Here is a 55,817-nt window from a genome sequence, read left to right on the forward strand (position 1 = left end):
CCCCATCCAACCTGACAGCGCTTGATAGGATCTGCAGAGAAGAATGGGAAAAACTCCCCAAGTACAGGTGTGCCAAACTTGTAGCGTCATATACCCAAGATGACTCAAGGCTGTAATCGCTGCTAAAGGTGCTTCAACAAAGTACTGTGTAAAGGGTCCGAATGCTTATCTAAATGTATTATTTCATTTTTTTATACATTTAAAAAAAAAATCTAAACCTTTGTTTGCTTTGTCATTATGGGGTATTGTGTGTAGATTGAGGGGGAAAGAAACTCTTTAATGAATCTATTTTTGAATAAGGCTGTAATGTAACAAAATGTGTAAAAATTCAAGGGGTCTGAATACTTTCCGAATGCACTGTATGTACATGAAGGCAGGGTTAAGGTACTAGGCATCAGGATAGATAATGATTTAGTGGTTGTATGCGTGAGAGTGTTTGTGTGTGTGTTTTCTTGTGAATGTGCATAGAGTCAGTGCAAGTTAGGATCAGTGCAGATAATTGATGGTTACCCAAACTAACTATTTAGGAGTCATGGCTTGGGGGGGAAGCTGTCTCAAAGACTGTTGGTCTGAGAGCCGAAACTCCGGTACCGTTTCCTGGAAAGTAGCAGAGTGAACGCTTTATGGCTGGAGGCTGTGGCAATTTTTTTTGTCCCTTCCTCTGACACCGCCTGATTTAGAGGTCCTGGATGGCAGGGAGCTCAACCCCAATGATGCACTAGGCTGTCCAGACCACCCTCTGTAGCGCTTTACGGTCGAGGGTGGTGTATTTGCCATACCAAGAGGTGGTGCAGTCAGTCAAGATGCTCGCAATGGTGCAGCTGTAGAACTTTTGAGGATATGAGGTCCCATGCCAAATCTTTCAAGCCTCCTGAGGGGCAAGAGGTGCCGTCGTGCCTTCACGACTGTGCAGGTGTGTATGTGGACCATGTTAACTCCTTAATGATGTGGACGCCAAGGAACTTAAAGCTCTCAACCTGCTCCACTACAGTTCCATCTATGTGGATGGGGGTGTGCTCTTCCCTCTTTTCCCTGTAGTCCAGCTCCTTGGTCTTACTGACGTTGAGGGAGAGGTCATTGTCATGGCACCACACTGCCAAGTTTCTGACCTCCCTGTAGGTTGTCTCACCACCGTAGTTTCGCCAGCAAACTTGATGGTGTTGGAGTCGTGTGTGTGGCCACGCAGTCGTGGGTGAACAGGGAGTACAGGATGGTACTAAGCACACACCCTTGAGGGGCCCCCGTGTTGAGGGTTAGCTTTAGATTTCCCGTCAGGAAATCCAGGATCCAGTACCGGAGGGAGGTGTTCAGTCCCATGTTGGTGATGAGTTTGCAGGGGACTATGGTGTTGAACGCTGAGCTGTAGTCTATGAACAGCATTCTCACAGTTATTTCCCCTCTTGTCCAGGTGGGAGAGGGCAGTGTGATGCAATATCAATTGCTTTTCATCTGTGGATCTGTTCGCACAGTATGCGAATTGGAGTGGGTCCAGGGTGTCTGGGATGATGGTGTTGATGTGTGTTATGACCAGCCTTTTTTAAAGCACATCATTACAGATGTGAGTGGTCGCAGGGAAAATCATTTAGTCAGGTTACCTTGGAGTTCAGGAACAGGAACATGAACAATTGTGGGCAGCTTAAAACATGTTGGGATTACAGACTGTGTCAAGGAGAGATTGAAAATGTCTGTGGAGACACTTGCCAGCTAGTCTGCGCATGCGTTGAGAATGCGCCCTGGTATTCCGTCTGGCCCAGCAACCTTGCGAGTCTTAACCTGTTTAAAAGTTTTACTCACATCGGCCACAGAGAGAGATCACAGCCATCCGGAACAACAGGGGCTTTCACCCAAGACTCATTGTTGTATTCCTCGAAGCGAGCATAGAAGGCTTTTAGCTCGTTTGGGAGTTCTGCATCACACATATGATGAGCTTCGCAGCTGGTGTAATAGGATTCCACCTTCCTACTATATTTTCCTTTTGCATTTTCGATGTCTCGTCGGCGGTCGTAGCAGGCTTTCTTGTATGTATCTGTGTCCCGCCTTGTAAGTGGTAGCTCTAGCCTTTAGCCCAGCACGGATATTGAATTTGGATACGTTCTTATAGTCACTCTGGGGACGACATCTATGCACTTATTGATGAAGCCCGTGACTGATGTGGTAAACTTCTCAATGCTATTGGATGAATCCTGGAACATATCCCAGTCTGTACTAGCAAAACAGTCTGGTAGCCTCACTTCTACTTCATCGGACCACTTCCGTATTGAGCTGGTAATTCCTGTTTGAGTTGTTTGTTTGTAAACAGGAAGCAGGAGAATAGAGTTATTCTAGATTTACAGAAGGGAGGATGGCTGAGGGCCTTTTTTATATACGCTTCTGTGGGTAGAATAAAAGTGGTCTAGGGTTTTAGCACCCCTAGTGGCGCAGGAGACGTGTTTTTAAAAGTGAGGTAGAATGATTTTTAAGTCTTCCCCCACCAGAAACGCACCCTCTGGGGCAGAGAGACAAACCCAACTGAAACATGACTTTGGCTTCCCTGTTGTTGATTAACAGGGAATGATAGATGTTTAACCCCAACAGGGTATGCATAGCGGTGCACTGAGTTTTCTGTCTAGTGTATAAGGCTTGCCTCCAGTGTGTGGGAGTCCTTCTCTCTGTTGTGTTGTAGACTCCCCCTCCGCAACCCTCTTCACCACTCCAGTTAACCTCTCTCCACCTCCCACAGGCTGCCCTGCGCTCGGTGACAGGCAGACAGAGCTTGGATCAACTCAGACCAATAGTTTTTCCTCTTAGATATGCTTGAACTCTAGGGTCCTCTTATCAAGTTCTCCAAGAAACTGATCTGCAGTCAGTTTTAAATCAGTTTGGCTTTGTGCTCTGCTTCTGCTGCAACCCACTGGAAATCTGATCTGGAAACAGCTGTTTTCTCCCACATTATTCCTCCTGTAGGGGATTCAGAGGATATCTGAGATCACAGCGTATGGTCTTACACCACCAAGCCGGGCACCATGGTTGAAAGCATGGACTTTGAAAAGGAGGAGAAGCGCTACTCCATCCGCGGAAAGCATGTGGCCCTCATCTGTGCGGTAGTGGTGGTGTCAGCCATTGCTGTTGGGCTGGGGGTGGGCCTCACGCGGCCGGACAGTACCCTGGCTGACCCGGCCCCCACAGAGGAAACCCCCAAGCCCACCCCCCCACCAGCTGACAGGGGGCCCTGCAAACCCTCCAACAACACTGACGGGGACTGGAAGAATTTCCGGCTGCCAGACTACGTGAAGCCAGTGCATTATGATCTCCATCTGGAGCCTGACCTGACCACTGACCTCTACACGGGGAGCGTGTCCGTGCACCTGGAGGTGAGCCGACCCACGAGGCACCTGTGGCTCCACATCCGAGAGACGTTCATCAGTGCAGTCCCCAGGCTCGTCCTGAAAACCCCACAGGCTCAGAGGGAGGTCACCGTGGCCATCAAGGGTTGCTTTGAGTTCAAACCACAGGAGTATGTGGTAGTCGAAGCGGCAGAGGAGCTTGTGGCCACCAAGCTCAGTGAGGTGTACGTTCTCAGCCTGGACTTTCAAGGCTGGCTCAATGGATCTCTGGTGGGCTTCTACAGAGTCACCTACACAGAGAACGGAGCCATCAAGTAAGTCATTGGAGGCATGAATGTTTGGTAATAGAATGGGTGTATTTCAGTTTTTGTATGACTCTGATGTAATATACATTTTCAAAAATTGAACCATCCACCAGTTAGGGGAAGACAATATTTATGAAGACCGAAATTAATAAATGCATGAGAATGGTTACAATGTAACTAAATCCCTCATGCTCAGTGTTATGTGTGCTGTATATGCTACTTTGTACCCATTTTAATAGATCTATAACCATGACTCTGATGTAAAATGTGGAAGAGGGAAGAAAATCTGCACAACTTCAGACAGATCCTCAGCCAAATTTCTTTAAGGAAAATGTCCTTTTGGGAACAAGTTTACAAGTTGTAATCTGAGTGTTGACAACTGAGTGTGTGTGTGTGTGTGTGTGTGTGTGTGTGTGTGTGTGTGTGTGTGTGTGTGTGTGTGTGTGTGTGTGTGTGTGTGTGTGTGTGTGTGTGTGTGTGTGTGTGTGTGTGTGTGCGTGTGCGTACATGCATGTGTATGAGTGCACATGAGGCCCAGCAGCTCACTGGAAAATGCCATTAATGTTAGAGAGAAATATTGTTCACTCTAGTAACTGCTGCTGCTACTACTACTACCACCATGACTACTATTAATTGTAGTATAACGACGTGCAGATTCTGACGGGAATGTACAACAATCCCTCATTGGGGATTTCCATCTTGGCAGATATGCTGCCCAGTATTCCAAGTAAATTGTTGGAACAGGTGGCAAGAAAAAGCAACTATTTAGAATGGTTAATGCAAAATACCATCTGTAAGTGCTTTATATCACACTACAGACCTACTCCAAACATGGGTGTAATGGGATGAAACCACTGAGGGAAAAATTAACTTATTTTTCCCAGGGAGTGCAGTGATTCTTAGCATTAATGTGAACATGGTTAAACCTTGATAAGGTCAGAGTGTGTCTGAAAATCCATAATTACCTGTTACAGATTGTCTGTTAAATTGCTGTTATACAAAGTTCAAATGAAAGCGTCTATGATGTCAATAAGAACCTTATAGTCCAAAGGACTATATCTGACATTTTGGTCATAAATCAGTTATTCACAGAGTTGCTCTTTAGGTGGTCCTTTTACATGTGAAAAGAAAGTCCATTTATGATGTGAGAAATCCAATTCTATCTGCAATCCAATCACACAATGTTGAGTTGTCAATCAAAAATAATTGTATGTAAGGTGATACTTATTGAGTCATGAAAGAGGAAGACATCACAAAACAGTTCTGCGATCTGGAATTTATACTCCCCTCAAAACTATACATAATTGCTGATAGTCCCTAGTCCTTGATTATTCATATCCTCTTTCAATTACTTCAATTTTTTCCCCACCACTTTTTCAGAAGAATAGCCATAAAGTAAACTCTTCATGGAAAAAACAAATAAATACAGATGATTAGAGCATGTTTAAAACCTTTAGGAGAAGCATTCCTGTTTTTGTCTTGTTCTATACTTATACATAAACCTCCTTGGAAGGAGGTGCACTTACCAACTTACCACATTTTATTGATAACTAGCAAGGAGTTTACTGACTGGGTGTCAGAGACCAGAAAAAGTATCAGTTTACTCATCCAGAGCTAACCTTTAGCAATATTGCTAGTTATCTATCTGATCTAACGTTGAACAGGAATGAATATACACTAAACTAAAATATAAACGCAACATGTAAAATTTTGGTCCCATGTTTCATGAGCTGAAATAGAAGATCTCAAATTTTCCATAAGGCCAAAAAGCTTATTTCTCTCAAATTTTGTGCACACATTTCTTTTAAATCCATGTTGGTGAGCATGTATTCTTTGCCAAGATACTCCATCCACCAGAAATGTGTGGCATATCAAGAAGCTGATTAAACAGCATGATCATTACACAGGTGCACCTTGTGTTGGGGACATTGAAAGGCCACTAATATGTGCAGTTTTGTAACACAACACAATGCCACAGATGTTTTATTTTGAGGGAGCGTGCAATTGGCATGTTGACTGCAGGAATGTCACCAGAGTTGTTGCCAGATAATTCACTGTACATTTCTCTACCATAAGCCACCTCCAACGTCATTTTAGAGAATTTGGTAGTACTTACAACCAGCCTCACATCCACGAGTATGGCTGATGTTAATGTTGTGAACAGAGTGCCCCGTGGTGTCAGTGGAGTTATGGTATGGGCAGGAATAAGCTATGAACACAATTTCATTTTTATTGATGGCAATTTGAATGCACAGATATACCGTGACCAAATCCTGAGGTCCATTGTCGGGCCATTTATCCGCCGCCATCACCGCATGTGTACGACAGCATATTCCAGTTCCCACCAATATCCAGCAACTTCGCATAGCCATTGAAGAGGAGTGGTACAACAATCCACAGGCCACAATCAACAGCCTGATCAACTCTCTGTGAAGGAGATGTGTTGCACAGTTGAGGGAAATGGTGGTCATACCAAATACTGACTGGCTTTCTGATCCATGCCCCTACCTTTTTTTAAGGTATCTGTGACCAACAGATGCATATCTGTATTCCCAGTCATGTGAAATCTATAGATTATGGCCTAATTAATTAATTTAAATTGACTGATTTCCTTTTGAACTGTAACTCAGTAAAATCTTATATTTGTTCCATGTTTCCTTTATATTTTTGTTCATTATATTTGATAATGTGATTAGAAAGAAGTCATGATATTCACTTTTATTTAATCATTAAATGTCTACTTTTCTATTAAAATTGCAATAATTTTAACATTCTGTGGCAGATAGAACTTTATTGCGGAACCCAGATTGACATTTCAGAGCCATAAGGTTCTATTTGCGTGAACCTGTTGTCCGGACCACTGGCAGTCTCTATTGGGGTGCCACAAGGTTAAATTCTCGGGCCGACTCTTTTCTCTGTATATATCAATGATGTCGCTCTTGCTGCTGGTGATTCTCTGATGCACCCACGCAGACGACACCATTCTGTATACATTTGGCCCTTCTTTGGACACTGTTAACAAACCTCCAAACGAGCTTCAATACTATACAACACTCCTTCCGTGACCTCCAACTGCTTTTAAATGCTAGTAAAACTAAATGCATACTCTTCAACCAATTGCTGCCAGCACCTGTCCGCCTGACTAGCATCACTACTCTGGACGGTTCTGACACAGAATATGTGGACAACTACAAATACCTAGGTGTCTGGTTAGACTGTAAACTCTCCTTCCAGACTCACATTAAGCATCTCCAATCCAAATCTAGAATCAGCTTCCTATTTCGCAACAAAGCATCCTTCGCTCATGCTGCCAAACATCCTTGCAAAACTGACTATCCTACCGATCCTTGAGTTCGACAATGTCATTTACAAAATAGCCTCCGACACTCTACTCAGCAAATTGGATGCAGTCTATCACAATGCCATCCATTTAGTCACCAAAGCCCCATATACAGTGGGGCAAAAAAGTATTTAGTCAGCCACCAATTGTGCAAGTTCTCCCACTTAAAAAGATGAAGAGAGGCCTGTAATTTTCATCATAGGTACACTTCAACTATGACAGACAAAATTGGTAAAGAAATCCAGAAAATCACATTGTATGATTTTTAATGAATTTATTTGCAAATTATGGTGGAAAATAAGTATTTGGTCAATAACAAAAGTTTATCTCAATACTTTGTTATATACCCTTTGTTGGCAATAACAGAGGTCAAATGTTTTTCCTCCATGCAGATCTCCTTTAGAGCAGTGATGTTTTGGGGCTGTTGCTGGGCAACACGGACTTTCAACTCCCTCCAAAGATTTTCTATGGGGTTGAGATCTGGAGACTGGCTAGGCCACTCCAGGACCTTGAAATGCTTCTTACGAAGCCACTCCTTCTTTGCCCGGGCGGTGTGTTTGGGATCATTGTCATGCTGAAAGACCCAGCCACGTTTCATCTTCAATGCCCTTGAAGGAAGGAAGTTTTCACTCAAAATCTCACGATACATGGCCCCATTCATTCTTTCCTTTACACGGATCAGTCGTCCTGGTCCCTTTGCAGAAAAACAGCCCCAAAGCATTATGTTTCCACCCCCATGCTTCACAGGAGGTATGGTGTTCTTTGGATGCAACTCAGCATTCTTTGTCCTCCAAACACGACGAGTTGAGTTTTTACCAAAAAGTTATATTTTGGTTACATCTGACCATATGACATTCTCCCAATCTTCTTCTAGATCATCCAAATGCTCTCTAGCAAACTTCAGACGGGCCTGGACATGTACTGGCTTAAGCAGGGGGACACGTCTGGCACTGCAGGATTTGAGTCCCTGGCGGCGTAGTGTGTTACTGATGGTAGGCTTTGTTACTTTGGTCCCAGCTCTCTGCAGGTCATTCACTAGGTCCCCCCCCTGTGGTTCTGGGATTTTTGCTCACCGTTCTTGTGAACATTTTGACCCCACGGGGTGAGATCTTGCGTGGAGCCCCAGATCGAGGGAGATTATCAGTGGTCTTGTATGTCTTCCATTTCCTAAAAATTGCTCCCACAGTTGATTTCTTTAAACCAAGCTGCTTACCTATTGCAGATTCAGTCTTCCCAGCCTGGTGCAGGTCTACAATTTTGTTTCTGGTGTCCTTTGACAGCTCTTTGGTCTTGGCCATAGTGGAGTTTGGAGTGTGACTGTTTCCACCATAATTTGCAAATAAATCCATTAAAAATCCTACAATGTGATTTTCTGGATTGTCTGTCATAGTTGAAGTGTACCTATGATGAAAATTGCAGGCCTCTCATCTTGTTAAGTGGGAGAACTTGCACAATTGGTGGCTGACTAAATACTTTTTTGCCCCACTGTACTACCCACCACTGTGACCTGTATGCTCTTGTTGGCTCTCGTTACATTTTCGTTGCCAAACCCACTGGCTCCAGGTCATCGATAAGTCTTTGCTAGGTAAAGCTCCGCCTTATCTCAGCTCACTGGTCACCAAAGCAACTCCCACCCGTAGGACGCGCTCCAGCAGATATATTTCACTGGTCATCCCCAAAGCCAACACCTCCTTTGGCCGCCTTTCCTTCCATTTCTCTGCTGTCAATGACTGGAACGAATTGCAAAAATTACTGAAGCTGGAGACTTTTATTTCTCTCACCAACTTTAAGCATCAGCTGTCAGAGCAGCTTACTGATCACTGTACACAGCCCTGTAAATGGCACATCCAACTACCTCATCCCCATAGTTTTTTTGTTGCTCTTTTGCATCCCAGTATCTCTACTTACACATCTATCACTCCAGTGTTAATGCTAAATTGTAATTATTTCGCCTATATGGCCTATTTATTGTCTTACCTCCCTAATCTTATTACATTTGTACACATTGTATATAGACCTTTTCTATTGTGCTATTGACTGTACGTTTGTTTATCCCATGTGTAACTCTGTTGTTTTTGTCGCTCTCCTTTGCTTCATTTTGGCCAGGTCGCAGTTGTAAATAAACGTGTTCTCAACTGGCCTACCTGGTTAAATAAAGGTGAAATAAAAATAAAATAAACATTTCAAATCAAATGTAATGTCACATGTGCGGAATACAATTTCACACCTTACCGTGAAATGCTTATTACAAGCAAACCTTAACCAACAATGCAGTAAAGAAAATATTTACTGAAAAGTAAAAAAAAAAAATATATATATATATATATCATTTTTAAAAAGTAACATAAAATAACAATGAGGCTATATACTGGGGGTACTGGTACCGAGTCAATGTGCGGGGGTACAGGTTAGGTACATTTAGACAGCCACAATCCAGTAAACACTGCATAGTTCAACATTAATTGCAAACAACATAATAGCAAAATGGGGAGGCTTAGTTGTTCATGGAATCATGCCATGTTTCTTTTTCTCCCAAGAAAAATTGCTGCCACCGACCATGAGCCAACAGACGCCCGCAAATCTTTCCCCTGTTTTGATGAGCCGAACAAAAAGGCCACTTACAATATTTCCATCACCCATGACAAGGACTATGGAGCCCTCGCCAATATGCCAATGGAGGTACAGTCTAGGCATAAAAAATAGCAACACAAGTACTACAAATTTCTCCTTATATAACATTCTATATTTAAGCAATAAGGCATGAGGGGGTGTGGTGTATGGCCAATATACCATGGCTAAGGGCTGTTCTTAAGCACGATGCAAAGCGGAATGCCTGTATACAGCCCTTAGCCGTGGTATATTGGCCATATATCACAAACCCCCGAGGTACCTTACTGCTATTATAAACTGGTTACTGTGGTTACTGGAATTAGAGCACTAAAAAGAAAGGCTTTTTCATACCCGTGGTATATGGTCTGATATACCACGGCTGTCAGCCAATCAGCATTCAGGGCTCGAGCCACCCAATTTATAAAAATGCATAAATGTATCCACAACTTATTGAATGTATCACAAAACAGGTGGCATATAGTGTTACCGGTTAGTTTTCTTGAAACTGCAATGGAAGTCACACAGAGAGAGAGGAGAGTGAGTGTCATGAATGCAAGAGCAGGAGCCATCAATCTTCTGCTCCGGGTCTTTGGTACTGAGAACACAACTATAAGAGATGCTGTCTGACATCTTCATTAAACCACAGAACCTCTTCCTTTCCAGGGCACCCCAGAAATGCTTCCTGGCAATAAGATCAAAACGTTCTTTCAGAGGTCCGTTCCAATGAGTACCTATTTGGTATGTTTTGCTGTGCACCAGTTCACGTTTGTGGAAAGGAACTCGTCCCGAGGAATTCCTGTAAGTACTTGCTATTTTTCTCAGCAGTCATTGGTCCTTCCATACCTTAAACTAAGAAAATACTGACTGTATAACATGTTGAAAATCATATTGTATAGTCTACAGTTGAGAGTAAATGTTGTAACAATTTAAGCCTGTGAAGTTCAATGTTTTAAATGGTGGAAAAGCTACACTACATATTCACAAAAGTATGTGGACACCCCTTCAAAATAGTGGATTTGGCTATTTCAGCCACACCCGTTGCTGACAGGTGTATTAAAATCGAGCACACAGCCATGCAATCGCCATAGACAAACATTGGCAGTAGAATGGCCTTACTGAAGAGCTCAGTGACTTTCAACATGGCTAATTTTCAACCGCAGTCCCTGGGCAGGTTATTAAAAACAATTACAATATAGACAATAGCAACATAGGACAAGCAAGACATAGCATACAGACATAGAACAAAAAGCAGCAATACAAAATTCATAAAAACAACAGTGTTTCCACACCTCACAAGTTACAGACATGGAAAGCGGCAACACACAGCTAGGGACCATGTTCACAAATCTGATTGACCTTTAGCCATGTATTCAAGCATTTTGTGAAAGTGTGATATGTGGTGCAGTTATGTCTGTCTGATGGCAGTGTATTCCAGACATGGGAAGCTCTCACAGAGAAAACGGATTTACTAAAGGTGCTTTTCCTTAAGGGAACTATACAGTCACCTCTCATGGCAGACCTTGTGGATCTGCTGCCATATGTTTGGGTTTGGCCTGGGCTAGGCCCCTTGGGGGATGGGCTTTTCCTGTTTCAGCATGACAATGCCCCTGTGCACAAAACAAGGTCCATATAGAAAGGGTTTGTCGAGATCGGTGTGGAAGAACTTGACTGACCTGCACAGAGCCCTGACCTCAACACCATCGAACACCTTTGGGATGAATTGGAATGCTGACTGTGAGCCAGGCCTAATGGCCCAACATCAGTGCCTTACCTCACTTATGCTCTTGTGGCTGAATGGAAGTCCCCGCAGCAATGTTTTTTTTATTTAACCTTTGTTTAACTAGGCAAGTCCATTAAGAACAAATTCCCCGGCCAAACCCAGACGACGACGCTAATTGTGCACCGCCCTATGGGACTCCCAATCACGGCCGGATGTGATACAGCCTGGATTCCAACCAGGGACTGTAGTGACGCCTCTTGCACTGCGCGACTCGGGAGCCCAATGTTCCAACATCTATTAGAAAGCCTTCTCAGAAGAGTGGAGGCTGTTATAGCAGCAATGGGTGGGACCAACTCCATATTAATGCATATGATTTTGAATGAGATGATCGACAAGCAGGTGTCCACATACTTTTGTTCATGTAGTGTAAGTACAATGTTTTAAATGGTGTAGTTTATCTAACTTTGGTCTCTGATCTGCGTCACAGCTGTTAGTCTTTTGTGTTGAGTTTTCAGCCGTTAGTGTCATTTTACAATGCAAATGTTTGTTACTGGACAATATAAAGAATTACACTGTCTTGATTAAATGTAAACACACACACACTTACACATTCTGTAGTGTATACACACTTAACAACTCTGCTTTCAAATCCTTTTATTCCAGTTGCGAATCTATGCACAGCCTGCACAAATCAGGACTGCGGAGTATGCAGCGGACACGACAAAGGTTATTTTTGACTACTTTGAGGAATATTTCAACATGAATTACTCCATCCCAAAGCTAGGTAATTTGCGATCTCCTCTGTCTGTAAACTGTTGTGACCACTGGATAAAATGAATGAATAATGCGTTATACACACACATGGTTGCATAAAATGTTTTTCTCTTCTGCCAGATAAGATTGCCATCCCTGACTTTGGCACGGGGGCCATGGAGAACTGGGGTCTGATCACCTACAGGGAGGCCAACCTCCTCTATGATGAGAACCAGTCCTCGTCGTACAACAAACAACGTGTGGCCAGTGTCATCGCTCATGAGCTGGTCCACCAGGTGAGAGACTCATGTCCCCAACATTCCCACAACAGAAACACTACCACAACAGAAACACTACCACAACAGAAACACTATCACTAAAGAACACTCCAGAGTTCAGGGAGTTCTTCATTATTCATGTTACAGTGGAAAACTACTGGAACACATCTTATAGTGGAAAATCAAAAGTCAGATTTAATATTTATAATCATAGAGGGACCCAAAGCTCAATCACCCAAGATGTTTATTACGGTATTGTGTCACCATGATGAAGCCTAAATGAGGATGTAAAGTCATGAGGCAACTATTAGCGGCAGAACTCAATGTTTAGAAAAGAGAACCACCATATCTTTGTTCCAATCAATAGCTTGGAAAGGTTTTACACTGACCCTGAATTTGGTCATGAAAATACTAGTGTTCTATTGAAGTACGTCAGCCCTCCAGTTATCCATCAAACCTTTTTATGATAGGCAACACAATAAGACCTTTTTCCAAGATATCATCTCTTTATTGTTCGGCAATAAGACGGTGATGGTGCTGTCCATAAAGTTTTATGAATTGTCCAAAGTTAAAGGACTGAGGGGGAAGTGAGAGCTGGCTGCTGTTTCCTTGTTTCCATAGTCTGTTAACAGGAAGGTGAATATCAGCATAGTTGCAACCAAACCAGAGTTAGAACAACCCAACCTGGTCTCAGAGCATTTCATGTTATTCTGTAGGTAAATCGGAGACACTCCAGCTAGTATGTGGTATGGTTACATACCAAACTTCAAGGCCTAGCAACCCAAAGGTTGCGAGTTCAAATGTTATCACAGACAACTTCAGCATTATAGCTAATTAGCAACTTGTAAACTACTTACTACTTTTTAGCTACTTTGCAACTACTTAGCATGTTAGGTTCCCCTAACCTTAACCCTTCCCCTAACCTTAACCATTTAACCTAACTCCTAACCCTAATCCCTAGCCTAGCTAACATTAGCGAGCTAGCTAGAATTCATAACATATCATACATTTTGCAATTCATAACATGTTTAATGTTTTGCAAATTCGTATCAAATGTTATTGGTCACATACACATGGTTAGCAGATGTTAATGTGAGTGTAGTGAAATGCTTGTGCTTCTAGTTCTGACAGTGCAGTAATATCTAACAATTCCCCAACAACTACCTAATACACACAAATCTAAAGGGATGGAAAAATATATGGATGGGCGATGGCCAAGCGGCATAGGCAAGGTGCAATAGATGGTATAAGGTACAGTATATACATATGAGATGAGTAATGTAAGATATGTTAACATCATTAAAGTGACTAGTGATCCATTTATTAAAGTGGCCAGTGATCTGAGTCTCTATGTAGGCAGCAGCCTCTCTGAGTTAGTGATTACTGTTTACCTATCTGATGGCCTTGAGATAGAAGCTGTTTTTCAGTCTCTCGGTCCCAGCATTGATGCACCTGTACTGACCTTGCCTTCTGGATGGTAGCGGGGTAAACAGGCAGTGGCTTGGGTGGTTGTTGTCCTTGAATATAGTTTTGGCCTTCCTGTGACATCGAGGGCTGTAGGTGGCTTGGAGGGCAGGTAGTTTGCCCCCGGTGATACGTTGTGCAGACCACACCACCCTCTGGATAGCCTTGCGGTGGAGGGTGGTGCAGTTGCCGTACCAGGCGATGATGCAGTCCGACAGGATGCTCTTGATTGTGCATCTGTAAAAGTTTGTCAGGGTTTTAGGTGACAAGCCAAATTTCTTCAGCCTCCTGAGGTCGAAGAGGTGCCGTTGCACCTTCTTCACCACACTGTCTGTGTGGGTGGACCATTTCAGTTTGTCTGTGATGTGTACGCTGAAGCACTTGAAGCTTTCCACTGCTGTCCCTTCGATGTGGATGGGGGGTGCTCCCTCTGCTGTTTCCTGAAGTCCACGATCATCTCCTTTGTTTTGTTGATGATGAGTGAGAGGTTGTTTTTCTGACACCACACTCTGAGTGCCCTCACCTCCTCGCTGTAGGCTGTCTCGTCATTGTTGGTAATCAAGCCCACTACTGTTGTGTCATCTGCAAACTTGATGATTGAGTTGAAGGCTTGCTTGGCCCCGCAGTCATGGGTGAACAGGGAGTACAGGAGGGGGCTGAGCATGCATCGTTGTGGGGCCCCAGTGTTGAGGATCAGCGAAGTGGAGATGTTGTTTCCTACATTCACCACCTGGGGGCGGCCCATCAGAAAGTCCAGGACCCAATTGCACAGGGCGGGGTTGAGACCCAGGGCCTCCAGCTTAATGATGAGCTTGGAGGGTACTATGGTGTTAAATGTTGAGCTGTAGACAATGAACAACATTCTTACATTGGTATTCGTCTTGTCCTGATGGGATTGCATCGTCTGTGGACCTGTTGGGGCGGTATGCAAACTGAAGTGGGTCTAGGGTGGCAGGTACGGTGGAGGTGATATGATCCTTAACTAGTCTCTCAAAGCACTTCATGATGACAGAAGTGAGTGCTATGGGGCAGTAGTCATTTAGTTATCTTTGCCTTCTTGCGTACAGGAACAATGGTGGCCATCTTGAAACGTGGGGAATGTAGACTGGGATAGGGAGCGATTGAATATGTCTGTAAACACACCAGCCAGCTAGTCTGCGCATGCTCTGAGGACGTGGCTAGGGATGGGCCAGCAGCCTTGCAAGGGTTAACATTTTTAAATGTCTTACTCACGTCGGCCACGACGAAGGAGGGGGGGGAGCACAGTCCTTGTTAGCGGGTCTCGATGATGGCACTGTATTATCCTCAAGGTGGGCAAAGGTGTATAGTTTGTCTGGAAGCGAGACGTCGATGTCCCTGATGTGGCAGGTTTTCCTTTTGTAGTCTGATTTCCTGTAGACCCTGCCACATACGTCTAATTTCTTATTGCGACTCCACTTTGTCCCTATACCTACATTTTGCTTGTTTGATTGCCTTGCGGAGGGAATAACTACACTGTTTATATTTGTTTATATTCCCACTCCTCTTTCCATGGTTAAATGCGATGGTTCGCGCTTTCAGTTTTGCGTGAATGCCGCCATCTATCCACAGTTTCTGGTTAGGGTAGGTTTTAATAGTCAGTGGGTACAACATCTCCAATGCACTTCCTTATAAACTTACTCACCGAGTCAGCGTATAGATCGATGTTCTTCTCTGAGGATGCCCGGAACATTTCCCAGTTCGCATGATCAAAACTATCTTGAATCGTGGATTCCGATTGGTCAGACCAGCGTTGAATGGTTCTAGTCACGGGTCCATCCTGTTTGAGTTTCTGCCTATAAGACAGTAGGAGCAAGATGAAGTCGTGGTCGGATTACCCGAAGGGAGGGAGAGGGAGGGCCTTGTATGCATCATGGAAGTTAGAGTAGCAGTGATTGAGTGTATTGCTCGCGCGAGTGCTGCACTCAATATGCTGATAGAATTTAGGTAGCCTTGTTCTCAAATTTCCTTTGCTACAATAAATGCAGCCTCAGGATATATGGTTTCCAGTTTACAAAAAGAGTCCAGTAAAGTTCCTTGAGGGCCGTTGTGGTGTCTGCTTGATGGGGTATTTATACACAGTTGTGACGATAACTGACAAGAATTCTCTTGGGAGATAATATGGCCGTAAGGAATTCTAGGTTGGGTGAGCAGAAGGACTTGATTTCCTGTATGTTGTTATGATTACACCATGAGTCGTTAATCATGAAGCATACACCCCCGCCATTCTTCCCAGATAGGTGTTTATTGCTGTCAGCGTGACGCATGAAGAAGCCCAGTGGCTGAACCGACTCCGACAACGTATCCCGAGAGAGCCATGTTTCCGTATAACAGAGATTGTTACAATCTCTGATTTCTCTCTGGAAGGCAACCCTAGCTCTAATTTCGTCTACCTTGTTGTTAAGAGACTGGACATTGGTGAGTAGTATACTTTGAAGCATTGTGCGGTATACATGCCTCCGTCTGCCTCTTCTGCTGCGACGTTTTTTGGGGTCGGCTTCTGGGATTAGATCCATTGTCTTGGGTGGTGGTCCGAACAAAGGATCCGCTTCGGGAAAGTCGTATTCTTGGTTATAATGTTGGTAATTTGACGTCACCCTTGTAAACAATAGATCTTCATGGCTGTAAGTAATCATTCTTAAGATTTTCTGGGCTAACAATGCAAGAAATAATACATTAAAAATAAATAAATACTACATAGTTTCCTAAGGACTCGAAGCGAGGCGACTATCTCTGTCGGCGTCACATTTAGCATATTTATAACATATTGTATGTTTTTCAAATTCATAACATAATATGAATTGTAATTCGTAACATATCATACAAAATTGGGGATGGACATCCACAAATTAATACATACCATACCATACGAAACTTAACATATACTAAATGGAGTGTCTCGGAGTTACGTACAGAATAATACGAAATGCTTGGATACAAACAACCTGGATCACAATGATCTCAATGTGCAGTTCAGACAGTGATTAAATCATAAAGTAATAAATAGTGTTGGAGAAGCTTTTCTGAAATCATAGTTTACCAATTACTTCACACTGGAAGAAGTTAAGCTACACTTAAGAAAAATATAGTTTACTGAACTAAAGCTATTTTGAAAAAATGGTTCACTACATCCAAGCCACTTAGTGAAATATGATAATATCTAAATCTGAAATGTCATAGACTACAAATTTCAAGAAAATATCAATCTGGGGTCAAATGTTAACAGAATGTGTAATTTAGCCTAATAAACACAGAAAACATGTTTCAAGTGAGAATTAGGAAGGTCTGATACTTGCCTTGTACTTCACCCATATTGTATTTTAGCAAAACAAGTAGTGTGTAGTTCCAGTAGTTAGCTACACCACCAAAACAAGTCATTAACAAGTAATTAACTACTGACAAGACTAACAAGATTAGAATTTGGTTCAACTAGTACCGAGCTACAGTAAAATATTGTTTAATTACTAGATGAACTTCATGTAGTTCACTACTCTCCAACACTGGAGAGTAGTGAACTACATGTAAAACACTGTCATATTCTATCAGTAGCAATAAAACAAGCATGTAAATCCACACAAAAAGATATGTCATAAGATAATTGTTTAAGGTGAATGTGAAAAAGCTTGTTCGGTAGGACTTGAATTTACTAAATACCTGGTAAATACCAGTAGAAATTGTAGGTTTATTTGTTCCTGTTTGTGCCTGTTTTTGTGCCTGTAGCTTTGTTTTGTGTTTTATATTGTATGCAGAGCCAAAGAGTGTTACACTGAATGTTTTGATATTTTGTGTGCATGAAAATGTATTTACAGTGAACTCTAAAAGTACTTGGACAGTGACAAATTCTTTGTTTTGGCTCTGTACTCCATCACTTTGGATAATCCTGAATGAATTGTGAATAATGATGAGTGAGAAAGTTAGAGGGATAAATATCATACCCCACCAAAAGTGCTAACCTCCCCTGTTATTGTAATGGTGAGAGGTTAGCATGTCTTTGGGGTATGATATTTGTTCATCTAACATTCTCACTCATAATTATTCACAATTCATTCAAGACTATCCATAACCATGGCAGCATCCACATTAATGTAATAGTGTTTAGAAACATTATATTCTTATTTACAATATAAGTGACTCCAAAATTACACAATACATTATTTGCCATTAATTTATATTGGGCACAAAATAATCTGAAGCAAAATCAAAACAAACAGCGAATGCATCCAACAAGTTTGTAGAGTCACACACTTGATGTAATCATTGCGTACTAGGAATAAGGGACCAAATTAAAAAGTCTTGCCACCGTGGGTGGATGCCCTAATCAGGTTACGTACCCAATGCAGATTTCTCAAATGGCAAATGTTGGGCGCCACATTTTCCTAACCCTGTCACACTCTCACTCATACACACTTGTTTTGAAATAAATTCAGGTGTCAGATAACTTTGCATGTTGGATTTTCCTGCAGTGGTTTGGAAACATTGTGACCATGGATTGGTGGGATGACCTTTGGCTAAATGAGGGCTTTGCCAGTTTCTTTGAGTACATCGGTGTAGAGAAGGCTGAGCCTCTCTGGGGAATGGTGAGTCCATCTGACAGATGCTGAATTGAGTGATGTGAAATGGAATTGTTTTAATCCCAATTCTGGTTAATAGATTCTACATCTACTTCGTTCTGTCTTTACCAGCGTGACATCATGATCATCAGTGATGTACTACCTGTCATGGTGGACGACGCCCTCGTCACCTCCCATCCAATCATTGTGGATGTGTCAACTCCGGCTGAGATTACCTCTGTGTTTGATGGTATATCCTACAACAAGGTAATCTAAAACCCCCACGTTTCACTCTACTACATGGGATTAAATAAAATGTACTTCAATTAAATTTGTCTTGAAATTTGTTCCAAACATCTTCCTGTAGGGGGCATCAATTCTCAGGATGGTGGAGGACTGGTTGGGTCGAGACAACTTCCGAGATGGTTGTCGGGTAAGAATCCATTTAATTTGACGTAAAGTGGATAGAAGTATCCCTACACCAAGTCACTTGATCCCTATTCAGTCAATAGCAGAATAATTTGGTAATAGTGAGTGTTAGGGACATGCAATTACTTCCCTGTTGAATTAAAATTATGATTACTGTCAGATACGTAGCTTGCATTTTATTTATCATAAAATCTATGGATGGTAACCTGTTTTTCTCTCCCTTCAACAGAAATACTTGAAAGATTTCCATTTTCAGAATGCCAAAACAGCCAACTTCTGGGCATCCCTTGCTAACGTATGTTTGTCATATCTAATTTAGTCATAGTAGTTTCAAAATATCAAAGTTGATATTATTGTTGATATTATTGTTAATATTTCAATACATCTAGTGTACTTGTGTGTTACACACTAACATTTTTGGGTTGCAGGTGAGTGGGTTGCCTGTGGCAGATGTGATGGACACATGGACCAAACAGATGGGCTACCCGGTATTGGACCTGTCTACTGCCGGTACTCAGACCAAACTCACCCAGCGCAGATTCCTGTTGGACCCCAATGCTGATACCACCCAGCCACCCTCACCACTCAGGTCAGTGATTTCAACACGCTATTAAGTCCCTTTGTGATCGTTGGTTGATTTCCCGATGGAAGTCAGACATATTTCTTAGGATAAACCTGTAAATCCTAAAAGGGCTATGCTTTTCTTTCAGCTACAAGTGGACCATCCCTGTTAAGTGGCACTCAGTGGATAGTAATAAGAATATGTCCATCATGTTCAACAAGTCCAGTCCAGGTAAAGATACTTCTGTCTAAACACTTTGCTTGACCTTTTTAAAATTACAGTTCCAGCCTCTGGTGACAACATGTATTTCATTAAATTGAAATTTGTCTCTCACACTAATATCTAGAGCAAGTCTTAGCTGACTATTTCCCTGCAACGGATGGACTCCTGAAGATCAATAACGACCATATTGGATTCTACAGAGTCAATCACCATGACAGCATGTGGCGCACCATTAGTCAACAGCTTCAAACAAATCACAAGGTAAATATCAATCAAATCTGCTACTATAGTATCAGAGGTAATATTAAGTTTTAATCTTACCAGTTCATAGGTTGCACTTATCTTAATCGGCAGGACACTTTCTTTACTAGGAGTTTGACGCTGCTGACCGATGCAGTTACATAGATGATGTCTTTGCTCTGGGAAGGTAAACCAACATTACCGACATTCACTTGAAGTACATCTGTCAATTCAGTTGCTCTGAGCTTTAGAAAACTGTGATGAAATGTCTTGTTCTTATCGGCCTCATCAGGGCAGATGTTGTCGATTATGGAAATGCATTCAACCTGACAAAATACCTGACCAATGAGACTGAGTACATCGTCTGGGAACGTGTGTCTTCTTCCATTGCCTATGTGCGAGACATGTTGTCTGACGACACTGTTCTTTACCCTAAATTCCAGGTGGGTCTGTTTTCCACAAATTTTTGTATATAGTGTGTGTATGTATATGTATATATATTTTTTTTTTTACAGGTGAATTCTGCCCTCTGCTGGCCAACTAAAACACACACCAAATAATAATCTTGGGAGTTTGCTCATACAGGTAACTGTCAAAATAAAGGAAACACCAGCATAAAGTTTCTAAATAGGGCATTGGGCACCACGAGACAGAACAGTTTCAATGTGCCTTGGCATAGATTCTACAAGTGTCTGGCACTCTATTGAAGGGATGTAACTAGAGGTCGACCGATGAACATTTTTCAACGTCGATACTGATTATTGGAGGAACAAAAAAAGCCAATACCGATTAATCGGCCGATTTAAAATAAAAATGTTTTTAAAAAGTATAATAATAATTTAAAAAAAAAATGTATTTGTGATAATGACATTTACAACAATACTGAATTAACTCTTATTTTTAACTTAATATAATACATCAATAAAATCAATTTAGCCTCAAATAAATAATGAAACATGTTCAATTTGGTTTAAATAATGCAAAAACAAAGTGTTGGAGAATAAAGTAAAAGTGCAATATGTGCCATGTAAGAAAGCTAACGTTTCAGTTCCTTGCTCAGAACATGAGAACATATGAAAGCTGGTGGTTCCTTTTAACAGGAGTCTTCAATATTCCCAGGTAAGAAGTTTTAGGTTGTAGTTATTATAGGAATTATAGAACTATTTCTCTATACCATTTGTATTTCATTACCCTTTGACTATTGGATTTTCTTATAGGCACTTTAGTATTGCCAGTGTAACAGTATAGCTTCCGTCCCTCTCCTCGCTCCTACCTGGGCTCGAACCAGGAACACAACGACAACAGCCCCCCTCAAAGCAGCGTTACCCATGCAGAGCAAGGGGAATAACTACTCCAAGTCTCAGAGCAAGTGACGTTTTAAACGCTATTATCGCGCACCCCGCTAACTAGCTAGCCATTTCACATCGTTACACCAGCCTAATCTCGGGAGTTGATAGGATTGACGTCATAAACAGCAGCTGGCAAACGCACGAAAGTGCTGTTTGAATGAATGCTTACGAGCCTGCTGCTGCCTACCATCGCTCCGTCAGACTGCTCTATCAAATCATAGACTTAACCGTTCCATATTTTATCTAACGGGTGGCATCCATAAGTCTAAATATTCCTGTTACATTGCACAACCTTCAATGTCATAATTATGTAAAATTCTGTCAAATTAGGTGGCCCAAACACTGACTCTGCGTGCAATGAACGCAAGAGAAGTGACACAATTTCACCTGGTTAATATTGCCTGCTAACCTGGATTTCTTTTAGCTAAATATGCAGGTTTAAAAATATATACTTCTGTGTATTGATTTTAAGAAAGGCATTGATGTTTATGGTTATGTACACATTGGAGCAACGATACGCACCGCATCGATTATATGCAACGCAGGACACGCTAGATAAACTAGTAATATCATCAACCATGTGGTTATGATTGATTGATTGTTTTTTATAAGATAAGTTGCTAGCTAGCATTAAAGTTATCTTTGCTTACTGCATTCGCGTAACAGGCAGTCACCTCGTGGAGTGCAATGTAATCAGGTGGTTAGAGCGTTGTACTAGTTAACTGTAAGTTTGCAAGATTGAATCCACCAAGCTGACAAGGTAAAAATCTGTCGTTCTGCCCCTGAACGAGGCAGTTGAGGCACCGTTCCTAGGCCGTCATTGAAAATAAGAATGTGTTCTTAACTGCCTTGCCTAGTTAAATAAAGATTAAATAAAGGTGTAAAAAAAAAAAAATGTCCAAATCGGTGTCCAAAAGTACCGATTTTCCGATTGTTATGAAAACTTGAAATCGGCCCTAATTAATCGGCCATTCCGATTTAATTGGTCGACCTCTAGATGTAACAACATTCTTCCACGAGAAATTCCATAATTTGGTGTTTTGTTGATGGTGGTGAAAAACGCTGTCATCTCCCATAAGTGTTCAATTGGGTTGAGATCTGGTGACAGACGACCATGGCATATGGTTAAGATGGTTTATGCTCATCAAACCATTCAGTAATCTCTTGTCCCTGTGGATGGGGGCATTGTCATCATATGGTCATCATGGCCATGGTAGCCAAAATAATGGCCTGCCCATCATAGTTACAGAGCATTCTGAAAGTATTCAGACCCAGACCCAGACCCAGACTTTTTCCACTTTGTTACGTTACAGCCTTATTCTAAAATTGATTAAATTGAGTTTTTCCCTCAGTCTACACACAATACCCTGTGATGACAAACAAAAAACAGGTTTAAGATTGTTTATGCACATTTATAAAAGAAATTAAAAAACTGAAATATCACATTTACATAATTATTCAGACCCTCTACTCAGTACTTTGTTGAAGCACCTTTGGCAGTGATTACAGCCTCGAGTCTTCTTGGATATGACACTACAAGCTTGGCACACCTGTATTTGGGGAGTTTCTCCCATTCTTCTCTGCAAATCCTCTCAAGCTCTGTCAGGTTGGATGGGGAGCGTTGCTGCATAGCTATTTTTGGGACTCTCCAGAGATGTTCGATCGGGTTCAAGTCCGGGCTCTTGCTGGGCCACTCAAGGACATTCAGAGACTTGTCCCGAAGTCACTCCTTCGTTGACTTGGCTGTGTGCTTAGGGTCGTTGTCCTGTTGAAAGGTGAACATTTGACCCAGTCTCAGGTGCTGAGTGCTCTGGTGCTGGTTTTCTTCAAGGATCTCTCTGTACTTTGCTTCGTTCATCTTTCCCTCTATCCTGACTAGTCTCCCAGTGCCTGCCGCTGAAAAATATCCCCACAACATGATGCTGCCACCACCATGCTTCACCGTAGGGATGGTGCCAGGTTTCCTTCAGATGTGAGGCTTGGTATTCAGGCTAAAGAGTTCAATCTTGGTTTCAGACCAGATAATCTTGTTTCTCATGGTCTGAGAGTTTTTTAATCCAAGCGGGTTGTCATGTGCCTTTTACTGAGGAGTGGCTTACGTCTGGATACTTTACCATAAAGGCATGATTGGTGGAGTGCTGCAGAGATGGTTTTCCTTCTGGAAGGTTCTCCCATCTCCACAGAGGAACTCTGGAACTCTGTCAGAATGACCATTGGGTTCTTGGTCACTTCACTAACCAAAGCCCTTCTCCACTGATTGCCCAGTTTAGCCGGGCGGCCAGCTCTAGGAAGAGTCTTGGTAGTTCCAAACTTCTTCCATTTAAGAATGATGGAGGCCACTGTGTTCTTGGGGACCTTCAATACTGCAGATTTCTTTAGTACCCTTCCCCAGATCTGTGCCTCGACACAAATCCTGTCTTTTAGCTCTACGGACAATTCCTTTGACCTTATGGCTTGATTTTGTGGGACCTTATATAGACAGGTTTGTGTCTTTCCAAATCATGTCAAATCAATTGAATTCATCACAGGTGGATTCCATTCAAGTTTGTAGAAACATTTCCAGGATCATCAATGGAAACAGGATGCACCTGACCTCCAATTTTTTCTCATAGCAAAGGGTCTGAATACTTATGTAAATAAGGTAGAAATTTGATTTTATAAATTAGGAAACATTTCTAAAAATCTGTTTTCGCTTTGTCTATATGGGGTATTGGGTGTAGATTGAAGAGGAGAAAAATGTATTTAATCCATTTTGAATAAGTCTGTAACAACAAAATGTAGAAAAAGGAGTCAATACTTTTTGAACGCACTGTACATATACAGCTCTGGAAAAATGAGACTTCTGCAAAATGATCAGTTTCTCTGGTTTTACTATTTATAGGTACAGTTGAAGTCGGAAGCTTACATACATACACCTTAGCCAAATACATTTATACTCAGTTTTTCACAATTCCTGAGATTTAATCCTAGTAAAAATGCCCTGTGTCAGTTAGGATTTCTTTTGATTTTCCCATGATGTCAAGCAAAGAGGCACTGAGTTCGAAGGTAGGCCTTGAAATACATCCACAGGTACTCCTCCAATTGTCTCAAATGATGTCAATTAGCCTATCAGAAGCTTCTAAAGCCATGACACCATTTTTTGGAATTTTCCAAACTGTTTAAAGGCACAGCCAACTTAGTGTGTGTAAACTTCTTACCCACTGGAATTGTGATACAGTGAATTATAAGTTAAATAATCTGTCTGTAAACTTGTGTCATGCACAAAATAGTTGTCCTAATCGACATGCCAAAACTATAGTTCGTTAACAAGAAATTTGTGGAGTGGTTGAAAAACAAGTTTTAATGACACCAACCTAAGTGTAATCTAAACTTCCGACTTCAACTGTACACTCTAAAATATTATGGCACTGCCATAATATAATCTAATTAACACAGCACCAACAACCCAACCTTGCTGTTACAGAAAAGGAAGGTTAAGTATGTAACCACGGTTATGTGAGTTATTTGGATCACTCCAATATATTGGTATCACTCCGCGATACATCCGATGTGAGGATTTACAGATTTATTCCCGTGTACATCTGTGTCACGGCTGTGGTCCGCCCCTATATATAGAACCCATGGCCGCGACACACATTCTCTACATCATTTTTAAGGCGCCTCTAGTGCCGTAGTGGATTGGAGTGATCCATATAGCTCACATACGTAACCTTCGTTATGTTTCACTATATTGGATCACTCCAATATAATGGTGTACCGGTACCAGACTTAGTCGGTGCTAGAGGTACCTAGCCAGCCAGCGGCGAAGTCCCAGTGCAGGACCAAGATGCAGGAGCCGTCAATGTGGAAGGGGGGTCCCGGCACAGTCCCCCGAAAGGGAGGCGATGCCCAGGACCGCTGAACCAATCGCAAAAGGAGGTGGCACATTTACCTGATTGTACCTAGCAAAGGTGCAAAAGGAAGCCCAGCTAGCAGCAGCCCAGATATTAGCGAGGGGCACTCTTCTCATTAGAGCCCAGGATGCAGCCACCCCTCGTGTTGAATGTGCCACCACAGATCCAAGCACTGGCCTGCCAGCCAGGCGGTCTGCTGTCGAAAACGTGTCCACGATCCAGTGATAGAGCCTCTGCTTTGATAGCCCAGCCTCCAGGACTCTCTCACCATAGCAGACAAAGATCTGGTCTGTTGTTCTCACTGACTGTGTCCGCTCCACATAGGTAGCCAGTACCCTTACAGGGCACAGCATGCCGAAGGGAGGCCCAGACTCCCCCGACACTGCCGGGGGGTCGTTAGCAGACAGGATAAAAGGGATGTTCACATGCCTGTCTGACAGAACCTTCGGAAGGAATGAAGGGTTTGGGCGGAGAGATATACCCCTCCCCCCGGGGTCCATCCGGTAGCACTCAGAACTTAGCGAAAGAGCATGGAGTTCACCCTCTCTCTTCATGGAAGTAATCGCTACCAAGAAAGCAACCTTCATAGAGAGGTGTTTCAGGGAGGCAGACTCCAACGGTTCGAATTGCGGCTTTGCCAAAGCAGCCAAAACCACATCCAGCTCGCCATTGAGCGGGTCCTAGCTGGACGCAGGCAACGAACCCCTTTCATAAACCTGGAGAACAAGGGATGGTGCCCCACTGGCCTGTCCATAGCAGCCAAATACCCTCTGTGTAGAGGCTGCTAAGCCCTCATCCAAACGAGACTGCAGGTATTGGAGGACATACTGCACCTTGCATGACTCGGGCACCACCTCAATACCAGTACGCCAAGAGCAGAACAACCGCCAGCGCAACTGGTGTGCTGCGGTTGTAGCCGGTGCCTATGCACTCTGCATGGTGTTCATTAGACCCTCCTGTAGTCCTAACATGGACCATTGGTGTCGTTCAGTGGCCAAGCCCACAGAGTTCCCCCAGCCTGAGACAGCAGGTCCTGTCTCAGGGGAAGTTGCCAAGGTGTCCCAGAAAACAGGGACAGAAGAAGGCTGAACCAGGGTTGTCTGGGCCATTATTGGACATTCCTAACTAGGCATAATTTAGCTAATAAAATTTTAAAGTTCATTAAGAAGTCTAATTGGTAAGTTAGACACTCACATGACAACTGGTAGCTACCTAGCTAGATAGCTTGGTTTCCATTTTCCAACAGATGTTTCTAATCCCCCTGATTTTGGTCATCAACGGTTACTGGTCTTGGAACTTGTTGCCATAAATTGAAGTTGAATCTTGAAGAGAAAAATATTTTTTAAAAACCTCTGGCGAACTTGTTGCTAAAGGTTTGCAGCAGATTCACCACTAGTGACAAATATTGCAAACTTCTGGCAACATTTTGTGGCAGACTGTTTAGTTTGCATCAAATTTGCCACAAACCTGCGGGAAGTTTGCCTCAACAAACATATTCTTTTAAGGGTTACTTTGTCAGTTACCTGTACGTATGAGATAATAATGCAAACTAGAGAATAGGTCTAAAACATGTCCCTTGTGGGGTGTTTTGGGGGAAACTCCCTAAGGAGGTTTCAGGAATAGACTAGTCATGTCTCGTCGCTTATTTCCCCTACAGAAATTATTCCGTGAGCATGTGCAGACTATCTCCAGGCAGCTGGGATGGGACGACAAGGGAAGCCAGAGAGAGAGGTGAAACAAGGAGAGACAATCTACTGTATTTGATAGATCATGGGTGTATTTGCTGGATATTGATCGTAAAATGTATTGTCTATATGGGTTTTGTATAGGCTGTTGCGTGAGACAGTCCAGGGAATTGCTTGCCAAATGGGCGACCAGGAAGTGCTAAATGAGACATCTGTTTTATTTGACCAATGGATCTCAGGAAACATCAGGTAAATATTAGTCTTGAATTAAATCATTCAATGACACATGATCTACTTACTAATCCAGCTGCAGTACATGCTAATGTTAGGCCTAAACTGATGGACACAACTAACTACTTTATTAGCGTTCCTATTCCTAAAAGCATGTTTATTCCGCTAAGCCCTAATGATAACATGACCTTTGACCTCCAGCAGTGTTGGGGTGAACCTGCGCCTGTTGGTGTATCGCTATGGCATGAGGAACTCAGGCACTGAGGCGAAGTGGAACTTAATGTTTGAGAGGTACAAAACAGAGACCTTGGCCCAAGAGAAGGACAAGCTCCTGTATGGATTGGCATCCGTGGAGAACATCACTCTTCTGTTCAAGTAAATAAAAAACATTAATTATCTTTAGAAATTATTTTTACATGCGTTATTCAAAATTGCTTTTAAACATAATCCAGTGAAAAGTTATTACTAGAACCCCAGTACATTTGTTGGCAAGAGTGTGCAAAATTGTTTCTAGCAAACATTTGTTTATTTAGCTAGATATGACTTGAGATAATGCTGCTTGTTAGAATGCCGTTGTTTTTCAGCTTACTGGAGATGTCCAAAGATGAGAGTATTGTGAGGACTCAGGATTTGTTCACTGTGGTCCAATATGTCTCTCTGAATCGCTACGGCAAGACCATGGCCTGGGACTGGGTCACCCTCAACTGGGACTACCTAGCGAACAGGTGAGCCCATTCTCTGAGTCACTTCTCTGAGTCTGAATGGAGAGTTACTGAGTCCAGAGTAATTTGAAGTGATAGTGAATGAATGGAATGCTGTAAGTAAATTTACTGAATCAGTAGCAACTGAGCCTAGAGTGACTGAATCATGTAAATACTGTGACAGTTTTCAATTTATTTTTGTTTTGTTACAGATACACTGTCAATGACAGGAGCCTGGGGCGCCTGCTGACCAGAATCAGCACCACCTACAATACAGAGCTACAGCTGTGGCAGGTTAGAACAGGGACATTCTACTCATAGAATTAGAATAAGTAAATCAAACAATAAACCACTTCAGTTGAGACTAGCACTGGTGTGCTTGAATTTAAGATTGACCGTGATCTATGTTGTGGATTGTCTTTTTATGGTGACTTGATTTATGACTGACTATGTTGACTGTGTGGTTGTGTTTTAGATGGCACACTTTTTCAAGCTGAACCCTAATGCCGGGGCTGGGGAGATGCCTAGGCAGCAAGCTCTAGAGACAGTGAAGAACAACATCGAGTGGGTCAGGAGAAACAAGGCAGAGATCAGCTCTTGGCTGGAGAGCAACGTCGCCTACTGATGACCTCAGGTCAACAAGACTAAAGAACCCATGCCTAATCCAAATATAAAACCTTCATGCTGTTTCCATTCATAAATTAATTCAACGGCAGTGCAAGCACACCACAGGACTGCCTTTCTAAATCAAGTATCAAGTCCCTATGTCCTGCATATGCTGCTGTGCAAATCAAACACACTTTTGATGTGATTGTAACTCAGTGAGTCGCTTTCTCTTTACTCAAGTGGAATCCATTTACAGTACTTAGTACCTTTCCTGCATTACCTATGGTATATTTGTGTTAAATTAAGGACAAATAAAATTTAAGGACAAATAAAATAAACATTTTGACATACAAATATTGAATTTCTTATTAAGTGCTTGGACAGAATTTGAGATGTCATATTCAAATAACCATGATTACTTTTAATCTTGGGTCAGGTATATTGATCTATATGTACAGATGTATTTCTAAATAATGTTTCAAACAATGCAAAGTTTACAACTGTATATACTTTTTTAGAATGTACAACTGTATTAGAAAAAAAGAATAGCGTATAGCGTTACTGGGAATACTGCAGTCTGGATAAGTGTTGCCACAGGAAAGGAAATAAAGAAAGCGTAATGTTGTACACAAACATACTTTATTGTTTGTTTATGCTAATATTACACTAAGGTAAAACACATCGGGAAGACAATGGCTAGAATGTCATAAAAAGAGCAATTTACATGGTAAACCCCAACATATCAAAATAAAATCCAGGTAATATAGAAGCACCTACCCACGTGGTCCAGAAACACTGGTATTGGACAGACTCTTCATTGATGTACAGCAATGTAGGGCAAAACTGTAAGGTTGATGATGTCTAATGTGTCTCTAATTACATAAAACGACTTTCGTATATTTTGAGGTACCTATAAATAATGGGTGACTTGGGATGTACCTCAGGACTCTTGAATTTAGTATTTCCCAGTTCTCTCATGACCACTGGTATGGTCTAAAAAGCTTGGTAGGGTGGGATCTTTTAAACTTGCTTACACGTATCCCATCCTCTAACAGTATACTCAATGACAAGTGTAATCAGAGTTTGGGGGAATAAAATCATCATAGAATGTAACATCTAGCAATCCTCCCTCATTGGGTCAAAGGGAGCTGGGAAATCGTCATGGGAACCTGGTTGTTGATGGTGATCCGTTGTCGGGTTTGACATCGGAGCATTCCTGTGATCGCTCTTCTGAACCTGAATAGAAAGTCCACAAGGACAGGATGTTAATAGGTTGTGTGTACCTATACTGTAATTACAGTATTATGGTCACTTTATGGTCACTTACTATAAAGTGGGATCAACAAGAAGAAGGGGCGAAAGCTTACTTTTTGTTGGCAATAACGTAGATGCAGGGGTTGTAGAAGGTGGAGGACTTGGCAAAGAGAGGACCGATGATAGCCATGGGGGCAGGAATCTTTCTGGGGTCCCCAAAGGACGCCCAGAGGCACACTATGGAGTACGGCGACCACGCCACCAGGAACATGACAATCATCACTATCGACATCTAGCCAGCAACGACAGATCAGAGAGAAAGATTCATGTAGATGTAATATACTGTACATAACCTTCTGCAGATTGCTATAACCATGGAATCCTCGAATCCTGCGTGTCAGTCAAACTGTGAGGTTAAAATGGTCCATATTGAGAGGCAAAGCTGGGTTAGAAGAAGAAACATGTGAACACACAGGACTGTATGGAGAAACACTGGCTTACCTTAGTCACATCCATCTGGTCTGACCAGTCCATGTTAATGCTGTCCAAGCGGTTGCTGGCTTTGTATCTCTTCATGGTGACAGACACACTGTAGTAGCAGTAGAACATCATTGACAAAGGGATGAGGAAGTTCACAGCGATTACTGCCATGGTGTAGGAGACAAAGCCCCTGGAAAAGAGTCACTGTAAATGATTAATGACATAATATTAATTTTATCTTCATGCCATATAATCCTTGAAATTACCCAAAGTTATTTTAAGTGCGTCCCAACTCACGCATCATTATTTCTCCAGTTGATGGTGCAGGTGGCACCAGTTGGGTCAGGGGCATAGCCGGCCCAACCCACCACGGGCATGGACGACCAAAAAACTGCGTTGAGCCATGCAGCCAGAATGAGGAGTGTGTATGAACGGGTGGTCATCTTCTGCCCTGGAGAACAGTAGGAAAAGCAGGGAAAAGGCTTAGAGGTCATGCAGATGTATTAGCCTCTTGTCAGTTCACAGAGATTAGCCTATCTTTTACCAGGTCAATAGTAGCTACTACCAAGAGACTACAGGCAGATGAACTACAAACCTCCATGGAAAGTAATAGAAGACTGTAAATACCTATGTCAGGTCTACAGATGGTTAGGTAGCGGTCAATGGCCACCACTGTCAGCAGTCCAATACTGGCCATCCCAAAGAAGATGTTCAGAGCTGCATAGATCTGGAGGGGAAAACAGTCAGCAGCATCCCTCATTTCAGAATCTGTTTAGCAGGATAAAAACATTGGTTTCACGTGGTCTGAAAACAAAGAACAGGTGAAATTGAGTGGATACCCCCACAGATTTGACTTTCTCCTGTCCAGGTCTTTCAGATCTCCTAAAGGAGATTAAGAGGAAGTCTGTTTACACTATTGAGATACAACTTGGGAGCGCTCAACATAACCACAGACTGGACTTGGGCCTCAGTCAGCATATCTAATCAGAAGGCCATTGTCAATTTCACCAGCCCACCTCATGTCCAATATGTGGTTCTCAAACTCAAGGCTTCAGCCCCAGATTAGTGTCACATGGCACCGAATTCCTGATTTCACACAGCACCTCCTAAACACCATAACCTCAGATCATTAGAGAAGTCTAGAAAATGTTGTAAGAAATTCTATTTTTGGCTTGGCCACGTGAGGTGTTAAACACTGAGGGGCAGTTCAAACCAATCCAGCAAACGTTAAATCCATTTTCCTGCACTTGATATAGAGTTAATATGTGATATAGAGTTAATACAAAGCATATGAAGTTTGCTTGATTTTATTTCGTACATGTTCATAGAGTACAACTATTTTTTTCTTCAAGTTTTTCAAATGGCAGGTTCATTCAAACAGTACCATTAACTAGCACAGTGGGCTCATTACACCAACCTGACATCCAGTGTAGCCAAACTTCCAGCTCCCGTGGAGGTCAGAGGCAGCAGACATGGGATAGCCAATGCCAGCCACTCCAATGTCAGTGAAGGCCAGGTTGATGATGATGGCATTGGTGGCATTTCGCAGCTCCTTGAACTTGACAAACATCACCAGTACCACAATGTTGCTGGCCAAACTGATGACACCTGGTGAAGAGAAACCTAAGCTTGAAATGTTTATGTTTTCTGATCAGGGCCGAATCACTGGGTGAGCCACCAAGCTAAAGATTTAGACTATTTTGCAAATTAGGGCCTGTCATATGTGTTACCCTGTCAACATAGGACTACAGAATTTCCAGATTATTTTAGTTCAATGGAGATGAATTAGATACATCTTTATGTGTACTAATTTAAATCATACGCTAATTAATTTGGGGTTCAACAGCTGAGGAAGTAGAAACTCAAAACACATTAACTAGATTACTCTAAATATAATACCCACTGCTAGTAGCCATGTATTCATCCAACAGTAAGTGTTATGCCCTAAAAAAACATTGCAGTTGTAGGCTATTACCCGTGAGACTTAGCTGCCCTCCTAATAGCATTTTGCGCACGCTTGCAGCTCCACATCTCAAAGCCAAATCAAATATCTTGGTTGTAAAATAGTTGCTATTGAGCTGAATATTGAAAGTTGAGAAGCTTCCAAGGCTGTGTTTTTCCTGCAATTGCATTTAGAAATGTTATACCATCAGAATGCATTTTTCTCGAGCGAATGGGAGGAGGAGAGTGCCTCACTCATCACAGCAGCAGCCCTCAGCAAAACAGGCACAGTGGCAGGGCAGACACTTTCATTACAGGAATCATGAGGATAATGCACTTTAACCAAAAATAGGACATTTTGAGTGAGGTGACAATGTAGAATGTGCTCTTTCTAAGTTTATCGGCACCAACTTTCCGTTGCTTATTATCCATTATCTTGGCTGTCTAATTGATGACAGAGTCGGAGCATGTCTCTTTGATAATGCTGCGTCTAACTTCGAATGTGAGTTTGTGTGACCTCAGCTCAGAAAACTGATCATTCAAAAGCTCATTGTATATTGTTATAACAGAAATTTAGCAAAAAGCTCATTGTATATTGTTATAACAGAGAAATTTTGCAAAAAGCTCATTGTATATTGTTATAACAGAGAAATTTTGCAAAAATCGTAAAAAATGATCTTAACAGGCCCATGACCTGCTGGCCATGTCACTGCTTTGAGTTTCCATTTTTTACTACCAGCCCACCCAACAAAATAATGATCCAGTCCATCTCACAGAATGGACAGATGGCCAATCCACCTCTGTTTCTGATAAATGGGTGTTAGCCTACTCAGCCTACTCAATTGAATGGATCTGGTGTCATCTTTATTATTCTCGAAAATTGTCCCTTCTGGTCCCCTCTCCCCCCATAAAAAACACCTTCTGTTCTAGTGAATCAGACTAGAATCTCAGGCCTAGCTATACCAGACACAGCAGCCATTCAAGTGATGTTGCCCAACAATAGTTGAGCAAGACTGTTTCACAGGTAAATTAATGCCAACTCATGGAGAAAACTTATTTCAAAAGGCCACACTTGCTTGGTAGGACTACTTGTTACATAATGACACCAGCCGCCTGAGCAGTAAGAGTGTGCCAGAGCTAGATTGGCCTCTTATGAATGAGAAAGACTGTGTGGGGTAGGCCTCGTTGAGAAATGCTAACAGCACCCAGAGACAAGAGACATCTTTGGCCCACACACACTGATGAAGTGCAGAGGTCATGTCAGGTGATTTACCATACAGAGGGGAGAGAACACGCATCTATTTGACAGCTGCACCTTTCCAAAAACAAATACTCATTTTGGTTTCCCAGTGATACCACTGCTATAGCAATCATCAATCCATGTTGAAGTAACTCTAAATCACGTATGTAGATTATAACAGTAGTATTACATTTTTTGACTAATATTGTCATAACTTGTCACACCAAGGGAGAGATGCTACAAAGGTATATTATTCAGTCAGGCATGAAGAGTTTACAGTACTGTATAAATCAATCTAAGAAGACATCAACAATCCATCATCTAAACTCTATCACAGAGGGAGCTGTTTTATCATCACAACAATTATGAATTATGTTGGAAAATAATTAGAATAGCAGTTAGAGTAGCTTATAAATAATTCTGAGAAACACATAAACACACAAAAAAACATGACAAACAAACGACAAAACGACATTACCTATCCTAAAATAATTCAGTTGATTGACAGTGTTGTGGGTGCTATGCAGTGCATTTGTACCTGCAGTGATGAGGTATGCCGCCACTATGTTGTGCTCCAATTGTGAAAAGGCACTTTTTCCTCCGTAGGGAATGACCTCCCCTGTGGTGTTGGCTCCAGACTCCATTCCAGTGTTTCAGTTGTCTCAGTGAAAAACACCCTATAAACTAACAGTGAAATAATAGGAATATTCTACACCAGCAAGATACCTTCCAGATTATTTTTGAGTCCACAGTAAAAAAGTGGTCCATGCAAAAGGATGGGAGCCTGTGAATAAGAAAGCTGAAACTAACGCTACCTCTCCTCCAGAAACAGAGAATGATGGAGATTCTGGAAAGTTTTTGAGTCTCCGAATAGTGTGTGTGCATGTATGCATGTGTGTTGGGGAGTATTAAAGGATTAGAGCGAACTTTCTCCCCCTTCTTACCAAATACTGGGGAGGTTGTTGTTTGTGCGTAACATGGGTAAGGGGAACACAAGAGAGGCTTACAAGTCACATGGAAGCTTTTCATAATGGAGTTGAAACCCACGTGAGTCCTGACTGAACATTAGAGCTGCATAGGGGAACAGAAATAAGGCAACAATTGCAGTTGTGAATGCAGTGGAGTGATATTGTGTCTGAAGAGCCTTGTTATGCAAAGTTATTTAAATGGGTGGCTGTATGTGTGGGTTCAGTTTGGGCCCTGACCAGTTTCTGTGCTTAACAACCCCCAGTCCCTTTCTCTGTGACATATAGCAGGGTTGTATTTGCAGATCAAAAATGTGTGGGGACTAAATGTCGTAATACTATAATGCAGAATTCACTACCATGTATCTAACACTATTGCTATGGCTATTGTTACTACTGCCACAATGATTACTGTTTGTTGTTACGACTGACTTTTTAAAGCAGGGAACCAATATTGACGTTCTGATGACACAGGGTTGAACTCACAGTTACTGATGACTAAAGAACGACCATTACAATAGACTAGGTGCCCCATCAACAATATTGGCATTGCAGTGATGGCTAAGTAGGCTTGAGGCCGCTGGATAGCTGAGTGTCCAATGAGAACAATGACGGGTGAAGAGGACGGGGACACTTTCATGATGGATGAGCTTGGCAGTTTGGCAATTTGGCTCAAACCAGTTGTTACGAATTTTATGAATAATGACTAAACAATATCTACATTTTAAATAGAACTATAACTAATGAAACGTATACTCTTTTTTATTATATCTGATTAATAATATTAATTCATAAGGAAGGGATTGTGGAGCATAAAACAGGGGGTAATTCAATTAAATAAATACCATTCCAACCAGGTTGGAGAAGACTGGAATTGTGGGGTTTTAAGTAAGCAAAAAGGGTCTTTAACCTATGGTTGAACCGACTCAACTTAGCTCAGGGATGTTTAGATAAGGCAGAGAGTGTTTTCCTGGGTTTTCCATTATCTGAAACTGTCTTCTAAATAGTGATGGATGAAGGTGAAGATTCCATAAGTTAATAGATAAGTGTGTGTCTGGAGTGAGCGAGCTAGTGGGTTGGAATTAACTTTTCAGCTTGTTGGGTCCTGGTTGATAGGAGGAAAAACGTTTTATACCCTATGACGTCATATTTTGTATATAAACTGTTGTTCGTGGTTACATGGGAGCGCGCTCCGAGAAGAAATACTATTATCTAATTTTGATAAGACTGGTCTCTGTCTATTTTACGCAAATAGGAATCTTACAAATTCTTATAAAATAGACTGAGTGATTTCATTAATGTATAATTAATAGGAATTATGAAATTCCAGTGACACCAGTATACTGTCTGAATAGAATTTATCACCAATTACAACTGATACAGCAGCTTTAACACTTGACTTTATTGAACATGCATTAAGCAATAAATTCAACATCCGTGACATTGTTAATCTTTTTAACTACATCCTCCCCACAAAAAAAAACAGATCACAATTGATTTAACACACACACACACACACACATGCAACATATATCTTACTTTAATAAGAAAATAAGTGTTTTTTTGTCATTGAAATAAAAAACAAATATTGGACTAAAATGTATTTATCAGTAGAAATAATACAATAATTCAAGAAAATAAATGTTGACAACAAACTAAGAGACTAAGCCATGGAAGATGAAGGCTGGGCATCTACATGACACGTTTCATTGGTTTGGCATTTTATAAAGTTTTATTTTTGAATAAGGGTTTATTACCAATAATCATATAGTTGGAGTCTCCTGCCTTAATCATATTCTCATTGGCTATTATTAGTATAGGAAGATATACAGTAGCCTACTTGAATATTATCCAGATGTTATCCAAACAGCAACAACAACAAAAAATGTATAAAACATTCAGATTTTTGCAAAAGGCACAGCTAGTTTCCATAAAGCAGTTCCAGGCACTGATTTTACACAGAGAGCTCAATTCTGATATTTTTCAACAAATTGGTCTTTTGACCAATCAGATCAGCTCTTTCACCAATAAATGGGCAAAACATCAGAATTGGGCTTCATGTGTGAACACAGTCTTTAAGGCATGGGATGGGGGGGAGATTGATTAGACTCAACTACCTCCATAAATCTTCATTCAAACTGATCAATATCCTCTGGGTTGTCCTGGAATCCAGAGGTCACTATCTCTCGCAGTTTATTTGTTTCCTTTTCAGATGGTGGGGGTAATACTGCATTTAGCTCATATTCAATTTTCTCAAGTCTTGCTTTGGTCCTTGCCTTGTGAAGTTCCTTGTTCTTCAGGACAAGAGCTTTGATTTCATGTTCGGCGTCATCACAAGATGCAGCAAATATTTGCCGTTCAGCTTTGAAACGTGGGTCTTTGGGATCCAAAGCCATGAGTCTTCCTAGGCTGCCAACTCTGTCCATCAAGTACTTGCTGGAGACCTCAGTGTAGGTTCCAGAGATCATATTCACCAGGTGTGCAATGTTGGAAGCTTGAAATGCCTGTTGGTATATCATATCCTTCAAGAACATACTTGAGTCATATTTCAGGTGTGGATTCCTGGCTGTTTTGACAAAATCCTGCAGGGATGTCTTCAGACAGGTGTCAATGATGTTTGACACCATCTGGAAGAATTGCACCATCTTTTGCCATTTCTCCTGCAGCTCTCCCATTGCATTTAGACCTTCAGCCAGAATCCTGATGGTGGTGTCAAAGTCAATTTCCTCTACATGAAGTTGTCTCATTTTGTTGAGGGTTTCGGCTAGCCTTATTTTCTTTTCCTCCATTTTTTCCAGGGATTTTTCATACATCTCGCTGGCTAGTGCAAGCTGGGCTTTCATCTGCTCTATGCGGAAGTGGGCATTTTCTGTCGCAGTCTGACTTGCAGATCCTGAGCTTGCGCTTCGTGCTTTGCTCATTCCGGGCGGATTAACAGAAAAGGCAGATGTTTTTGTGTATTTTTTTCCTGAGGAATCAAACTTCTGTGCAGAGGTCATTAGCTTCCTGATTCTCTGGATCAGTTCTTTGTTCTTGGCCTCATCGTCATGCTTGCCCTCAGGAGCCAATGCACTTAGGTCAGAGCAGATGGTAATGCCCTGTTCACAAATTTTCTCTGCCTGAGGTTTTACGGGACATTGGTCTACGTCTTTTATGTTTGACTGCACATCTTCGATTTGTGTCTTCAACCAATCAACAATCAACTGTCCTGTCTTTTCATCTAAAAACTTTGACCATTCGATTTGATCCTTTTGAATAAGGCCAACTAAGGATTGGGCAATAGCAAGAAGCATAGAAGACTTGCTAACTATATTGTTTGTTGCAAACATGTCTTTTGGACTTCCTGATGTATCATATTTTGTATGTGTATCACTACTGTCCGCTGCAATTGTGGCATTTGTTGCTCCTACAATTAAAGAGTTAACACAATTGGTGAATCCCTCTACAAAGTTCATTCCGATGACGTCCCATCCTGACGGCATGGAGTCGATAGCCTTTTGGAAGTTTTTATTAGCCTCTTCAAGCTTCTTGCCATATTTATTAAATGCCTCTTCAGCTTGTCTATTTTCCTCCTGTAGCATGGTTTTCTTGCATTTTTCGTCCTCCAGCATCTCCCTAACCTCTTTCAGGTGACTGCCATATTTCTGTTTGGCGCATGTGCAGGTCTCTAGAAGCTCTGTAATCAATTCAGTGACATCAAGGAACTTACTTTCAACAGATTTGGCCAGTTCTACACAGCTGGTTGATATGTTGGCAATGCTATCTAATGTATCAGGGAGAAGGCTTTTAACAAGTACATCATCATTCTGGAGAAGTATCTGTACAGTTCTCTTGATGTATGTTGGCACATTTTGTGTGTGTAAGAAAATCTGGTCCATGCTCTTGTGGGCTTGGTTAAAGGCTCGCCAACCTGAATTGCACACCTGCATGAGACAGGCACGGAATGAATCAGGATATTTGATGAACTTGAATCCGCCTTCTGGATTTCCATCCCTGATAGAGAAGTCTTGTTTGGAGGAGATGAAGACTAGCTCACCCAGGAAGGCTATTGACATTGGGGCTGGAGTCAAGTAGTTCTCCCAGTTAGCATGAGCTTGAGTAAGGATTGCAGTGTCCTCTCTGCATTGAGATGCCTTGGTTAAGCTACTTGTAGCTTTGATGAGCTCCTTGGATGCCATGGATCCTAAGGATATATAACAACTTATTTACTATTGACATTTCTATTTACGCTGCGAAGAAGCAAAATCGGTATCACTTTATAATGTTTGGTAATAAACCATGTATAAGGCATTTACAAACTGTGCTCACAATGTACTAATCATTACTCCCACATCTGTTATTAAGCTAGTTATTCACACATTTATAAACTACTTTTAAATTATGCATTAACGACTCATAAGATCATTCATAAGATGTTTAATATAGGTCTTTATAATCCATTTACTAAACATTATCAGTCTGTTTGCAGTCCCTAGTCTATAGTAAGCTCTACAGTATGTATGCTTTATAAAGTCTTTCTTAACGTTTTGAATGACCAGTGTAATTTCTCACAAAAAGATGGATGATGTCACTGGTAGACATTCCAGCAGCACCTGATGCTCCTTAAGGTCTCAAAATGTCCCGTAAAACATGTACATGTTTAAAGAATAAAGCAAATATTAAGCAAATATATTTAACATTGTAAAACAGGTTATTTGGATCCTGGATGCTGATTGTTTGACAGCAGGGAGTTATTTATCACAATCCCGTAACGCCTGTTAACAGTTCCATTTGATTTATCAATACGCATCCACTGTCCCACAGACCAGCCAGGCAATTTAAAAACTTAATCTCCCCTGAAAAGAAGCGTCTAGACAATATTTATCCATGCTACTTTTTTGTCTAAACCTTACTGCATGCCTCTCTGACCTTTGCAACAATTAGGCAGGTTTTTTTTGCGATCTCCCCCATACCATGCATATGATAAGACTGACAGCTTTTCTCAACTAAGGCGATTAATTTATCAGGATCATTATAATTGATATATCCAAAGAAATGGCAATAGAAAATGCATAACATTTGCTGTAATTTTAGCTGCTTGATGTGATTGTGTGTTAGCTTTAGTTGGCCAGCTAGCAAAGGAGAAGTAGCTAACCTCCATAGCAACTTTTTTGCTTAGAATGTCCATGCCAATACAATGGACAACCAGCTCATTTGGCTAGCAACTTCAGAATCTCAGAACTAACGACTGGATTTTGCCTGGACTATATCGTATGGTGGAAGGATTAAGTAAAACAAATTTACTCATTAAAATAAAGTTTTTCATGAAAACATGTCATTAATCTTTTTATAATAAGTTGGCAATTGTTTTATAAAAGCAATAAGGCCCTCGAACCTGGGAATTATCGTGAATAACACCCTCCTAAGGGTTGTTTCCCTGGCCCTCCGGCTTCACTTAGAACAGCCTTAGAGCAGCCCTTAGTCGGGAGTTATTCACACAATAATTACCAGGTTCTCATGACTTATTGCTTAATTTTATTCCAAAACAGTCACAATGTTGTAGTAGTGTGATGTGTAATTTCATACACACTCTATGCTGAGTAAAGTTTTGTCTGAAAATGCTAACATTAGCATTTGTTGGCAGTGACTTGTGAAGTGAAGTGGAATGCAGTCACTCCTTAGAGCAGTCCACAGACTACAAGGTGAGGAAAAAATATCTAAATACATTATTTTGCTGAACTATCCCATTAGCTTAAAGGGTTACTACCTTTAAAGGCCCACTAAAAGTGCAGTCCAACAAAGCAAAGTGTGAAAATACTCTGAGGTCAAAAGACTGAAGAACTGGAAGTATTTTATGGTTAGGCCTACGCATGTACTGTAACATGTCTATCTGCAAATACATGTACCTTTAAATGGCAATCACATATTAGTACAACCTAAAATAGTTTTTCGGCTGTCCTCATAGAATAACCCTTCGAAGAACCCTTTTTGGTTCCAGGTCGAACACTTTTGGGTTCCATATACAACCCTTTCCACAGAGGGTTATACATCGAACCAAAAGGGTTCTACCTGGAACCAAAAAGGGTTCTAGCCGGAACCAAAAAGGGTTCTCCTATGGGGACAGCTGAAGAACCCTTTTGGAACACTTTTTTCCAAGAGTTTAGTAATGAAGGAATAACAATCCACTAGAGAAAAACTGTCCGGGCTGGCCGGTTGTTGTCTGTAGGGAGAAGCATCATGCGCACAAGGGACACGTGCCCCCTCAGATTTGTCCTGCTTCAAAAATGTTCAGGTGTTAAATGAATTACTACTGTACTTAACTTTTTAAGCCCACGTTTTATCATTATATTTTTTAAAAGATCTGTCAGTGGTATTTTGCAGAGGGGGCACACTGTATCTGATACCTGATGCTCCTTAAAGTCACTGGCGTAACATAGTTTCTCTGACCCCCCCCTGCAAGGGTGGAGTTCGCTCTAACCCAGTTATAACTAACCTGATTCAGCTTATCAACCAGCTAAATATTAGAATCAGGTGTGCTAGATTTGGGTTGGAGCGGAAATATATAGGACGGTCGCTCTCCAGGAACAGGGTTGGAGAACCCTGCTCTAGTGTGTGCAGATTGCAGGGAAAAAAACTTTTTCACCTGTTTGAAAAATGAAAAATGAAAAATGATCCTCCTATCTCTCCTCCATCCTCACTTACTTCATGCCCTCTCTAAAATAATGCGTGCATGATGCCCCTGTGTGTAGGCTGCATTTCCCTGTTTTATGAATAGTTTGCGTTCTCCGAGGTGATACATTAGCAAAACCTTCGCAATACAACACTTCTTCATGTCCTTGCAACAGTAGTTTTACAACAGCTTTAGTGAATAAAATATTTTATACATTTCCTTACACATCCTGTGTTGTGTGATTAGTCTATTACCTTTGACATTTGACCTAGGACATTTTTGAGACCTTAATTAAGGAGCATCAGGTACTGCTGGAATGTCTACCAGTGGCATGTCCATATTTTTGTGATAAATTACACTGGTCACTCAAAACATTTATAAAGTACTTTTAAAGTAATAAATAACCCTTACTTCAGATTAGGGACTGCAAAATCATTATTAATGAATAGTAAATGGTTTAGAAGGACTTACATTAAACATCTTATGAATGATCTTATGAATCATTAAAACATAATTAAACAATTGTTTACAAATGTGTGAATAACCAGCTTACTAACATTTACAAATATGGGAGTAATGATTAATCAATTGTGAGCAAACTGAAAATGTTTTACAAATGGTTTATTACTGAACGTTATAAAGTGTTACCACACAATTATCTAAATGTATCATAAACTTGAACTAAACCATGGTTAATGGAGAATGTTCTTATTCTTTGACTTAAAATGATGATAGATGGAAAATTAAACATTGGACTGTATGAACTTAATGATAAAAGTATTAAACTTGGTCCACTAATGTTAGACATCGTTAAGAGTTAAACATTTTAAAAAATATGTTTTTGTACTGTCTGTATTTTTTCTCTACAAATATCTAAACATTTTCGCTAATTTTCAACTTTTCCTAGGATGTTGTTTCATACAACCCATTCTTACATTTGTTAACTGGTTATTCACCAATATCCAGAATAACCTGGCAAGGAGTTTGGAAATATCGTAATGCTAGTGGAAAAATAATAAATTAGTCATAAAGTGGTCTCTCAAAAGAGACCTGGACTGTGAAGACTGCCAACAAAAGTAGTTATCATTATGTTGAAATTCTTAACAATTTGCTTTGATAACATACGTTATATTCCTAATTTTAAGCGTTTCACAGAAGAGAAAAAATAACTAAATAGCTTTGAACTGGATACACTTTGCAAATTGGCAAATTGTGTGGCAAGCAGTTTAACGGCAATAGAAAAGCAATCAATCTAAATGCATTACATGACAGTTGAAACAGCGCAAAACAAGCCAAATAGCCAGCAAGATAGTCATGCTATAAATTATTGATTTATTCTGTTCCACGTGTTATTGTTTATTGACTATTCCATCTTACCACTAAGCAGTTCTCTTCTCCAGAGGATTTGCGATTGTTGGTCTTGATGATCTAGGTTGTGGGATATTTTCAGTCCACACTGATTATATACCTGCCATAGGGGGCATTTGCTCATTTAATATACCGAGGTAAAGCCAGTTTCAAGTTGGATATTCGACGGATGTTCGCGCTTTCAAACCTCAATAGCTTTCTAAACCACTTAAGCCACAGCCTCCAAATAAGTGTCATGATGTTGGAAAAATTGCGCACAACAATGCACACGTCTTATTTTCACGATTTGGACATTAATATGCTTTCCAAAGCTAATAAACATGTGGAAATGTGAGCAGCATTTTGTATTCCAAGTTGAATTAGTTAGGGAGCGTAAACAAAGTGCAAACTTTTTTTTTACATTAAAATATCAATAGCTCCTTGGTCATGTGACCTGGTGACTTCAAACAAGGTTCAGAATGTCCACTGACTACCCTTCTATATTGCACACCCTTTAGTTTGTCAATTTTAATCTAATGTGGTTTTACATGAATTATTCAAAATGTAGAATTTCAATAGCTCCTTGGTCATGTGACCTGGTGACTTCAATTCAAGGTTCAGAATGTCCACTCAGTGGCCCTACACATAGCACCACCTTTCGTTTGTCCATTTCCATCTCATATGGTTTTACATACATTTTTCAAAATGTAGAATTTCAATAGCTCCAGCATGCCAACTGTGGTTCCATGTGCTGTGCCTAGGAATGAAGACAAATAGTTCAACAGAGCAAAGAACACAAACTGGAAGTGCAGTCTTTGTTGTTGAAAATGTATGCTATACCCCATCCACACTGAAGAGGCTCTGAAATGTACATCAACCAGAAAGTTAAACTGTGAAATGTTTCATACTTAATTGAAGTTAAGTGTCTGTTGACATTTTGGAAAAGATTAAAGGTCTACAATTTCTGTTAAATTTGTCAATATTACATTTTTATTCATTGATTTACTGGCCACCATTACTGTGGTTACATATTCAGTATATTCAGTATATGTATTGACCAGCAAACCCACTGCAGCCTACCTCACAAGCTCACTCTCCATCCCTACTTTGGACAATGCTTTGGACAATGACTCTCGTACTTTGCACTTTTCCTTTATGGTTGATATTAACGACGAAAGGAGATATTATCTGTCTCTCTCCTATTGTGTACCACAGTTAGATACTGTGGAAAAATAAAAAAAAACAGTGAAAATAAGTACTTAGAACGACCAATTATTGTAGATAAATATTAAAGAAAAGGGTAAACAAAACACTGGACTGAACCCCCTAATTGTCAAACTAATATTAATCTACAACAATATAGAAGATACATGATGCAAACTGGGTGTATGTATATCCACTGCATGCTTCTTAGGTGTGAAATTCAAATGACCAAGGATCTATTGCAAATTTGAAACTATGAAAAATGTACGTTACACCTTGTGATTTTACAGTACACAAACAAGAGTGTGCAATATAGAAGGCTATTCAGCGTGCATTGGGTCACATGACCAAGGAGCTATTGAAATTCTAAATGTTGAAAAATTAATGTAAAACCACGTGAGATTAAAATTTACAAACTGAAGGGTGTGCGATGTGTAGGCCCACCGAGTGGACATTCTGAACCTTGTTTGCAGTCACTAGGTCACATGACCTAGGAGCAATTGAAATTTTACATTTTGAAAAATACATGTAAAACCATGTGAGATGAAAAGGGACAAACTAAAGGGTGTGCAATGTGTAGGGCCACTGAGTGTGTCACGATCGTCGTAATGATGAGACCAAGGCGCAACGTGAATAGAGTTCCACATTTTTTTTATGAACTGAAACTCACCAAAACAAAACAACAAACAACCAAACGAAACGTGAAGCTACTAGTGTGCACACAGGCACCTAACTGTAGACAAGATCCCACACCAGAAAGTGGGAAAAAGGGCTGCCTAAATATGATCCCCAATCAGACACAACGATAAACAGCTGTCTCTGATTGAGAACCATATCAGGCCAACATGCAAAAACCCTAGACATACAAAAACCCTAGACATACTTCCGACTCCCTACACTGATCCCTCCGCTTCTGTGGAACCGGACCGTGGATAATCGCCGGAGTCTCAGAACTGGGAGCCACCGCTGGAGGATCTGGACTGGAGCGACTCGTCGCTGGAAGCTCCGGACTGTGAAATGTCGCTGGAAGCTCCGGACTGGGAACTGTCGCCGGAAGCTCCGGACTGGGAACTGTCGCCGGAAGCTCCGGACTGGGAACTGTCACCAGAAGCTCTGGACTGTGGAGGCGCACTGGAGGTCTGATGCGTGGGACCATTACAGGTGGCACCGGGCTGATGACACACACCTCAGGGCGAGTGCGGGGAAGAGGCACAGGACGTACTGGACTGTGTAGGCACACTGGAAACCTGATTCGTGGGACCGGTATAGGTGGCACCGGGCTGATGACACGCACCTTAAGGCGAGTGCGGAGAGGAGGCACAGGACTTCCTGTCTGTGGAGATGCCCTGGAGACCTGGAGCGTAGAGCTGGCACAATGCGGCCTGGATGGATGCTCACTTTAGCTCGATATGTGCACAGGACGCACTGGGCTGTGAAGGCTGTTCATGGGATTTATATGTTTAAATGAATGATTAGAATACTCCACCCTGAAACCATAAAATTGTATGAAATTGATTAGAATCATAAAATTATAATTAATGATGTGTGCAGTTTTAGTCAGTAAAACAATATATCTGTACAATATGTCTCTACAGTATCTTAAACACATTTAGTCAGTAAAACAATACATCTGTACAATATGTCTCTATAGCATCTTAAACACAGACTGTCTGAGCAAAATTCGGTGCTGACCTTGGCTAGGGGCCACTGAGAGATTTGGTCTCATGGCCTCCCCAATCTTGGGGGAGGATAGGGTGTCACGTTCTGACCATCGTTCGTGTGTGTTTTCCTTGTTTTAGTGTTGGTCAGGACGTGAGCTGGGTGGGCATTCTATGTTGATTGTCTAATTTGTCTATTTCTATGTCTGGCCTGATATGGTTCTCAATCAGAGGCAGGTGTTAGTCATTGTCTCTGATTGGGAACCATATTTAGGTGGGCACTCCCTGTGCTTACCGGGGGGCTAGAGAGACCGGGCAGGCACCGTGTTATGCTGTGGTGCGCACGGTGTCTCCAGTGCGGGTGCATAGCCCCGTGCGGTATATTCCAGCTCCGCGTATCGGCCGGGCTAGAGTGAGCGTCGAGCCAAGTGCCATGAAGCCGGCTCTACGCATCTGGTCCCCAGTGCGTCTCCTTGGGCCGGCTTACATGGCACCAGCCTTGCGCACGGTGTCTCCGGTTCGCCTGCATAGCCCAGTGCGGGCTATTCCACCTCGCCGCACTGGCAGGGCGACCGGGACCATTCAACCGGGTAAGGTTGGGCAGGCTCGGTGCTCAAGAGCTCCAGTGCGCCTGCACGGTCCGGTCTACCCAGTACCACCTCCACACCCCAGTCCTCCGGTAGCAGCTCCCCGCACCAGGCTTCCTGTGCGTGTCCTTGGCCCAGTACCACCAGTGCCAGCACCACGCATCAGGCCTACAGTGCGCCTCGCCTGTCCAGCGCTGCCAGAGCCTTCCTCCTCTTCAGCGCTGCCGGAGTCTCCCGCCTGTTTAGCGCTGCCAGAGCCTCCGCCTCTACAGCGCTGCCGGAGTCTCCTGCCTGTTCAGAACTGCCAGTCTGCAAGGAGCTGCCAGTCTGCAAGGAGCTGCCAGTCTGTATAGAGCTGCCAGTCTGCAAGGAGACGCCAGAGCTGCCAGTCTGCAGGATGCCGCCAGAGCTGCCAGTCTGCATGGAGCCGCCAGAGCTGCCAGTCTGCATGGAGCCGCCAGAGCTGCCAGTCTGCATGGAGCCGCCAGAGCTGCCAGTCTGCATGGAGCCGCCAGAGCTGCCAGTCTGCATGGAGCCGCCAGAGCTGCCAGTCTGCATGGAGCCGCCAGAGCCGCCAGTCAGCATGGAGCCACCAGTCAGCATGGAGCCGCCAGTCAGCATGGAGCAGCCAGGGCCGCCAGTCAGCATGGAGCAGCCAGGGCCGCCAGTCAGCATGGAGCAGCCAGGGCCGCCAGTCAGCATGGAGCAGCCAGAGCAGCCAGTCAGCATGGAGCAGCCAGAGCTGCCAGTCAGCATGGAGCAGCCAGTCAGCATGGAGCAGCCAGAGCAGCCAGTCAGCATGGAGCAGCCAGAACTGCCAGTCAGCCAGACTCTTCCACATCTGCCAGTCAGCCAGACTCTTCCAGATCTGCCAGTCAACCAGACTCTTCCAGATCTGCCAGTCAACCAGACTCTTCCAGATCTGCCAGTCAGCCAGACTCTTCCAGATCTGCCAGTCAGCCAGACTCTTCCAGATCTGCCAGTCAACCAGACTCTTCCAGATCTGCCAGTCAACCAGACTCTTCCAGATCCGCTAGTCAGCCAGGATCTGCCAGAACCGCCAGCCAGACAGGATCTGCTGGATCCAACTACCTGCCTGGGCTTCCTCTCAGTGCTGGGCTTCCTCTCAGTGCTGGGCTTCCTCTCAGTGCTGGGCTTCCTCTCAGTGCTGAGCTTCCTCTCAGTGCTGAGCTTCCTCTCAGTCCCGAGCTGCCCCTCTGTCCCGAGCTGCCCCTCTGTCCCGAGCTGCCCCTCTGTCCCGAGCTGTCATTAAGGAGGGTAACCTATATAGGGACGCTAAGGAGGTGGACTAAGACTATTATGGAGTGGGGTCCACGTCCAGCGCCAGAGCCGCCACCGCGGAGAGATGCCCACCCACACCCTCCCCTATAGGTTTAGGTTGTGCGTCCGGAGTCCGCACCTTGGAGGGGGGGTACTGTCACGTTCTGACCATCGTTCGTGTATGTTTTCCTTGTTTTAGTGTTGGTCAGGACGTGAGGTGGTTCCGAACGTCGCCGTTCCGCTTTCGCTGCCTCAATTTCCTCCCTCGGACGGCGATACTCCCCAGCCTGTGTCCAGGGTCCTGCTCCATCCAGGATCTCCTCCCAGGTCCATTCCTCCTGAACACGCTGCTTGGTCCTTTTGTGGTGGGATCTTCTGTCACGATTGTCGTAATGATGAGACCAAGGCGCAGCGTGAATAGAGTTCCACATATTTTAAATGAATTGAAACTCACCAAAACAAACAACAAACAACCAAACGAACCGTGAAGCTACTAGTGTGCACACAGGCACCTAACTGTAGACAAGATCCCACACCAGAAAGTGGGGAAAAGGGCTGCCTAAATATGATCCCCAATCAGAGACAATGATAAACAGCTGTCTGTTTATCATGATTGGGAACCATATCAGGCCAACATAGACATACAAAATCCCTAGACATACAAAAACCCTGGACATACAGAAAACCGTAGAGATACAAAAACCTAGAGCACCCACCCTAGTCACACCCTGACCTAACCAAAATATATAGAAAACAGAGATATCTAAGGTCAGGGCGTAACAGAGTATTGAAATTCTACATTTCGAAAGATTCTTGTAAAACCATGTGAGATGAAAATTGACCAACTAATGGGTGTGCAATGTGTAGGGCCACTGAGCGGACATTCTGCACCTTGTTTGAAGTCACCAGGTTACATGAAAAAGGAGATATTGACATTTTACATTTTGAAAAATGCATGTAAAACCATGTGAGATGAAAATTGACAAACTAACATCCCGTGTCTATGCCATCGAGTTAGCTACAACCAATTTTGAAAGTGCTAGGAGTCATGTTTATAGAGCTATTGAAATTTGACCAATTTGATTTGTCACTATGTTGACGGTCCCTAACTGCTGTTGGTGGACGTAAGGAAAACTACAGGCGAATATCCAACCTGAAACTGGCTTTACCTCGGTATTTATATTAAATATTAAATATTTGCATGTTTGCAGTGACAAGTCAATTCTACTTTTCTAGAAATGTTTACATTTTGCTGAATGATTGAATTAATCAATATATTTGGTCACTTGAAAAGTACAATGAAATATCCACCTGTATTTTTTTGTCTTATGAAGTAAGACTATTTAAACAGCAACAAAACAATAGCAGTATTTGACAGCAAAGTGTACTGACAGCAAAATAGTTTCAAATCTTATTTTAAATGTATGATTTAAATATAGTATAATTTTGTGAACTATAGTTCATAAGCTTTCCACACAAAACTGTATGAGCATTTATAGATCCCAACATGATTGGTTAAACTGTATTGTACATATTACACAACAACCACCATACATGCAAAGTATAAAAGCTGTTACCATCTGGGCAATACATCTCACACACCATCCTCACCAAAAGAAGGGAACCATCCTCTGGTGAGTCAAAAAAAATAAATTGTCGTCTGTCTTGCCTTTTACTAATGTAAACTTGTCACTTGATAAGTTTAGTACTTCTGATGTCAATACAAAACACGTTTGAATAACTCAATTTGTAAGTGTTGTTTAAAAGTGGATTTATTACAACTAGTAAATTACAACTATTTTATATGTATTGTCGTCATTCCTTAACAGTACCTAGTCCATGATTTCTATGATGTCATGAAAAAAAGGGTTTAATGTTTGAACTGTTATCACTTTCCCTCTAAACAGACACCATGCTGTCACAAGAAAGAAGAGAGGAGGACTTTTTGAGAGAAGTTGTCCCTAGTTTGAAAAATGGAATGGTTAATTTCAGAGATATGGCAGATATTCTACTCAATTTTGATAAAGATCAAACAAAGGCACTACAGCAAAAGATTCAGAAAGGACTAAATAGCTTTCAGCAATCTGAAGCTGCTGCTGGTCGACAACTAGCACGTGTAGACAAGTACTATGAGGAGCTGACATGTAAGAAAGGAAAGCTTGAGTCTGAGGATAGATGTCTGAAAACCTGTTTAGATAATCTGGAGAGTCAACGTCAAGCTATCAACGATTCCTTGCAGAATTACAGTCAGGCCTTAGACAGAGCTAACTGGAACAAGATGTCCACCCAGAATGCTCTGGATGAGTGCAGGGACAGGGCAAGTTACAACGAAGGAATAAGGAATGCTGGGATTGGGATTATGTTTATTCCCATCCTAGGCCTCATCGCAGGTAAAAAGGCTATTCTTTGATATATTTCACACAGAGTTGATAAAAACACATTTGTTTATCAGATAATATGTTAACTACTAACTACCACACATAGTAATACTAATTTTCCATATTTTTTACTAGCACTACTACTGTACTAACATAAAAATATTAGAAGTAATCATGATAAAAATGCTAAAAACGACTTTCCCTCTCAGGGTCAGTGATGGTTGGTGTTGGAGAAGTAGAACTAAATAAAGCTAATAGGCAGGCACAGCAAGCACAAGAGGAAGTCAACCGTTTTCAGAACTTGGTTAATTCCTTCACCTCACAGTTAGCTACAAAGAAGCAAGAGAAGACTGAGCAAGAAAGGATGATTGAAGAATGTCAAGGCAACATCTGGAAGACCCATGTGAGTCTCAAGGAGATGAAGAGTAAGCGGATGAAAATAGCTGGCTTTCAGCAGAAGTTGAGGAACGCTGTCCACTTTCTAAGTGTCTTGGCTGGCAAAGCTAATGTTGCCATGGTTGTGAGCTCTCAATCTGTCATCTTCCTGGAGCCACTGTGCACTGTAATGGCAGATATTGTGGGCCTCTTTTATCAAGCTGTAGGTGGGAAGTGTAATCAGTTCCTGCAGGACAGGGACATACAAATGGCAATTCAGAGCCTGCAGGATGTCAATAAACGAGTCTCAGCCATTACTGGCGAGCTTGGTCTCCTAGATGATCAGTTTCTTTAAGCGAAGCGTGTCTTACCAATATCATTTGTAAAATTAGACATTTGTGCTTTGTGTGGAATTAAATATATTAATTTAGATTGAGATATGAATATATTAATTTAGATCATTTGCTGATTTGTAACAGTATTTACTGTAGGTCTACATCTTGACATTTTCCTTGCTTTTGTCCTGATGATAATGCCATTAATTATGAGAGAAAGTTAAAAAGTTATTTGTTTCCAACCTGTCACTTACTAATCGTACATGCATACCAGTATTGTGCTGTCACAATTGTTTTAAAAGTTTCAAATCAAGAGTGAAACATTGAGTATGTAGTATGAAATATCTGCGCCTTTGCTTTTTTGAAACAATACAAGTTTTCATCTTCCTCTTCATTAATATCGTTTCCATTGTTCATATTATTGTATAATTTACATACTTCATAATGATTGATAATATGACATTACTGAAAGTAATTACAACTACAATAAAGTCTGTGAATAATTATTAAAACAAACGGGTCATGCCTGATATTGACATTCGACACAATTGTTTACTCGCTCACAATTAGTGTGTCATTACATAGTCACACATCTAGAGCAGTGGATCTCTATCTTTTGTGATTACTGTACCAACCATCACATTTTCTCTGCCCAGAGTACCACCAATGTATCCCCTCGTGCATTTGACCAGTAGTCCTATGATCTTATGAGTTTTTACAAGTAGCCCGTGTGGATAGGCCAAATTCCCTCAGAAAACCACTGATCTAGAGGTTGTATTTTCAAGAGAAAACTGTTTACACAGCATTACTTGTTTATTGTCCTAACATTTCAGTGTTTCTATAGTCAGTCACTGTGGAAAAATGTGCAATTTTGCAACATTTTCACATTTGAACACATTAACATGAAATGTGTGAACTACTGTAGTGTCAGAAATATAGGCATACATATTAGCTTAAATGCATTTCTAAAACAAATTGTATACACTAATACTAAAAGCACTCTCTACATTATTTTCTTAAAGGTCCAACTTCACAAACAACTGATCATGACATTGTGATATGGTTACAAGGTCACAGTGTAATAGTTTAAGACCAAATGTGTCCTTCATTCCCATGGCATGCTTCTCAAGCGTCCAATAACAAGTTGATACTTTTAAATAGGATATGGATACATGGGCTCATACTGAAAAGACTGTCGAATTATACATTGACTATTTTCTGGGGGAGGAATTTAAGCATGAAAAACTCAAGTGAGCAGATACAATACCAGCCAACATTTTTTGACACACCTACTCCTTGCAGAGTTTTCTTTATTTTTTATATTTTTAACATTGTTAAACTATGAAATAACACCTATGGAATCATGTAGTAACCAAAAAAGGGTTAAACAAATCAAAATGTATTTTATATTTGAGATTCTTCAAAGTAGCCACCCTTTGCCTTGATGACAGCTTTGCACACTCTTGGCATTCTATCAACCAGCATCATGAGGTAGTCACCTGGAATGCGTTTCAATTAACAGGTGTGCCTTGTTAAAAGTACATTTGTGGAATTTCTTTCATTCTTAGTGTGTTTGAGCCAATCAGTTGTGTTGTGACAAGGTAGGGGTGGTATACTGAAGATATCCCTATTTGGTAAAAGGCCAAGTCCATATTATGGCAAAAACAGCTCAAATAAGCAAAGAGAAACGACAGTCCATCATTAAATCAAATCTAATTTTATTGGTCACATACACGTGTTTAGCAGATGTTACTGTAATTAACAATATTTACATATTTGGACGAGCGATGTCAGAGCGGCATGGACTAAGATACAGTAGAATAGTATAGAATACAGTATATACATACGAGATGAGTAACGCAAGATATGTAAACATTATCAAAATGACTAGTATTCCATTACTTAAAGTGGCCAGTGAAGTAACCAGTGGCCAGTGACAGAGACCAGAGTCAGAGCGGGCAGAACTGTAGCGGAGAGGAAAACAGTGTCAGGCAAGGAAAACAGGCACAACAGGATAACAGGATCTGAATAGTACCAAACGGCTAGAGACGTAGACTGACTGAGCAGAGATTACGTTCAGGCAGCGTGGAAGTGGCAGGGCTGAGTATTTATAGAGGTCTTGATTATGGAACAGGTTGCAGCTGGTGGGGATCTGCTCTGACTCCAGCACACCTGTCTCCGCCCACACAATCACACACATAAAGAGAGAGGGAACTGGGGGAGTGGCGGCATATCTGAGCAGTAGAGGGTGTTGCAGGAGCAGATGTGACATTCCTGCATTTGACCATCCCTGGAATCATGTCTGGAAATAATTATTTTCAAATTTAACTAGGCAAGTCAGTGGGGTGGCAGGGTAGCCTAGTGGTTAGAGCGTTGGACTAGTAACTAGTAACCAGACTGGTAAACGAAAGGGAGTTAATGCACTGTTCCTAGGCCATCATTGAAAATAAGAATTTGTTCTTAACTGACTTGCCTAGTTCGATAAAGTTAATAAGAACAAATTCTTATTTACAATGACAGCTGGTTAACTGCCTTGTTCAGGTGCAGAATGACAGATTTTTACCTTGTCAGCTCGGGTATTCGATCCAGTGACCTTCAGTTACTGGCCTAACACTCTAACCACTAGGCTACCTGCCGTCCTGCTATATACGATCACTCCTTTCTCCTTGAAATGTTTGGCCGCGGTTCTGAGAACTTTCTCTCTGTCCTTGTACCTCAGGAACCGAACGAGGAAGGGTTGTGGGTTCTGATCAGGGGATGGACAAGGGGCGCGTGACCTGTGTGCCCGTTCAATAATCAGAGGTTATGTTTCATGCAGCAAGAGCCACAAACTGTAATTTATCTTACACAACTTGGCGACTGGCTTGTTCTATGTGTGTGTTGTGAATTGCTTTAATGCTTTAACATGCTGCTCCCCATGCCATAGGCGTGGGTTCTGTGCTAATTACCCTGCAGGGTGTTAGAGTATTGTGGTGGGCTTTCCACTACGTTGAGACATTAACTTCCTTAACGGAGTTACTCCATCATATAGTGCTGTTTTTACTGCTTGGATATTAAACCGGCTAGGTAATATTGCAGTTGGTGTAAAACAAAAACAAAAATATCAATAAATCAAATCCATTACCTGGTTGAGTTTTTTTTATCTGCCTGATTTTCCCACATCCCACATTCCCTGTTTTTTTCAGAGGTACTGGGTAATTTATCCTTCACCGGGTTCCTATTGCTCCTATTCCTACAATGACGGTCTACACCGGCCAAACCCGGACGACGCTGGGCCAATTGTGAGGAGCCTTATGGGTTGTGATACAGCCTGTGATACAACATGTATGCAATGGATGGGTTTGAGCCACGCGGAGAGGGCGGTGGAGCGCCCTACTGGATGCCTGTTTTGTGTGGTGTTCTCAGAACGCCTGCGCCTGGCGCGATTGGAGGCCATGCGCGAGTGGGTCGGCCAGGCTCGGGCTCAGGCTGGGGACACCCTCCCTCAGGAGTGGTGTGCCAGTTTGCTGTTAGTTCCTCTTCTGGGCCCCAGTACCCCTCCCAGGAAACGTGGCCGGAGCCACCACAGGCAGAGCCCATTTGCTGCCAGACCTGGACCCCGGGGGCAAGAGTCGGACCGCTGGGACCACCTTGAACGGAGGTTGATACCTTCGATGGAAACGACAGCTGTTCCCTGGTGGCCAGTGATAGGCTGTTCCTGGGGGATGATGCGGGCATTGTTCACCACCTTGAGCGGTGCTACCAGGCTGACAGGCCATCAGAAACCGGCAACAGGGCTTCATCGCCCCCCAGCGTCTCGAGAGGCTATGAGGAGCCTACTCACTCGGGTAGCCACGGGCAAAGGGACAACAAACTGGTGGACAGTGGTGACTCTCCATCTGTCCCCATCTCTGCTGAGTTCCGCGAGGCCTTGCAGGAGAGCTGGGCCTCTGCCGTGGGGCACTTCCGACTCACAGCAGAGACTGGAACATGTTATGTTTGAGTTATGTTGCCCTGTGTGTTTACGGTCAGTGAGAACAACAGACCAGCTCTTTTTCTGCTATGGTGAGAGAGTTCTGGGGGCTATGCTAACAAAGCAGAGGCTCTCTCACTGGATCGTGGACACGATTACGACAGCATACTGCCTGGCTGGGATCTGTGGTGGCACATTCAACACGAGGTGTGGCTGCGTCCTTGACTCTATTGAGAGTAGTGCCCCTCGCTGATATCTGTGCTGCGGCCAGCTGGGCCTCCTCTTGCACCTTTGCGGTTGGTTCAGCGGTCCTGGGCGTCACCTCCCCTTCCGGGGACTGTGCCGGGACCCCCCTTCCACATTGATGGCCCCTGCATCTCGGTTCCATGCTGGGACTTTGCCTCAAGCTGGCCAGGTCCCTCTAGCACCAACTAAATCTGGTACGGGTATACCAATATGTTGGAGTGATCCAATATAGTTAAACATAACAACGTATGTAACCACGGTTATGTGAGCTATATGGATCACTCCAATCCTCTCCATTGCTAGAGGCGCCTGAAAAATGATGTAGAACGGCCATGGAGTCTATATATAGGGGTGGACCCCAGCCGTGACACAGGTGTACTCAGGTGTAAATCTGTAAATCCTCACCTCGAATGTGTCCCTCCGCCACGGCGTGATGCCAATTTATTGAAGTGATCCATATAGCTCAAATAACCTTGGTTACATACGTAACCTTCGTTCAGCAAAATTTTCTTTGTCCAGTAGGGAGGGGATAATGGCAGCAGAGAAATCAATGGGGTCCGTTCCCTCACAACCCTCGTGGAGACCGATAATTCTAATGTTGCTTCGTCTACTGTAGTTTTCCAAATGGTCGACCTTATTCATCTGGTATTCATTGTTTTTGCGCAGTTTCTGTTGTTCCGTCCCCATTCCCTCTAGCTTGTCCTCAGCACTGCTGAAGCGCTCTTCAGCTTCTTCCATTCGTCATCCTAGCGTGTTGATAGTCTTTGTCAAACCTGAGTTTTTGATTTCAGCCAGCTGTGTTGAGATGGAGCAGCTGAATTTAGCCATTTTCAAGTTAAATTGTGTTGTGAGGGTGTCATTGCCTTCTTTGATCACTTTGAGGATGTGAGCTAGCCTAGCATCTTCCTGAGATGTCACGAGGAGGCCATGGTCAGAAGTTATTTCTCTGTTGTTTCTTGGTCTGTTTCGATGCTTCCCTTGCTTTGTTTGTCTGGTAGGCATATCACCAATCTTGGCTACAGTGTAGTAATAAGTATGGGTGTAGTTATCAAGTTTTTCAAGGTTTTTATAGCCTCCCTACCTAGGGCCGTGAGTTCGGATATGCTAAAAACACATTTCCAACAGGACAAGTATATGCACCCACCAAATTATTATATTGAATTATTATTATTATTATGTTATTAACACCTGAAGAAAGGATTTTGACACAAGAGAAGAGGAACACCATTCACTGGAGACAGACATTGCATAGAGAGTTAAATTACATACTTACCTGATTTGTTTGCTATTAATAGTAAATGGTTATATATTAAACTAAGAGTAAGACTGACCTGCTAATGCCGAGTTTTTATCGTGTCCACTCTAGCTTCCTGCAGTTAGTCTAGGCATCTAGTTAAGGAAATGGGTTTTGCTAGGGATAGCTTGAGCTGACAATGACTTGGTGATAAAATTCTAAAAGCTGGCATTCTATAGACAAGATGTTTGTGTGTGACCCGAGATAGAGATAGCCTAGAAGAGTTTAGAACCATGTCTCATTGTCTCATCTTCCTGGCATCTGGGAAACTAAGCCGGGTTGGAAGTAAAACAACATCCCGTGCAGATAACCAGGAGATGGACCAAGGTGGCTTATGGGAAAGGTAGAAATGA

At 42.1% G+C, this 55,817-nt stretch overlaps 4 protein-coding genes across 5 annotated transcripts; 2 read left to right on the top strand and 2 right to left on the bottom strand.

The window, feature by feature from the left end:
- Positions 1-2,601: 2,601 nt before the first annotated feature.
- Positions 2,602-28,633, top strand: enpep (glutamyl aminopeptidase). 2 transcript variants are annotated; one of them, XM_021585049.2, is made up of 20 exons: positions 2,602-3,637; positions 9,506-9,647; positions 10,242-10,376; positions 11,962-12,082; positions 12,193-12,347; positions 18,275-18,388; positions 18,494-18,628; positions 18,729-18,794; positions 19,020-19,085; positions 19,219-19,379; positions 19,501-19,583; positions 19,699-19,835; positions 19,946-20,001; positions 20,107-20,257; positions 26,714-26,787; positions 26,886-26,990; positions 27,174-27,347; positions 27,557-27,697; positions 27,886-27,967; positions 28,149-28,633. In XM_021585049.2, the coding sequence occupies exons 1-20, from the start codon at positions 3,003-3,005 to the stop codon at positions 28,296-28,298; spliced, it is 2,883 nt and encodes a 960-aa protein (XP_021440724.2). In that variant the 5' UTR covers positions 2,602-3,002; the 3' UTR covers positions 28,299-28,633. The 2 variants fall into 2 exon arrangements, with proteins under 2 accessions (XP_021440724.2, XP_021440725.2); XM_021585050.2 differs by having other exon boundaries at positions 27,177-27,347.
- A 263-nt stretch (positions 28,634-28,896) lies between these two features.
- Positions 28,897-34,111, bottom strand: rrh (retinal pigment epithelium-derived rhodopsin homolog). The gene is made up of 7 exons (XM_021585051.2): positions 33,733-34,111; positions 31,431-31,621; positions 30,641-30,740; positions 30,311-30,464; positions 30,035-30,203; positions 29,647-29,825; positions 28,897-29,515 (listed from the first exon to the last, which is right to left on the bottom strand). Exons 1-7 carry the CDS (start codon positions 33,836-33,838, stop codon positions 29,410-29,412), a joined length of 1,005 nt encoding a protein of 334 aa, XP_021440726.1. The 5' UTR covers positions 33,839-34,111; the 3' UTR covers positions 28,897-29,409.
- A 1,426-nt stretch (positions 34,112-35,537) lies between these two features.
- On the bottom strand, positions 35,538-43,156 carry LOC110505672. The gene is made up of 2 exons (XM_021585052.2): positions 42,186-43,156; positions 35,538-38,342 (listed from the first exon to the last, which is right to left on the bottom strand). Exons 1-2 carry the CDS (start codon positions 42,298-42,300, stop codon positions 36,289-36,291), a joined length of 2,169 nt encoding a protein of 722 aa, XP_021440727.2. The 5' UTR covers positions 42,301-43,156; the 3' UTR covers positions 35,538-36,288.
- A 5,284-nt stretch (positions 43,157-48,440) lies between these two features.
- LOC110505673 lies at positions 48,441-50,465 on the top strand. The gene is made up of 3 exons (XM_021585053.2): positions 48,441-48,518; positions 48,792-49,274; positions 49,472-50,465. The coding sequence occupies exons 2-3, from the start codon at positions 48,797-48,799 to the stop codon at positions 49,990-49,992; spliced, it is 999 nt and encodes a 332-aa protein (XP_021440728.1). The 5' UTR covers positions 48,441-48,518; positions 48,792-48,796; the 3' UTR covers positions 49,993-50,465.
- Positions 50,466-55,817: the final 5,352 nt, after the last annotated feature.

This window comes from Oncorhynchus mykiss, chromosome 25 (assembly GCF_013265735.2).
Source record: "Oncorhynchus mykiss isolate Arlee chromosome 25, USDA_OmykA_1.1, whole genome shotgun sequence".
Taxonomy (NCBI): domain Eukaryota; kingdom Metazoa; phylum Chordata; class Actinopteri; order Salmoniformes; family Salmonidae; genus Oncorhynchus; species Oncorhynchus mykiss.

Coding starts and splice junctions, on each gene's coding strand:
- LOC110505673 (XM_021585053.2), top strand. CDS start 48,797: ATGCTGTCACAAGAAAGAAGAGAGGAGGACTTTTTGAGAGAAGTTGTC. Junction 49,275..49,471: donor CATCCTAGGCCTCATCGCAG/GTAAAAAGGCTA, acceptor TTTCCCTCTCAG/GGTCAGTGATGGTTGGTGTT.
- rrh (XM_021585051.2), bottom strand. CDS start 33,838: ATGGAGTCTGGAGCCAACACCACAGGGGAGGTCATTCCCTACGGAGGA. Junction 31,622..33,732: donor GGCATACCTCATCACTGCAG/GTACAAATGCAC, acceptor TCTCTTCACCAG/GTGTCATCAGTTTGGCCAGC. Junction 30,465..30,640: donor CATCTGTAGACCTGACATAG/GTATTTACAGTC, acceptor ACTGTTCTCCAG/GGCAGAAGATGACCACCCGT.
- LOC110505672 (XM_021585052.2), bottom strand. CDS start 42,300: ATGAGCAAATGCCCCCTATGGCAGGTATATAATCAGTGTGGACTGAAA. Junction 38,343..42,185: donor GAGAAGAGAACTGCTTAGTG/GTAAGATGGAAT, acceptor ATATATCCTTAG/GATCCATGGCATCCAAGGAG.
- enpep (XM_021585049.2), top strand. CDS start 3,003: ATGGTTGAAAGCATGGACTTTGAAAAGGAGGAGAAGCGCTACTCCATC. Junction 19,584..19,698: donor GTTCAACAAGTCCAGTCCAG/GTAAAGATACTT, acceptor ACTAATATCTAG/AGCAAGTCTTAGCTGACTAT. Junction 19,836..19,945: donor AGCTTCAAACAAATCACAAG/GTAAATATCAAT, acceptor TTTCTTTACTAG/GAGTTTGACGCTGCTGACCG.